Here is a 72,089-nt window from a genome sequence, read left to right as displayed (position 1 = left end):
TCTCTCCTCTGCCATATCCTTTGGTTTCTAACAACCAAAGAGGCTGTTGTCACAAGCATTTTGTCGAGCAGGTGGAAGACACTCTGGACTCTTGTGCCAAAGCTCGACTTTGATAGCCACGAATTTGAACGGATATCTTCTTCAGATGAGGAGCAAAGTCTTAATGAAGATTACGGGAATAATAGGTACCGTTTTACGTTTACGCATATCGTGACCAGAGCGTGGGCTATTCGAAATCTCAATAATGCGAATCCCATCAAACACTTTCGCCTCCACTGGTATTCTAATGATTCTGACCCAATCCATGCCGAAACATGGGTCCGCGCCGCGCTTACGCCTGACTTGGAAGTGCTCGATCTCCTCAGCGGTTTTTCCCAACGTTTCAACTTCTCGTCTACTTTGTTAAATTATGCTAAATCATTAGTAGTTTTGAAATTAAAACGTATCGATGTTAATCTGCCTTCTTCTTCTTTCGGCTTCCCTAGTCTCAAGACTCTGCTTCTTCACAGTGTCTGGTATACAAAAGGCGACACTTTCTCTGAACTCCTCAGTTGCTGCCCGGTCCTCCAAAATTTGTATTTAGAAACCTATATCCCGAACTATGGTAACAATTTTAAAATCATTGTACCTACACTCGAAACATTACATTTAAGCTTATACTTCTATCTTCAAAGGGACTGCAGACTTGAGATAAATGCCCCAGCTCTCAAGTACCTTCATTTCAGAGCTCATATTATTGAAGACCGTCCGTTAAGAAACAAATCTCTTCATTTGGACCCATATTTCACTGAGGTAAATAAAATAATAATAAAAGTACCTTTATTTATTTATTTATTTTTTCATGTTCTATTATTAAATGGCTAAACACTTTTATATTGTTGTGATTATTATGTTGTTGTGCAGTGCCTTTGTTATGCTACTGAATTAGATCTTCCCATGTTTCATAATTTGGCTTTCTTATACTTTAAAGCTGGTGCTTGTTTGTGGCATGTGCTCCCACACTTGCTTCATCGGGCTCCTAATCTTGCAGTACTTGTCTTTGAGAAGGTGTGCTATGCTATGCTCAAATGATGAAATGTCTTTTTTTCTCAAATAATCCTGAATTAATCTAAATAACTACTTTATCTTCTGTTGTTAGGAATACGATGAATCTTACGTTTGCGAGGAGGAAGAGACTTCCATCATAAAAAGGATGTTCAATGAGGTCGTTCCTATATGTATATCATCGCACCTCAAGACATTTCATTTTATAGGATTTAAAGGGTTAACGTATGAGCTGGAATTTGTTGGACATATCCTTAAGACGGCAAGATTCTTAAAGACGATGACAATAACTCCTGCTTATATAGATTCAGACGAGAAATTTCGCATTCTCAAGGAGTTATTGATGTTGCCAAGGGAATCCAGGACTTGTCAGATTGCATTTGGCTGAAGTTTATTTCGTTATGATTTCTCTCTCAGTTACTAAATCCCCGTATTGGCTTACATTTGAATCAAAACAGGTAAAAGTAGGAAAAATAAATCCAACAAGTCTGATTTATTGTGCTTTTAAGTAGTGATGTTGCTTGTTCTTTTAACTCATTCCCAAGTCTTGGGAAATGTTGTCAACCTTTCTATTTTAGTTGGGACGATATGACAGAGGTGCTGATGTTAAAATCAAAATATCTTGTTAGTGAATTATTTTGTGGCAGCTTTCCTGGATGTCTTCGTGTTTATTTTCTCTACACTCTCTTTGATTTTATTAAGAATTTACTTTTTTTTGTGTGTGGATAATTTAGACAACTTTTTTAAAGAAGGATCTTTTGGATTTACTTTTAGGTAGTAAAACATACAAGCAACTAACCCCACCCACAAGAACCAACAGTCAGCTGCACACTTGACCCTCAATCAACAAACCAAATGCACGCGTTTGCAAGTGGAGTTTCCTTTTCATGTTGTTATTGTGGAATCAAGAATTTAGAGTATAGTCCACTGTATCATATTTGGAGACTCATTAATTAACGAAATGCAAAATTCATTATTGAGTATCAAAGAGTTTGGACTTGGAATTTTGAAATATACTTTGTAGTCTTGTAGACTCAATGGTTCCTTGGAAAAGTATTTGGAAGCCTAAGATTTCTTCAAGGGGTGCCTTCTTTATTTGGATTGCTTCCTTAGTGAGAATTTTAAGTAGTGTTTTATAGTATATAGTATATGATAATTAAATCAAACGTGATAGGATTACATATTAACGATAATTTTTTTTTTTTTTGAGAAGAAATGCTAATGATAACTGTGTAAATCATTTATATATTTTTTATAATCTAAAGTCTAAACAATAGAATTAGAGTACCACTTAAACTTGTTTATAATATGTATTGTATCTCAGGTAAACTTGTTGATAAGAACGAAAAGAATCAAGAATTTACGTTAATTACAGATGCCATATTCTATTGGTAGTCTTTTGTTTTGTAAAACTTGTAACTTGAAAAACTTATTGGCTATTGCACGACAAGACTTATTCAACGATAAGAAGAAATGATAAGAACTACTATTACTCCTATATAAAAAAATAAAAAAAATAGTAATATTATTATTATAAAATTAAAAATTACTTATCAAAAAATTGATATGTGGTAAAATTTTGATGGCAAGACAATTAGATTTCAATTGGGAATTCCAAACCCCATTATTATTTTCCCAGCTTGTGCAGTGCTCAAAAAAAAAAAAAAAAAAAAAAAAATTCTGAATGGCTAAATCAACCTGAAAACGCCAGAAACCAACAGTGGTCGAAGATAGGATCAGCAATCTACCAGGCTCTCTCCTCTGCCATATCCTCTCCTTTCTCACAACCAAAGAGGCTGTTCTCACAAGCATTTTGTCGAGCAGCTGGAAGACACTCTGGACTCCCGTCCCAAAGCTCGACTTTGACAGCATCGAACTTGAAGAGCAAAGTCCTAATCAACAACACAATCAAGATCAGTTGAATAGGCACAGTTTTACGTTTACGCATATTGTGTCCAGGGTCTGGGCTATTCGCAATCTCAATAATGCGAATCCCTTCAAACACTTTCGCCTCCACCGGTGTCCTGATTCTGACCCAGTCCATGTCGAAACATGGGTCTGCACCGCTCTTACGCCTGACTTGGAAGAGCTCGACCTCCTCATTCGTCCACCAAAACCTTTCAATCTCCCCTCTACCTTGTTTAATTATGCTAAATCATTACAAGTTTCGAAATTAAAGGGTAAAATTGTTATTAATACTTCTTCCCTCATGGGGTTCCAATGTCTCAAGACTCTGCTTCTTGAAAATGTCAGCTGCCCGGTACTCCAAAACATGTCTTTACAAACAACTAAGTGGGACAACAATGACACTTCTAAAATCATTGTACCTACACTCAAAAGGTTACGTTTATCACGTTTCACTCTTCATAAGTACGACAAACTTAAGATAAATGCCCCAGCTCTCGAGTACCTTCATTTCAGAGTTATGTGATTGAACAAATTTAGTTGAAGCGGACGTTGGGGTTGACTTTGATGAGTCTGAAGATTATGGAAATAGGGGTTAGTGACTTTATCAAAGCACTCTCTAAAGTCAAATCCCTTCATTGGGACCCATATTTAATTAGGTAAAGCACTTTTTTTTTTTTTGGTTTCATTTTCTATTATTATAAATGGCTAAACACTTCTTCTTGGACAAGCAATAATATTGTTGTAGTGCAATGCCCCCATAATGCTACTGGATCTATTGATTCTAATCTTCCATGTTCCATAATTTGGCTTTCTTAAACTTTCATGTTAATTCTTGTCGGTGGCATTTGCTCCCACACTTTGCGGTACTAGTCTTTCATAAGATATGTTATGCTCAAATGATGAAATGTTTGTTTTTTTTTTGAATGATCAAAGTAACTACGGTATCTTCTGTTGTCAGGAAAACAAGTTTCGTAATTATTTTCAGGAAGATGTTAACGTCATTGAAAGGGGAAAAATCTCTCATGTGCCAGGCGCATGAGATACCAGCTCCATTGGAAGGATCTTCTTTGACGACATTCCTCTATGTATATCATTGGAAGACATTTCATTTTGTAGGACTTAAAGGGTTCATGTATGAGCTAGAATTTGTTGGACTTATCCTTAAGTTGGCTAGATTCTTACAGATGATGACAGTCTTCTGCTGATATAGATTCAGAGGATAAGTTTCATGTTCTCAAGTAGTTATTGATGCTCCCAAGGGAATCCAGGACTTGTCAAATTGCTTTTAGCTTAAGTATATTTTGTTATGATTTCTCTCTCAGTTACTAAAGGTAAAAAGTAGGAAAAATAAATCCAAAAAGTCTAATTTATTGTGCTTTTAAGTAGTGGTGTTGCCTTGATCTTTTTAGGGATGTGAGGGGTCTATCTTAGAATTGAAGATGCAGTTCTTTCAAACTTTGTTTGAGTGGATGATGTGATGTACAACACAATTTAGTGCCCGTTTGGTTCCACATTTTCAGCTCAAAAAGCGCTTTTTGAAAAAAGCCAGTCCTAAATTTGCGTTTGGTTAAGCCCAAAACGCAACTTTTATCAAAAAGTTGCATTTTGGGCATAGAGCAAAAACGCGGACAAACGCGAAAAATTTTATGGACCTCTGAGGGTCCATAAATGAAAACGCGCAGTGCGCGTTTTGGATGGTTACCGTTGCTACGGTAGAATTACGGAAATACCCATTCAATTAGAACATCAACTCTTTCGGAAACAGTAGATCAAGAATAGAAAAAAAAAAAAATAGAACAGCTCTTTCGGAAGCAGCAGATCAAGAACAGAAAAAAAGAAAAAAAAATTTAGAACAACTCTTTCGGAAACAGCAGATCAAGAACAGAAAAAAAAAAAAAAATTAGAGCAACAACTCTTTCGGATCAACAGCAGATCAACAACAACAACAAGAAAATTAGAACAACAGCAGATCAAGACCCTCTGGCGGATCAAAAAGACTGACGAAAAAAAAAGGGGAGGGAGAGATTTACCGACCATCCAATCTTCCCGATCATCCAATCTTCCCGATGATCCAAGAACAAGAAAAAAAAATAGAAAAAGAAGAAGGAGAGCTGGTTCCTTCATTCGTTTTGAAGTGCTAAGAGAACAAAAAAAAAAAAAAAAAAAAGAAGAAGGAGAGCGACTGTTCTGGCCTGAAGTGCTAAGAGGAAAAAAAAAAAAAAAAAAAAAAAAGAAGAAAGAGAGCGACTGTTCTGGACTGAAGTGCTTAAGAGGAAAAAAAAAAGATGAAAGAGCTGTGGAATGAATGTTCTGGATAGTGCTGGTGTGGTAGGAATAAAAGAGGAATGAAGGAAAAAACAAAAGAAAAGAGTGTGGGTACGTGGGTGGAGGAGAAAAAAAGAGGGGAAAAAAAAAAAAAAGAAGGGAAGGAGAGCCCGTGTGTGTGTGTGTGTGTGTGTGTGTGTGTGTGTGTGTGTGTGGGGAGAGAAAAAAAATTATATCACAATATTTTTACAATAAATTTTAAGGTAGGTTATTATTAGCTAATATTGGTGAGAAAAAAATAATTTTTTTAGAAAGAGAAAAAAATAATTTTAATAGTATGTTAAAATTAAAATTAGTATCAATTTTTATCACAATATTTTCACAATACTTTCATAATAAATCTTAAGTGGTAGGTTATTATTAGCTAATATTGGTGAGAAAAAAATATTTTTTTTAGAAAGAGAAAAATTAATTTAAGTATGATGAAATAATTGATTTAAGTATGAAACAAACTCACATAAAAAAAAAAAGTATGAAATAAATTCCCTTATATATACATTGTCCTTTTTGGTCATTTACCCCTCAAAAAGCCACTTTTAACAGTTTTTACCAAACACTCAGTTTTTTCATTATGCACTTTTTAACAGCTTTTACCAAACACTCAGCTTTTTGAAACTCTACTTTTTCATTATGCACTTTTACAAAACTCCACTTTTTCATTATGCACTTTTTCAAAAAGCTGAACCAAACTCACCCTTACTATTTAATTATTGTAATTTATTATTTTTGGTATTTTTATGTAAAAAACGTTATTTTAGATTTAGGTGATTTATTTCCTTGTTTTTAGGTGCATTTAATGATTTTTAGGTCAAATTTGATTCCTGATATGGTAAGGTATCAATTAGGAGTTATTTTAGAATATATTTTCTTGTTTTGTCAAGTTTTATGTAGCCCTTAAATTAGCCCCTAAATCTGTAAACGTTTTTCAGAGGAATTATTGAATAAAAATTAGAAAAAATGTGAGGTTTTGCTCTTCTTTTGGTTCTTCAAGAACTGTGAACTTATCAAAGATTCTTCCTTGTGGCGTTCAAACTTTATACCTTTGGTTCATGATTCAATTTTAATCATTGGGTCAAGGTGTTATACTTATACCTTTGGTTTGCGTTTCGATTATAATCGTTGGATCAGGATTTCTATCAAAAATCTGAATTTTAGCTTTCTTGGGTAAGTATTCTAATATTTTTGTTGGGTCTCAAAACATGTCAATTGAAATTCGCATCATGATGGGTACAGGACCATATCCCATCTATAATTAAGTACAAGTATCAATACAATGCAGCAACAACTCCACTCATGCTGCAGTGATACAGCGGCAGCTATGTTACAGCCGCACAGTAACTCAAATAGCTCAGATAATGCCAGACAGCAGGTAGCAGATTATGCAGCAATGCAACCAGCAAACAGGTTAAAGCAGCAACAACGCAGAAGCATAGCGGTTAGCTAGTCCCGTCTTGTGGGTCTTAATAGTTTTTTTTTTTTTTTCCTCCTTTTGGCTCGACATTTAAATTGCCATCCTTTAGTAGTTAAGAGTTCAAAATCATAAATAGTTACATATCCTCCTTCATTTCTCTCTCGTCACAACTCACAAGGCTAACAATAAAACCTTCCCTAACTTTGGCTTCCAATTTATCCGTGAATTTTTAGTGATTAACTTTCAATATTTTATCTATCAAAAAAATATGTGTAGACACTCAATATTGCACCTATACTTTAACCTTCGAAGATGATCAAAATAGTCATTCTAAGTACCCAAAAAATTATGATTGCATTTCATGCATCAAATCATTCATCACATATCATCAAAATGGTCTTGAAATTCTAACAATCGGACGATATGCCCGGTTTTCAAATCGGACCATCGGATTGAAAGATATCACAATTCACAAGAACATGTTTTAATGGTCTGTATGCATTCATTTGGATGAAATTGATCATACGTGATTAATTGAAATTAATTTTGATTGGTTAATAGTTAAAACTAATTAAATGAATTTTTGTGATTGGTTGTTGATTTTGATTAAAATAAGTTTGGTTGTATGGGAATAAAAGGGATAATCTGATAATGTTAAATTTGAATGGATAATTAAGTTTTTAGGGTAATTATCTTTGGGATAATTATTTAAAATTTTTAATTATCTAGTTAAGGTGAATTTTATCAGAAATATGAGTCCAAGACACGTCTAAGTATAATTCCCAGCCTAGAAAAATGCCCAAAAAAGAGTGCAAATCAGGAGTGCCAATTGGCACTTCAATAGTGCCGATTGGCACAAATTGCAAATTGGGCCTAGATATGTTTTGTTCAGGTCAAGACCCATCAAATTCAATTTTTTAGGGATAAGACCTGATCCAATTCGTGTTTGCTGACTTATAAAGCAACCCTAGCTTATTTTTTTAAGCATATACACCTCTATAAATAGAGGAGAAAACCCAAAATTCAACACCCCTCTTCCCCTTACGTTAAAAAATTTTTGGAAGCTCTGCTTTAGGAATTTCTTTTCTGTTAAGCGATCCTACTTTAGATCTTAGAGAGATTCATTCTCTCTGATCTCTAAAGTAATCCCTTCTCATAGAGTAAATTCATGCAAGTAAGTTTTCAATCTGTAAGTTCTTTTCTTTTAGTGTTTTCACAATTCATGTGTTTGTTTGCATGCATGTCTAAGTTTCTCTATGTACTTCTTTTATGTTTTATGATTAATATGTTCATCTCATAATCATACAATTAATGTATAGTTTATGATGTTCAGTTTATGAATCTATGACTCTTTCTATAAAATCTCATATTTTCTTTATTAAAAAACCAGATCTGAATTTTCTCCATCAAATCTCATATTTTTCTTTTTTAAAAACCAAATTTGAATTCTCTTTCTATCAAATCTTATATTTTTCTTATTAAAAAACAGATATGAATTTTCTTCTTAAAATTACTGTTTTTATTAATAAATAAAAATAGATATGAATTTTCTTCTTAAAATCTCATGTTTTTTGATAAATAAAAATAGATCTGAATTTCATTATTAAAATCTTATGTTTTCTTAACAAATAAAAACATATCTGAATATTTTATATTAAAATCACATGTTTTCTTAATAACTAAAAATATATCTAAATTTTCTTCTTAAAAAGGGTAGATTCATAAAGTGAACTTCTTGAATTAAACTTAAATTTATTATGTAAATATATATGCATTTCATCATTACATATCACTTGGTAGTTAAATAATCATTAGAGTCTGGAAGACAGGATTTTGTCCGGACAAGATGGATGCCTAACACCTTCCCATCCTGCAACCTAGCCCCCGAACCATAGATCTTAGGTTCGTAGAGTAGCTTTTTTTGTTGGTAGTCTGTAACTAGTACTAAAGCTACGTAAAGTTCCTTTCTATCAATCCTAATTATTCAAATAAATGAGAACTCGATGTGATTCATGTAATTTGTATTTATTTTTTGATTTTGTTTTTGTTTTTTTTGTTTTTTGTTTTTGTAATCTATAAAAAATAAGTGGTGACTCCACAAAACCCCAAAAGAGAGGTATCAATGCCTATCTCTTTTTGAAAGCTATAAACAAACGAACATGATGTCTCAAAAAAATACAACATACAATATCATACAAAACAAACAAGGGTACTTAATTGATCATTCTAAGTCTAATATGAAGCTTAACCCTTGACATCCCTAGTGGAGTTGCCACTGTGAGAGATTGGCTCTCAAAAAGAGATAGGCATTGTCACCTCTTTTTTGGTGTTTTGTGGAGTCGTCGCTTATTTTTTATAGATTGCAAAACAAAAAAAAATACAAATTACATGAATAACATCAAGTTCTCTTTTATTTGAACAATTACAATAGATAGAAAGGAACTTTACACAACTTTGGTCCTAGTTACAATCTACCAACAAAAAAACTACTCTATGAACCTAAGATCTATGGTTCGGGGGCTAGGTTACAAGAAGAGAAGGTGCTAGGCGCCTATTCTGCCCAGACAAAATCCAGTCTTCCATACTCTAATGATCATTTAAGTACCCAGTGATATGTAATGATGAAATTCAATATATATTTACATAATAAATTTAAGATTAATTCAAGAGGTTCACTTTATGAATCAACCCTCTTTAAGAAGAAAATTCAAATCTATTTTTAGTTATTGAGAAAACATGAGATTTTAATAAAAATTTAGATATGTTTTCATTTATTAGGAAAACATGAGATTTTAAGAAGAAAATTCAGATATGTTTTTATTTTTTAGAAAAAAATAATTTTAAGAAGAAAATTCATTATATATCAGAAAAACAGAAATTTTAAGAAGAAAATTTAGATATGTTTTTATTTATCAAAAAATAGTAATTTTAAGATAAAAAAATTATTTTTTTAATAAAAAAAAGATTTAATAGAAAGAGAATTCAGATCTGGTTTTTTAATAAGAAAAACATGAAATTTGAAGGAGAAAAGTTCAGATCTAGTTTTTTAATATGAAAAATATGAGATTTGATAGAAAAATTCATCGATTCATAAATTGAACATCATAAACTATGCATGAATCATATGATTATGAGATGAACATATTAATCAAAAAACATGAAAGAAGTACACAACGAAACTTAGACATGCATACAAACAAACATATGAATTGCGAAAACACTAAAAGAAAAGAACTTATAGATTGAGAACTTACTTGCATGAATTTACTCGATGAGAACAGATTACTTTATAAATCAAAGAGAATGAATATCTAAAGTAGGATCGCTTAACAGAAAAGAAATTCTTAAGCAGAGCTTCCAGAATTTTTTTAACATAAAGGGAAGAGCACTGTTGAAAGCTAAAGGAAAATTCAATTCTCTACAACTTTGCCAGAAATAGCCTAGTCCGAATTTCGAAGTTTATTGCACCAAAAGTGCCTTGGAGTGTGAATTTGAAAACTACTACTTAATTAACACGTTTTTTTAAGTGTTTTCCAAGTCTAAAACTGTATTTGGACAAATTTTAGAATTATTTTCATGATAAACTTCATCCCAAGTGGTAATTAAGATTTTTAAAATAATTATTTTGAATATAATTATCCCAAAAGCCTAATTATCTAGGTTCCTTAAATATTATCAACTTAATTGTTTTAATCCCATGCAACAAATCTCACTTTAAGAAAAATATTCCACCAATCACATAAATTCATTTAATTAATTTTAATTATTATCCAATCAAAATTAATTTCAATTAATCACGTGTGATCAGTTCCACCCACATGAATGCATGCAGTCCATTAAAACTTGATCTTATGATATTTTTCGATTTGATAGTTCGATTTGGAAACTGAACATAACGCTGTGATCATTAGAATTTCAAGATCATTTTTATGATATATGATGAATAATTTAATGACTGAAATACAATCTTGATTTTTGGGTACTTAGAATGATTATTCTAGTCATCGCCCAAGGTTAAATTACAGGTGCAAAATTGAGTGTTTAGAATATGTATCCATGAAATATTTTTCCCCTTTTAAAATTCTTCAATTGTCATCACTTGATTTAAAAACTCATCCATCTAATTTTTTAAAAAATGGTTGCATTTCCTCCTCCATATTTCAAACCGTATGACATCTTCTCTCTCAATCTCCAATTTCTATATGATAAATGGAACTATGACATACTCAACACTGATCCCGTGATTCGGAAATCTATATTTCCTAGAGATATGGAGGTTCTCTTTAAAAGTGTTTGTTTCATTTCCCCCCCCCCCCCCCTATAATTTATGAATTTTTCAACTACATTTTGTTTATTTTATTGAGGAGAGAATTTGGAATTTGATGTGCTAAATTTTCATTTTGGATTTGAATTGTGGTTTTTATTAGGTTTTGAACCTCAAAAGTGTGTTTTAGTTTTTTTTCTTTGATTATTGATGGGATTGAGGAGAACACGTTATAGTGACGAGGCCATCGTAATGACGAGGGTACCCTCTGATGACGAACAAACCATCAACGACGAGGAAAGGAAGGTCATTCAATGGTGCCAGCAAATAACCTGGGCAGTTACGAAACCAGTAAAGCAGACCGTTGGGGACTAATAAAAGCCCCATAATTGGGCTTGAGGCGTTATGAAAGAAGAGCATTTACACTCCAACGGCTAGCAGTCAGGCTGACAGATATAAAACTCTTACATTTGCAGCATAAGGTACGAGACTACAATTCTGAAAAGATACTTCTTACTGTTAGTTCTATAAACATCTTGATTGTTCTAACTTTGGCATCGGAGACATTGTGGCAGGCACCACACCGGTGACCACCCTTCTTGAAGAGAACCAGACGCTAACGGGGAGTTCCATCTGCCTCCTGAGACTGACGAGTTTGCATCTCATCAATTATAAATTTTTTGAGATATATTTTCTTTGTTTTAGATATTAGAGAATGTCATAGGATACACATACAACATTATAGTAACAAGCACCACGACACACCATAATTAACATGATTGGGGTTACTCCACACCTACAAGACAGGGAGAGAAGGAGACTCTGAGGTCATATGTCAAACGATTCACCCGGGAAACTCTGGAAGTAGACGAAGCTGATGACAAGGTACAGCTGACGACCTTTAAAGCAGGGTTGAAATCCAGAGACCTCGTGGCTTCTCTTGCAAAAAACCCCCCGAAGACGATGGCGGAGATGCTCCTGAAGGCGCAAAAGTACATGAACGCGGAAGATGCTCTAGCTGCCATAAAAGATACCGAGAGGCCAGGAGAAAAGTCCAAGAGGGAAGACGACCGTAGGGGCAAAAGAGAGACAGATCAGAACGTCGGAACAATGACGGGAATAGAAGGAAGGACGACAGAAATCCTCGGACGGTAAAATTTACTCCTTTGGTTATGCCTGTTGACAAGATTTTCACGCAGATCAAGGACGAGCATTACCTCAAATGGCCCAGGCCATTACACTCATCCCCCAACGTACGTGACAAGAACAAATATTGCCGGTTCCATAGAGACCACGGCCACAACACAGAAGATTGCAGAGACCTGAAGGAGCAAATAGAAGAATTAATACGGAAAGGAAAGTTACAGAAGTATGTGAAGAAAGGAGAATATAGTAATCTCCTTTCTTCACTCGGGATGACGACCAACCGTCCCAGCCTCCACACAAGGTGATCGGGGAGATAAACACGATCACAGGAGGACCATTCTCAGGAGGATCATTTAGATCACTCAAAAAAGCATACCATAGACAGGTGAACAGCGTCCACACCATGCCTCCGTCCAAGCACCGACGAACACACCAAGACATGTCCTTCAGCGAAGGAGACGCCAGGGGAGTAAAGCAGCCCCACAACGATCCCCTGGTCATAGTGCTGAATATAGAAGGATTCAATACCAGAAGGATCCTTGTTGATAACGGGAGCTCAGCGGATATCATTTACCTCCCAGCCTTCCAGCAGCTGAGATTAGATCCAAAAAGGCTTCGCCCTTTTGACTCTCCACTCGTCAGCTTCAGTGGAGACAAGGTCTACCCCAGGGGTATAGTGACTCTGACGGTGACAGCAGGGACCTACCCATTGCAGTTGACCAAACAGGTAGACTTCCTGGTGGTAGATTGCCCCTTATCCTACAATGTCATTATTGGGAGGCCCACCCTCAACATGTGGAAGGCGGCGACGTCAACCTACTGTTTGAAGGTGAAGTTCCCGACAGACAATGGCGTGGGTGAAGTGAAGGGTGATCAAGTCCTGGCAAGGGAATGTTATCAAGCCGTACTGGCAGGAAATGAGAACCATACGTGGACGATTAAAGAAAAAGAGGAAGACGGGATGGAGACCTTGGAGACAGTGGAATTGGTAGAAGGAAATGCAGACAAGACGACCAAGATAGGGACGACATTAAGCCCCGAGATGAGAACGAGACTCATAAAGTTCCTTAAAGGGAATCTAGATGTCTTTGCATGGAGTCACGAGGACATGCCGGGCATATCTCCAGAAGTCATCCAGCATAGGCTGAATGTGGATCCCAGCAGGAAGCCCGTTCAGCAACGACGAAGAACCTTCGCCCCAGAGCGAGATCAAGCAGTGGCAGAGGAAGTAACCAAACTCTTGACGGCTGGATTCATCGGGAAGTATATTATCCAGAATGGCTCGCCAATGTCGTCCTGGTAAAGAAAGCGAACGGAAAGTGGAGAATGTGTGTAGACTTCACCAACCTGAACAAAGCGTGCCCAAAGGACAGCTTCCCTCTACCAAGGATAGACCAGCTCGTGGACTCCACCGCCGGACACAAGTTACTAACGTTCATGGACGCCTTCTCAGGGTACAACCAGATAAAGATGGCTGAAGAAGACCAGGAGAAGACAGCCTTCATCACAAGCCAAGGACTCTACTGTTATAAGGTGATGCCTTTTGGGCTGAAAAATGTTGGAGCTACGTATCAGAGAATGGTAAACAGAATGTTCAGCCAACAGATTGGCAGGAACATGGAGGTGTACGTGGACGACATGCTCGTCAGGAGCAAGGAAGAGCTCACACATCTGGACGACTTGGAGGAAACCTTTGCAACCTTCAAAAAACACCAGATGAAGTTGAATCCAAGCAAGTGTGTTTTTGGGGTAGCCTCGGGGAAGTTCTTGGGATTCATGGTGTCCCAAAGAGGAATAGAAGCAAATCCAGAGAAAGTACGAGCTATCATTGACATGACCTCACCCAAAACCGTCAAGGATGTTCAAAAACTCACAGGAAGAATAGCAGCTTTAAAAAGGTTCGTCTCTAGGGCCACAGACAAATGCCTGCCCTTCTTTAAGACATTGAAGCAGGCTTTTGCTTGGACCGACGAGTGCGAAGCGGCGTTCCAAGAGCTGAAGCAATACCTGAGCAGTCCGCCTCTCCTAAGCCCGTCCAAAGAAGGAGAAAACCTATACCTGTACCTGGCGATGTCAGTCTCGGCAGTAAGTGCAGTTTTGATTAGAGAAGAGGGCAAGAAGCAACTCCCGGTTTACTACGTCAGCCAAGCTTTCCAAGGGGCTGAGTTCAGATACTCAAGGATCGAAAAGATTGCGTTTGCACTAATAGTGGCCTCGCGCAAGCTCAGGCAATATTTCCAGTCAAATCCTATTCTCGTAATGACGGACCAACCAATCAAGAAGTCAATGAGCAAGCCAGAAGCAGCAGGGAGAATGGTCCAGTGGGCAATTGAACTTAGTCAATTTGACATTGAGTACCATCCAAGAACAGCAATCAAGGCACAAACTCTGGCAGACTTCATCGCAGAATTCACGTTCCCTGACGAAGATAGGATTACCGACGAAGCAGATAAGCTAATAATACAGACTGATGGTTCGTCAGCCCAAAAGAAGGGGGGAGTAGGGGCCATCATAACCACCCCCGACGGAGAAGTGCTGAAATATGGGGTCCAGCTAAAGTTCCCAGCCACCAACAACGAAACTGAGTACGAAGGAATACTGACGGGACTGAGACTTGGGAAAGCTCTTGGTGCCAAAAATTTGTTGATCCAAAGTGATTCAAAGCAAGTGATTGGACAGGTCAAGGGAGAATACGAGGCAAAAGAAGAAAGGATGCAGAAGTACCTCAAGTTGGCAAGACAGCTAGCCCAGGAATTCGACACAGTGGAGTTCATACAAATCCCAAGAAGTCAGAATATGGGGGCTGACGAAGTGTCAAAACTAGCGTCATCAAAAGAAGAAGGGACTAGTACGGACCTGACGATGGAAGTCCAAAAACACCCTAGTATCGAGGAAGTTGCAACCATCACCATCCAGAGCACTGACACCTGGATGAAGCCCATAATATCCTTCCTCCAGGACGGGCACCTACCTCAAAATGCTGAAGAAGCCAGAAAGGTCAAGAAGAGGGCAGTCAGATTCACGATCCTGTATGACGTCTTGTACAAGAGAGGCTTCTCAATGCCCTACTTGAAGTGCGTCGACGAGGAAGAGGCCAAATACATCTTGGAGGAAGTACACGGAGGAATTTGTGGTGACCATGCCGGCTTCAAATCCCTTGTAAACAAAGTGGTAAGGGTAGGATATTTTTGGCCAACCATGCAGGTGGACGCTGCTGAGATCGTCAAGAGGTGCGACAAATGCCAACGATACGGGAATGTGCAGCGGCTTCCAGCAGAGAAAATGACGACCATAGCTTCCCCATGGCCATTTGCACAATGGGGAATCGATATCGTCGGCCCTCTGCCCCAAGGTAAAGGTCAGGTAAAATTCCTTCTTGTTGCTATTGACTATTTTACAAAATGGGTTGAAGCAGAGGCCCTAGCAACGATCACTGAGGCTTGGATCCAGAACTTTGTGTGGAAGAATATAATCTGCAGGTTCGGGATTCCCTCGACGATCATATCAGACAATGGAAGGCAGTTCGACAGTCAAGGCTTCAAGGAATTCTGCTCAAACCTTGGGATCAAGAATCAGTTCTCATCCCCAGGGCATCCTCAGGCAAACGGGCAGACGGAAGTGACGAACCGGACGCTGCTCAAGATTATCAAGACCAGACTGGACGATGCAAAAGGTGCCTGGCCAGAAGAACTACCAAATGTCCTGTGGGCTTACAGAACCACCGCCAGAACCCCAACAGGATAAACCCCCTTCAGGCTTACCTATGGTACAGAAGCAGTAATACCAGTCGAAGTAGGGGTCACAAGTATCAGGCGTGGAACCTTCAACAAAGAGATCAATGACGACGAACTACGACTAAACCTAGATTGTCTGGACGAAGTAAGAGTCAACGCATCCAGCAAGATGACGAAGTATCAAAGAAAGATGGCCGAATACTATGACAAAAGGGTCAAACTGAGACGCCTGGACATAGGCGACCTCGTCCTACGCAGGACCACCATGGCAACTAAAGACCCTACCCAGGGAAAGCTGGGTCCTACGTGGGAAGGTCCCTACCGAGTCGTTCACTACTCAAGACAAGGAAGTTATCACCTGGAAACCATGGACGGACAAAGACTCCCTCGACCATGGAATATTGAGCATTTAAAAAAGTACCACCAGTAAATGTAATAGACAAAGGCAATTGCTCCTGAATTCAATAAAAATTTCTTATCCTTCGATGTCTTTATGCAGACAGGTCCAGTCAATTGTAAGTCGAACTAACAAGAGTCCACCTTGACGAGTGTATGTCACTGACGACAACATCAACGAATATGAAAAAAAGGCTAAGTGATAAGATTCCGCCAAGACGGATGTAAATCACTGACGAAGCCCTAAGTGGCAAGATTCCTTAATAGGATGTAAGTCACCCTAAAAAAAGGCTAAGTGATAAGATTCCGCCAAGACGGATGTAAATCACTGACGAAGTCCTAAGTGGCAAGATTCCTTAATAGGATGTAAGTCACCCTAAAAAAAGGCTAAGTGATAAGATTCCGCCAAGACGGATGTAAATCACTGACGAAGACCTAAGTGGCGAGATTCCTTAATGGGATGTAAGTCACCCTAAAAAAAAAAAAAAAGGGCTAAGTGATAAGATTCCGCCAAGACGGATGTAAATCACTGACGAAGCCCTAAGAGACGAGATTCCTTAACAGGATGTAAGTCAACGTAAAAAAAAAAAAAAGGAGCTAAGTGATAAGATTCCGCGAAGACGGATGTAAATCACTGACGAGGGATACGCGAATGGCAAAGTCCTACTGAACGAACCAAGGACATTGACAAGGAAAAGAACAAAAAGAAAAAGAAGAAGGACAGATATCCACAACAAGGATAAAGAATGACGAGCAAATCACAAGGAATTTGCACTAAGTACTAGCCAAATATAAGGTACGCTAAGAAATTTATGCTAAATCACGCACATGGGCACAAACACAGACAGTAGTGTAACCACAAAAGCAGATAAACATTAAATCATAAAAAAGCCAAAAAAACATAGGGCAATTATCCTTGTTCTCTTAATAGGGGCAAAAGAGATTGTTCTGAAAAAAAAAAAAAATATGTACATCTCCAAAAAAAAAAAAAAAAAAAAAAAGGGCCCAGAACATAATGGGCAAATATGAGTGATAAATTTTTCTAAGGATCAAGCTCGAGCGTCTGGAGCGTCAGTAACCGGGCCGTTAGCAGCAGGAGCGTTCTCAGCATTAGGGACGTCGTCACTAGGAGCATCACCTTCAGGCAGAGAGGATTGGGTGGCCTCGTCAGCAGCCATCTCTTGATCCACCACTTCCAAATCCAAAGTCGGCAGATCAACCCAGTAGGGTGCTTGACGAGGTATCTGCGAAGGAGCTCGAAGCCCTTGAAGTACCAACTGAAGAGCACTGTGGAATACTCTTCAGTTTGCTGAAAAGCCTCAACGGACCTAGCCGCAATCGTCTTCAGTTTTTCCTTCGCCGCCTGAAGCTGGTCGTCCTTTTCCAAATTCAGCTGACGTTCAACCCTAAGATCAGAGTTCAAAGCCTTGACTTGCTCCTTCAAGGTTGCAGCCCCGTCCATGGACTCAATGAGGTCCTTTTTGAGTGCGGAATTTTCCTTTTCCAGAGCCTCCATCCTGGACGTCAAAGAAGCCACCTTGGCCTCTTGAGTAAGATACTCAGAGGCGAGGTGAAGGCTCTCACCCAACACCTGACGAAGGAAGATAAATGCGTCAGTAAAAAAAAAAAAAGTGAAGATGAAACCAAGGAAAACGTATGGACGACCTTACCTGTACAATTTTATGGACGTGCTGACCCGCAACCACGTTGATAGGCACTCCAGAAAAGACCCTGAGGTCCTCAGCCCGCACAATGTTATGTGCCCGCTCCACAGCCACTCCCTCGTCGTCAAAGATGGACGAACCAACCTTTTCCTTCTCTTTGTCCTTGGCAGACAATCTCGGCCACTTGGACGACGGGGTAGGGATTTCCTCAACTGAAGTAGCTGGGGAGGCCACCCTCGCGCCTTCAACTCCTGAGACGATGGGAGTGGCATCCGCAGGGGGGACAACAGATGATCCCTTCACCGTAACGCGAATTATCTTCTTGCCAAGATTGGACAAGGGTTCATCCTTCTTGGCCCTCATCTTGGCGTACATGTCTTTATTAAATTTGGTCGTCATCTCTAAAAAAAAAAAAAATTTACTAAGAAATCCAGAGTATGCAGGTAAAGGACAATACTGACGAAGAAAAACACTTACTCTTCTTCTCTTCGATGGTAATACTGCGCAGAACGTAAGGAGACGGATCCGGGCCTAAGCAGTAGAAAGAGAGTGTTCGCGGGTCAAGAAGATCGTCCCAACTCTCAATCGTCTTCGCGTATTCAGTCGCCTTCTGGACACGACCCCGATATTTGCTCTTCAACTTTGGGCGTTTCTTAACTGCAAAAGAAAATGAGCAAGCGGTTAATGACGACCAAACATGCAAGACAAAAATAAACAGACAAGAAGAAACATGGACGCACCTAAGTCTGGGGTTCCCCACCGACGAAGCAACCTTGGGATATCACCCCAAGCCTCGCTAGAAGGGGTCTCAAAGCCATCCCCGGACACGAAAATGAAACGTGACTTCCAGTACCTGAATGACGAGGCTAGACCCTTAACGATTCTATTCCCCCTCGTCCAAGGAACTAGTTCATAATATCCATACTCCTTTGATTCCTTCAAACGGTAGATATGGACGAGCTCACTTACTTTGATCATGTCCTCATTGGCCGCTAGCCATATTTCCATACAATTAATAACTATCCTCCAGGAGTTAGGCATAAGCTGCCCTGGGGGCAATGCCAAAGTAATCCAGGAGCTCCATCACAAAGGGATGGACGAGTAACCTGAGTCCTGAAGTGAAAGCAGCCTTGTAGAGACACACTTCACCAGGAAAGAAATGACAAGCCCGGTCATCAGGACCAGGCTGACGAACGCGGACCCGCGCAGGAAATTGAAACCTATCTTTAAACCTGGCCACTGTATCAGCGTCCAGCCCACACTCTTCATTGAGAGCATAAAAAGCCCTAACCTGACGAGGGGTAGAGACGGCTGTATCACCCTCGATCGGGCCGCCGCTAGACGACAACCCGGTGTCTAACTCACTAGATCTCACTTCCGACATTCTCCTCGTCTCTCTCTCAAACCAAGCCAATGACCGGCCTAAAATTGGAGATAGCTCCCTTAGAACCACACTCAACCCACTACCTTCGAAAAGAAAATCCCCAATCAAAGGAAAAAAGTCCCCGGAGACACCCAAAGCCGCCCCTAAGCGAGCAAAAAAGAAAGAAACTGAGGGGCAAGCTACCCAAACCTCAGAAGAACTAACCATGAAAAGGGTACCCAATCCTAAACGCCCAAACACAAAGACAGCAAAAGTAAAAGACAAAAGAAAAATCAGGAATTTATAAAGAGTTCATGAAGAAAATAATCTGAGAAATCGAAGAAACAGCGTACCTTGAAAAAAGGAACAGTCGAGGCCGGAGAAATTTGTCGCCGGAGCAAGGTCAAAACCACCGGAATGAAATCGGAATGGTGGCAGAAATGAAACGAAAGGGGCAAACGCTCGGAGTAGGAAGGGAAAGAAAAACCAAAGTGAAGGAGAAGAAAAGTTTTTTTAAAAACCCAAAAACCCAAGGAAACTGAAAAGCAGCGGGAAACCCAAGGGCCATTCCATTAATACCCTCAATCAACATATGCCACGTGGCCACGTTCCACACCGCGCCGCCATCCCTCATTAAATTCGAAACGGAAACCCAAGCGTCACAAACAACTCAATGAACGAAACTTTTCACCTTCTGTGGCCTTCATGACACGTCACTGACGACCACAGAACCTGGGGGCAATTGATGGGATTGAGGAGAACACGTTATAGTGACGAGGCCATCGTAATGACGAGGGTACCCTCTGATGACGAACAAAGCATCAACGACGAGGAAAGGAAGGTCATTCAATGGTGCCAGCAAATAACATGGGCAGTTACGAAACCAGTAAAGCAGACCGTTGGGGACTAATAAAAGCCCCATAATTGGGCTTGAGGCGTTATGAAAGAAGAGCATTTACACTCCAACGGCTAGTAGTCAGGCTGACAGATATAAAACTCTTACATTTGCAGCATAAGGTACGAGACTACAATTCTGAAAAGATACTTCTTACTGTTAGTTCTATAAACATCTTGATTGTTCTAACTTTGGCATCGGAGACATTGTGGCAGGCACCACACCGGTGACCACCCTTCTTGAAGAGAACCAGACGCTAACGGGGAGTTCCATCTGCCTCCTGAGACTGACGAGTTTGCATCTCATCAATTATAAATTTTTTGAGATATATTTTCTTTGTTTTAGATATTAGAGAATGTCATAGGATACACATACAACATTATAGTAACAAGCACCACGACACACCATAATTAACATGATTGGGGTTACTCCACACCTACATTCACAGGCAATGCGCACCAACCAAAATTCACTATTAATTATATAAATTACACCCACACAAACTCTCACAAAAAAACTCTTGAACATAAATTAACCCAAATCCCAAATGCTCCCAAAGTTGCCCTTAAACTAATACACTAAAGAAAACTTAGTCTTTAACTCTCCCTACACTAAGCTTTGCTCATAACTTTTACACACACAAACTCTATAGCGAAGCCACACCACCATTCTATATATAGGAATTAGTGTATATAATTACCTGTGACATATTTGTACTACTTATCTGCCTGTAATTTGTTTTGTGCATCTCCCTTGTTCAAGTAGATGATGGATCGATTTATGGCTTTAGGTGGATGGGATTCAGTAGCCTTGGATTCCCAAAACGGGGAGTATTTGATTAAGTCATGACTCATGGGACCTGGAATCCTTATATGCTTAGCATTCACATTGGAGCTTCAAAAAAATAGCTAAAATGCTATTTTAGTACTTCAAACACAAAACTACTTGCTTCATCCAAGATGTTATATCTAAAAACTTTAGCAAGTAGAGAAAACAGATCACTATAACTACTTGCCATTAATTTTATATTGGCTTTTACAGTTTATATTGAAATAGAAGGTGGTGTGGCTTGTTTTAATATGTTGTATGCTAAAATAGAAAATGGATGTAGGGTATATTTTTAAGTGAGGTGTTAAAGTAGACAAAGTAGTTTTTTGGTGTGTTAAATGCTAATTTTTTTAGCTTACCGAATGTAAATGCTCAAATCACCATGTTTCTCAAATTAGTACTGGGTTGTTTGCACCGCACATTGTTGTCACTAACCGTGGCAAAATTTTTTTTTTTGTCATTCTTCTTGAATTGCATTAAAAAAATTGTGAATCTATGTTAAATTGTTGTTGTATTTAAGATTAATTTTGTAGCATCCAAAACTTCCTTCTTCTAATTATTATTTGTAGTGAGATATTAGCCAAAAGTTATGCATATTTCTTTTTTATAGGCAAAATGTGAATGGTTTTTGGAAGGAATTGAAAGAGAATTCAACTCTTAAGAAGTACCTCAATAAACAATAACCAAAACTCCCCTAAGAGGAAAATATGTTGGTTGGGTTTGCCCTGGGCTTCAACCTCAAGAATAAGTACCTTAGTAATGAAAACTCACTTAAGAGAAAATCTATCATGTAGGCTGTGATAAAGCACGAGTAGAAAATCTCAGAGTTAGTTTTAGCTTCTATTATATAAGTAACATTAGCATTTGACTTTTCAAAACTACATTTAAGCCAAAATTTTAACTAAACTCACCCAAAAGCTTCATGCATCTCAATAAATTGCTAGGAAGCACGGACACGCCCAGGGCTGGCTCTATGGTGGAGCAAAAAATGCAACGGCCTAAGGCCCCAAGTAAAAAAAAGGCCCCTAAATTTTAACCAATAGGATTATTTATAATCAATAAATAAAATAATTTTTTTTATTAGATGAAAAAAAAATAAAAAAATAGAGAAAAATGCAACATCGTCCACAATATTTTTCACAACACTTTTACAACTAATGCTAAGTAGCAAGTTATTACAGCCTATTGTTGATGGCAAAAAAATAATTATAGTGATATTTTCAAATAAAAAACAAAAAGCAGTTTAAAATCTAGGATTTGTTGTAAAAAATATTGTGAATGTTGCACTTCTAAAAAAAAAAGAATAATAATAAGAGTTTAATTAGCAAACTTTTACTAGTTTTCATCTAAATCTACCACTAACACCACTGTTTTACTTACCACTATCAATCTACCACATCAACAAGTATGAAAAATTTTGTCAAATTTTTTTTGTCTTAAAAATTCAAAAAAAAAAAAAATTCTATTTAGTTCATGTTAATTAGTAGTAATTTTGCATCTAAATAAGATGATCAATTTTCGCCTTAGGCCCCCAAATGCATCAAGCCGCCCCTGGACACGCCTACGGGTAAGACATAGTGACATGAGTAATTTTTGAAAAATTATAATGTAAAATGACCGATACTACACTGGCCGGTATGACATGGATACATCTTAAATGAAGTGTATGTACTTCCAAGATAAATTGTCAAAAAAAATTTAACAATGAACAATGAACTCAATACATTTATTAAGCACTATTCACTCAATACATAAAAGTAAAAATTAAAAAAAATAATAATAATAATCTTCTCACATATCTCTTTTTTGTGTATGACTATTTAAGTAGAATAGTGTTAGAGTATTAAGACCGAGGTATAAAAGTGCATTGAGCGGAGCCTGATTTGAATGCTTACTTGTTAGCATAATTAAAGCTTGTGATAATAAGTTTTGGTTAGATTAGTTTCTCTGTTAATTCAATCAGTCAACTAATGAAAATTTCATTGCAAAATGTAAGGAAGAAAAATATTCTACAAAATTGTGAATTCAATTATTTTTGTAAATTGTTAATATTACAATTAAGTTGATCGTACCCTTAATTAAAATTTAGATAAAGTCTATAGACATAATAGTAGAGTGTCAGTAATGCACTGATCTCAATCCCTTTTATCTTCAATTGTAGTAAGTACTGGGTACTGGTATAATAATAAGTAGTTTTCCCGGGCCACGGTCTATTACTCTATTTCGCCGCCAATTGGGTTTGGCACAGTATCTTTAAATTGGGAACTCCAACTCCAAACCCCATTATTTCCCAGATTCTGCTGAACAACAAAATAGCTCAGAATGGCTAACTCAAACTCAAAACCAACCGGGGTGGACAGGATAAGCAATCTACCAGACTCTCTCCTCTGCCATATCCTCTCTTTTCTCACAACCAAAGAGGCTGTTGTCACAAGCATTTTGTCGAACAGGTGGAAGACACTCTGGACTCTTGTTCCAAAGCTCGACTTTGACAGCTACCAATTTAAAGAGATATCTTATTCAGATGAGGAGCAAAGTCCTAATCAGTTTAATAGGTACGGTTTTACGTTTGCGCATATAGTGTCCAGGGTCTGGGCTCTTCGCAATCGCAACAATGCCTATCCCCTCAAACAATTTCGCCTCTACTGGCATTCTGATTCTGACCCAATTCAAGTCGAAACATGGGTCCACGCCGCTCTTTCTCATGAATTGGAAGAGCTCGAACTCCACATTTGTTTTCCTGAACTTTTCAACTTCCCCTCTGCCTTGTTTAATTATGCTAAAACATTAGTAGTTCTGAATTTAATGGGCAACAATGTTTATGTTAATCCTCCTTCTTCAGCTCTCCTTGGCTTCCCTAGTCTCAAGACTCTGCATCTTGAAAATGTCTGGTATGCAAAACCCGACTCGTTCTCGAGATTCCTCAGTTGTTGCCCGGTACTGCAAGATTTGACTTTGCATTTACAAACATATACGTATGATGTTTTGAAAATCATTGTACCTACACTCAAAAGATTGCATTTAGATTTCCATAATAGTGCTTATCAGTACAACAAATTTGAGATAAATACCCCAGCTCTGGAGTACCTATGTTTCAGCGGTTATGTGATTGAACATGTTTTGTTGGGAAATCTGTCTAACTTAGTTGAAGCAGACATTGAGGTTGATTATGATGATATTAAAGATTATGGAAATATGATTATGGACTTCATCAAGCAACTCTCTAACGTTAAATCCCTTCATTTGGACTCAGATCTCACTCAAGTAAGGAAAAAAAAACACATTTTTTTCATGTTCTATTATTAAATGGCTAAACACTCTTTCTTGGACAATCAGTTATATTGATGTGATTATTATATTATTGTGCAGTGCCTTTGTAAAGCTACTAAATTTGATCTTCCCATGTTTCATAATTTGGCTTTCTTAAACTTTGATGTTGGTGCTTGTTTGTGGCATGTGCTCCCACACTTGCTTCATCTGGCTCCTAATCTTGCAGTAATAGTCTTTGAGAAGGTATGTTATGCTCAAATGATGAAATATCTCTTTTCTAAAATGATCCTGAATTAATCTAACTAACTAGTGTATCTTCTGCTGTCAGGAGGAATACATGGGATTTTACGTTTGTGATGAGGAAGATACTTCCATCATAGAGAGGATGTTCAATGAGGAAGTTCCAATATGTATATCAACGCACCTCAAGACATTTCATTTTAAAGGATTTGAAGGGTCAACTTATGAGCTGAAATTTGTCGGACATATCCTTAAGATGGCAAGATTCTTAAAGACGATGACAGTCTCTTCTGCTAATATACATTCAGAGGAGAAGTTTCGTGTTCTCAAGGAGTTATTGATGTTACCAAGGGAATCCAGGACTTGTCAAATTGCATTTAGCTGAAGTATATTTTGTTATATTTGGTTCATTTGAATCAAGACAGGTAAACCAAAGGTCTTGTAACTGAATTGCTACCTCTCAATGCACAAAGTGCTTGAGAGTCTAGGGAGGAAAGGGTTCGAACTACGGGGTTAGTTGGTAAAAGTAGGAAGGATAAATCCAACAACTCTGATTTATTTAAGTAGTGATGTTGCCTTTTTTCTTCTTCTTCTTCTTCTTCTTCTTTTTTATTTTTTATTTTTATTTTTATTTTTAAAATTCATTCCCAAGTCTTAGGAAAACGCTGTTAACCTTTCTATATTAGTAGGAACGATATGACTGAGCTGCTGATGTTAAAATCAAAATATCTTGTGAGTGAATTATTGTGGCTGCTTTTCCTGGATTTCTTCGTGTTTATTTTCTCTACAATCTCTTTGGGTTTTTTTTGAGAGTTTCCTTTTCTTTTCTTTTTATCTTTTTTTTTGGATAAGGTAGAAGACCTTTTTAAAGAAGAGTCATTTGGACTCGACTCTAGGTAGTAAAACCTATGGGCAACTGATCTCACCCACAAGAATTAACATTCAGCCGCACACATGGTCTGCTATATCATACTTTACCTAATCTACATTCCATTATTTTTTGTGAGATTTTTAATTGCATAGAGCTAAAAAGTTCTATGCGATTATTTTTATAGGAAAAATGTGAACTTCAGACTATTTGGGGGTGATCGGAAGATAATTCAACTATCAAGAAGTACCTCAGTAAACAGTAACGAAAACTCCCCAAAAAAGAAAATCTGTCGTCTGGGTTTACGTTGGGCTTCAATCCTCAAGAGAAACTCTGTCATCTAGGCTATAATAAAGCACGTGCAGAAAAGCTTAGTGTTAGTTTTGGCTATATTATATGGGTAGCATTAGCATTTGGCTTTTCAAGGCCACATTTAGCCAAAATTTTAACCAAACTCAGCCCGAAAGCTTCATACTTCAAACTCAATAAATTGTGAAAAAAATAAATAAATAATAATAATAATAACAATGAACAGTGGACTCAATACATTTATTGAGCACTGTTCACTCAATACATCAAAAAAAAAAAATAATAATAATAATTAATTCATTTTCTCTCCTCTCTCTGTTAATGATTATTTTAGTACAATAGCATTAGAGTATTGAGGTTAATATAGTTGTCAATGAATAGTAGATTAGCTAAAGTAATAAAGTGGGATTTTCAGACCAAATTTGACTAAAAATGCTTTGAGTTTGATGTGAATGCTTGTAACAGATTTTGATCAGATTAGTTTCTCTGTTAGTTTAGTTAGTGAAATAAAGAGAAATCCATTGCAAAATACAAGCAAGGAAAATATTTTACAAAATTGTAAATTCAGTTATGGTTGTCAATTGTAAATTTTACTAATTGAGTTGATCATACCTTTAATTAAAATTGGATAAAGTCTAGAGACAGAACAGAATGTCACAGCACATTCCATAAAAAATATTTAAAAAATAAAAAAATGTCACAGCACTTTTATTTTCAATTGTGGTGAGCAGTGGCAATGCCACTTTGTCTTCATGTGGCTTATTTGTTCAAATGAACCCCCTCATTTGGAGGATTTTTTTTTTCTACATATTTTTATAATTTTTTGCTTTGACTACCCTAAAATAAAATTTTGAACCCCCCTAAAAGAAGTCCAACAACAAATCAATTCAATACCAACCTGTATCTTGGCCTTTTTGGAAAAAAAAAAAATTTTGACAACAAATCAAATTGATCTATAATCTATGAAAAAAAATAGCAACCCCAACAACAAAAATTAGTAATTTATCAAAAAAAATTAATTAAGTGCACTGTAAAGTGTAAAAACTAAAAAACAATTAAGTGTGAGGTAGTGGAAGTAGGGTATGAGACACTGGAGAGTGGATATAAAATAGAAATTCTACTCTATAATAATCTAAGTATATATGTGTTTGAAATTCTCTCCTAGAGACTTAAACCCTGGCCTGTGAGACTCAAAATCTACAACAACACAAACTCACCAAAAAAAAAAAAAACTCTCAAAAATAAATTAACCCAAAACACCCAAAGGGGCCCTCAAACTAATACACTAAACAAAACTTAGTCTTTAAACTCTCCCAACACTACTTCGCTCATAACTTTCAGACGTACACACAAAAGTAAAGCCATACCAACTGTAGGGATGAAGGGTCCAGATATAGGTATTAGGCCGTGGGCTACGCTCGAGGATGTCAAATAACCCGAGGACAGACTAGTACAAGTGAAGGTAGATAGATATTAGGCCGAAGAAGAGATCAGGTCATGATGAGCAGGGGACGTTGTCCGAGGAGAAGTACCTCCTCGGCTAAGCAGAGTGGAGGTCAAAGGTCCGACCATCCATCAAGAATAGGGCAATAGGCAATCGTGTTTGGAAGGATAAACATCAGAGAGGGATAAGACAAAAGAGAGTTGGGAAATATTTGAGAAGAAAGCTACTACCACCATATTGAATATTCTGCATCTAACCCCCTAGCCACATTAATGTGGAGGTGATACTTCAACAGTAACTTTCAGCCTTACAGCTACCCATAAAGACTTCAAGAAGGTGCTGATGGGACAAATATCAAAGCTAGCAATCTAATCTACACGTGAAAGGTTGAGATGAAAAGAGAGAAGGGAGTATAAAAGGAAGAAACCCCATTACAGACGGATGGATCAGAAAAACTAGAGAGAAATCATTATATACCCAAGAACTGTAATTTTTGTATAAGTCTCAGAAAAATATATAAGAATAAACCTTCCTCAGACCTAACCGAGGAGAACTTTTCTTGTTCAATACTGTTTGTTTTATTCTTTCCAGTAATAACTAACCTATTGTGATCACTATCCACTTAACTTAGTGAAAGTTCAGTTTCAAGCCCACTGTAGACACTCGATTTTGCACCCATGATTTAATCAATGAAGATGACTAGAATGACCAACCATGTACTCCAAAAATCATGATTGCATTATATGCATCAATTTGTTCTTGCATTACATGCGTTAATTCATTCATTGTATATCATAAAAATGATCTTGAGATTCTAACTGTCACAATTGTGTTTCGGTTTCCAAATCGGACCATCAGATCAAAAGATATCACATAATCGAGTTTGCACGGTTAGCATGCATTGTGTCTAGGTAAAGTCGACCACGCACAATTAATTTAAATTAATTTTGATTGGTTAAACAATTAGAATTAATTAAATAATTTTGTGATTGGTTGATAATTAGTGTTTAAAATAGGATTGCTTGCATAGGAATAAAGGGGATAATTGGATAACAATAAAATTATGGATAATTTGAACTTTATCAAAATTTATTTTAGGTATTTATCTACAAGATAATTATTCCTGAAAAGACCTAAATTATCCAGAAAAGAGATGAAAAATCTTAGAATACGGATGAAAACACGTCTAGATGCAAGGACCGGCTAAAAAAAACCTAAAAAGGGGGTCCAAAACGCACTCGAACACAAAAGTAAGTTTGGTGCCCAAGAGTACCATTTGGCACTCTTTTGGGCTTTGGCCCAATCTCCTTCGGGTGCCGATAAGGCACACCCTTTTTTATTTTTTTTGCAGAAAGACACGTCCCGATTTGCATCCTAATCGTTTGAGCTATTTTTTAGAGTTTTCCAGCCTCTAAAAATAGAGACGGGATCTCATAATTCAACACACTTTTTTACGCCTTGAAAGGCACACTCTTTTATGCTCTCAAATTGCACATATTTGCTGATTCCCTCTCTGATATTTTCTGTTGAAATTAGGGTTTTTAGGTTTCAAAGATAATTTGAATAAATTTCTTTGAACCCTAAAACATCCTCCTAAGTAGATGAGTGCTTATGCAAGATGTTGCTTTCTAACCCTTTTGTTTATGCCTTTCTTTTATAATGATGCATGCATGTTTTTTTAGTTTAGTTGTGTCAAATATCTACAATATGAATTGTTAATTATTGTTTTGTTAAAGCATGATCTTGAATCTTTTATTGCAATTGTAATCTTTTTCTTAATTTTAAAGATCTGCATATAATCAATTCTTTTTCTTAGAATAAAGCGGATTTGCATCTTCATTAGATGTAGATCTAAATTTTTCTTAATCAAAAACGGATCTGCATCTTCCTTAGATGTAGATCTAAATTTTTCTTTAAACAAAAAAAGGATCTACATCTTCATAAGATGTAGATCTGAATTTTCTCAAATCAAAAACTGGTTTGCATCTTCGTTAGATGCAAATCTAATTTTTTTTATATCAGAAAACTGATTGGTATCTTCCTTAGATACAAATCTGATTTTCAACATATGCAAATTTTGAAATAAAGAAAAAGATCATGCATGATTGTGTTTATGGTTGTTTATTTTGTTTGGTTCATATAGCATAAATTTGTTTTATGAATGAAATTCTCTTCATAAAAAATATTTTTTATATTTTCGAACATATAAAAACAGATTTGATTTTTTTTTTTCTGTCATCAAAAAACCATTTTTTTTATCATCATAAAACAAATCTGGTCTTTTACAAAACTAAAACCACTTTTTTTTTTTTAATTCTCAAAAAAATATTTGATTTTTTTAATACACAAATCTTTTTTTATCACAAAACAGATTTGGTTTTTTATAAACCAAAATCAATTTTTTTTACTCACAACAACAAATCTGATCTTTTTTTAAATAAAGAAGAGAATACATTCACAAATAAATTTATGTGATTTAGTTTTTGTTTCTCATGTGCAACATATCATTCATAGCAAGCATAAAGGGGTACATAGGTCATGAGAGTCTAAAAGACCAGATTCTGTTTGGGCAGAATGGGTGCTTAACACATTCCCATTCCATAACCTAGCCTCTAAATTTAGGTCTTTGGATATGTAGATCTAAGCCTTGTCTTTATTTTTATTTTGGTAGATTGTAACTAGGACCCAAAGCCATGTAATTTTCAATTTACCAAATGTATTTCTTTTTAATCAATGAAAGAACTATTCAGTCATGTATATTTGTATTTATTATTTTCTTATTTTTTTGTATTAAAAAAAAATGGCTACTTCACATCACTTATTCAAAAAGAGAGGTGCCCTAAAAAGCACACTCCAAAAATCTCTTTTTTTTTTTGAGAGGCACCCAAATTTTGGCAGTCTTTCACAATGGCGACTCCACTGGGGATGTCGAGGGCTAAGTTTCGTATTAAACTTAAGTGACCAAATATGTGCCCCTATTTTGCATGGTCTTGCGTGATGTTGTTGTTTGTTTGTTTATTATGTTATATGATATTTTGTTGTATGACATGTTGCTATTTGTATTGTTTGTTAAAATCTTTCCCTAACTATCATTGTGTGTGCCATCCAAACAATATGTATGCACCCCTTTCAACAACTTGTGGTGGTAGTAACCATGGATCACTGATCTTCATTAGATTTGGGTACCCAGTGGCGAACTTACCAACTCATAGCCTAAAGTCATTGGATCATTTTCTGTTAACTGTAAAGGACAAACCATGCCATTCGAACCAACGCAATGTTCATTACATTACAAATTGGAAGGTGTAACGTCCTAGCTATGGGAAACAATGAAACAACAAACCCACCCTACAACGTAATGACTTAAAACCTACCCTTAGGTCGATCCCAATTAAAATTGCATTACATGTTGTGTGTGTTTGTTTTGGTTGATTGATTGATGTGGATGGGGGTCTTAGCTTTGATTACCCTAACCAAGCCTGTCATTAAGGGAGAATTTGGTCAAGTTCTGAAGGAAGGCTACTAAGAGAACCGAAGCCTGACATTCAAGCTAGTAGTTCCAGTTCCAAGCTTGTCACTCCCATTACAGTATTGAAGCCCTTAAGCATAGAAGAAACTCCGTTGCTGCAACATCACAACCCCACATTTGACCTACAAGACACTTCAAGCCCTAATCGAATCACCCGACATCCACAAATAGGAGGAGACACTTCAAACCCCAAGTAAATAGCCTAACACCCACAAATGGGGGGAGACACTTCAAACCCCAAGGCACCAATCCTAATGACCTAACAAAAATTGCCTACATCACAAAGGGGGAGAGACACTTCAAACCCCCACATTTGATGGCCGACAAGCCTACAGACATGAAGATTGATGAAGAAGCCACATATTATATGGAGGAAGATTCCATAGTATTGATGCTAAGGGAAGAAGGAGCTTACTGGGAGCCATCTGCCATTGTTGAAGCCATGATCGAGTTGAAGAACTAGGCATGGGAGGGAGCTACCCACCCCATGGAAGACTCCGTGAGGAAGATCAAGACCAAGTTAGTCACTTTTGCCAAGAAGATCTAGACCGCCGAGCCAGTCACCCATGCCAAGAACATTATTTCTGTCCCTATTGAGTCTATTTCTTCTAGTATTTCTATTCTTGTTAAGTTTGTTTGTGATAGTTTTCCAGTCGAGTTTGATTTAGTTAAGCCTATTGAGTCTATTGAGAACTCTTTCCCTTTTAATAAGATTTTTGATTCTGCTTATTTGTTGGCTTTGAATGTTTTTATTTTTGAAATTGGTAAAGAAACTCTTAATAATAAGGAATTAAAATATGGACACCTAGAACCCATAAAAGAAGAAACCCAACCCATTAACCTGGAAATTGATGATGAACCCAAAATAATACAAGTGGGCAATACCCTAACCACTTCAGAGAAAAATGCATTAGTGGCATTGCTGCCAGAGTTCAAGGAAGTCTTTGCGTGGTCATATGAAGACATGTCTGGGATCGATACAGCTATAGTACAACATTGCATTCCAATAGATCCAACCATGAAGCTGGTCAAGCAAAAGTTGAGAAGAATGAAGCTAGAGTGGACTCTTAAGATCAAGGAAGAAGTGGAGAAATAGTACAATGCAAGATTTTTGAGGGTGGTCAACTATCTAGAGTGGTTAGCTAATGTGGTTCCGATACCAAAGAAGGATGGGAAGGTCAGAATGTGTGTAGATATTCGAGATCTGAATAACACCAGCCCAAAATATGATTTCCTTTTGCCTCACATTAACATCCTGATTGACAACATAGCAGGTCATGCTTTACTATCGTTTATGGATGGATTTTCAGGGTACAATCAGATTAAGATGGCTCTAGAAGATATGGAGAATACCTCCTTTATTACACCATGGGGGACATATTGCTACAAGGTCATGCCATTTGGCCTTAAAAATGCTAGTGCAACTTACTAACATGCAGCCACTACTTTGCTATATGATTTGATCCATAAAGAAGTAGAAGTTTATGTTGATGATATGATAGTGAAGTTCAAAGACCGTGAAGAGCACATACTAGCTTTGAGGAAGTTCTTTGAAAGAATCTGATTCTACAAGTTATGGTTGAATCCAAAGAAATGTGCTTTCGCAGTCACATCCGGAAAATTGCTAGGGTTTATGGTAAGCCAAAGGGAAATAGAAGTTGATCTTAACAAAATCAAGGCAATTGTAGAGATGAATCCCCCAAGAACTGAAAAGGAGATTCGAGGATTTCTGGGAAGGATACAATTTATCACCAAATTCATAGCTTAACTCACCATGACATGTGAACCAATCTTCTGACTACTTAAGAAGGAAGTCCCTACAGTGTGGAATGAACAATGCCAAAAACCCTTTGAGAAAATCAAGAGTTATCTGATGAAACCACCAATATTTGTCCCACCAGTACTCGAAAAGCCATTGTTGTTATATCTCACCACTACAGATACAACAATGGGGGCTTTACTTGCTCAATACCTAGAGGAGACTAGGAAGGAGAATGCAATTTACTACATCGGCAAGAAGATGTTGCCTTATGAAGAAAAGTATTCACCATTAGAGAAGACATGTGTAGCACTTGTATGTGCAGCTCACAAACTCAGACATTATGTGCTTGCTTACAAAGTTTTGTTTATTGCAAGGATAGATCCTTTGAAGTACTTAATGGAAAAACCTGTGCAAGATGGGAAGACTACTAAATGGGTGTTGCTTTTGTCAGAATTTGATATTAAGTATGTGACCTAGAAATCTGTGAAGGGGAGAGCAATTGCCGATCACTTAGCCCATTGTTCACTAGACTCAAGGAGACTTCTTGGATGAAGATATCATGGGGATTGAAGTAGAATCATGGAAGATGTTTTTTGATGGAGTAACAAATCAAAATGGAAGTGGAATTGGAGTTCTCTTAATTTCTCCAAAAGGGACCTTCTAGATGAAGATATCCAAAAGCGTCTCGATTGCCGAAGCATCAGGAGTGTGCCCCTTTGCAATTGAAAATAAACCTCCACAGGAGAAAGTAATATAAGTATGTGAGGCATGGTTACCTAAAAATTGAAATCCCACTTTTCCCCAAGGAAAGAAAGAGTAGAATTTCGAGGGGCTATTGTAAGGATGAAGGGCCCAGATATAGGTATTGGGCCGTGGGCCACGCTCGAGGATGTCAAATAACCCGAGGACAGACTAGTACAAGTGAAGGTAGATAAATATTGGGCCAAGGAAGAGATTAGGTCATGATGAGCAAGGGATGTTGTCTGAGGAGAAGTACATCCTCGGCTAAGCAGAGTGGAGGTCAAAGGTCCGACCATCTATCAAGAACAAGTCAACAGGCAATCGTGCTTGGAAGGATAAATATTAGAGAGGGATGAGACAAAAAAGAGTTGGGAAATATTTGAGAAGAAAGTTGCTATCACCGCATTGAATGCTTTGCATCTAACACCCTGGTCGCATTAATGTGGAGGTGATACCTGAATAGTAACTTTCATCATTATAGCTACCCACAAAGACTTTAGGAAAGTGCTGATGGGACAAGTATCAAGACTAGCAATTTGATTTACACGTGGCCTAAGATGAAAAAAGAGAAGGGAGTATAAAAGGAAGAAACCCCATTACAGAGGAATGGATCAAAAAAACTAGAGAGAAATCACTGTATACCCAAGAACTGTAATTTTTGTATAAGTCTCAGAGAAATATATAAGAATAAACCTTTCTCGGACTTGACCAAGGAGAACTTTTCTTGATTAAAACTATGTGTTTATTCTTTCCAGTAATAACTAACCTATTGTGATCACTATCTACATAGCTCAGTGAAAGTTCAGTTTCAAGCCAACTCTCTAACAAATTCATTGTTTTGGCTCTTTGGGCCATTGACCATCCATTTGGGCTTTGGGAGCAAATTGTATCCTTACAATTGACGCCGTTTATGGGAAATTGAACATTCTTGAGCTTGTTCAATCATGGTAGGTTCAAGGCCAAACTGTGAAGAATCTGTGAGATCCTAACGTCAAGATCAATTCCTTAATCTTGAACGAAGGAGAGACTGTGAAGTTAGTGTACACACCACCCATACAAGTAGGAGTCATTCTAGAAGTGAGTTATGTGTCCCATGGAGAAAACACCAGGAACATGCAGCTGGAGATAAATCATTTACGGAGGAAGTTACGCCGTAAGCAAAGGAGAGGGACTCCCTCAAGCTTAGAGTCTTTGATGATGATGATAATAGTTATAGGCCCAAATCAAGGACTCCTCCCAGTGAGTCTTTCTCTTATGATGAGGATCGTCATTATAGGCAGAGGAGCAGAAGCCCATCTCACAGAGGCTTGGGGAATGATGCTATGAGTAGGACCTTGTGCCAAATTACCACTCACACGGAGGATTGAAGGGGGAAAACTTCCTCGGCGGTTTACTCAGCCAGCATTTATCATGTATAATGGTAGGACGGATCCAGTGGAGCATGTTATCCATTTTAATTAGAGAATGGTTGTCCACTCGAAGAATGAGGCCTTAATGTGCAAGGTATTCCCATCTAGCTTAGGACCGATGGCAATGAGATGGTTTGATGGGTTGGAGGAAGGATCAATTAGCCCATTTCAAGAGCTTACTAGGGCTTTTAGAGCTCGATTTGTTACTTGTAGTAGGGTTCCTCGTCCCTTGGATTCCTTGTTGTCTATGGCCATGCAAGAGGGAGAGACCCTAAAGATGTATTCAAATAGGTACTAGAAGATGTTTAATGTGATAGATGAAAATTTCAATGATATAGCAATAGGGATGTTTAAGGTCAGCCTGCATGCTGAGCACGATTTGAGGAAATCTTTGACAAGGAAGCCTGCCTGAAGTTGTTGACACCTCATTTTGCAACCCATATTTAACCTCACATGGAGGATAAAAGGGTAATTTCGTCTTGGAAATATACATCTTAATTCTGGTCACTAGCTTTTAATTTCACTTCACCAAAATGATCTTGATGTTGTAACGATCAAATCAATCGGACCATCAGACTGAAAGTTATCATCAAATCAAGTTTTAATGGCCGAGATGCACTATCACAAATTGAGTCCGACTATATGTGATTATAAACAGTTGATTCCAATTGGTTATAATTATAATCAATTTGAGATTAACGATATGTCATAATTTGATTGGTTAGGATTACATTTATGGTGAGGTTACATACACCTAATTAATTAGATAGATAAACATTAATTATTCAATGAGTAATTTGTGCAATTATCTTCTAATTAGGGTAAATTTGGAACCAATTAAGCCTGAAATGGGAGTGATTGGAGTCATTTAATGTTAATTGGGAGATAATTTGGAACTTATAATGTTAATTGTTTTGAAATAATTTTTTAACAAATGACTTCTGCTCACCATTTCATCGATATCTCTTAGAATATTTTGAATCTGTGAATGAGGTTGATTTTCCCAGAAACTAGACATCCAAGGCTTCAATTTGAGTACAAGAACGAGACAATTCCAATCAGAATTAAGTCAAATATGATTTTTTGAAATTGGCTCTACAGGCTGTTATAGTAGCTACTGGAAAACCGAATTTTGGTTTGTACCTCACTTTCACCAATCTCCACATATAATGCACCAGATTTCCCCAAAGGCCAAAATGAAGTGTAGGTTTATGATTCTTTGTCAACCCTTATTAAATGACATTCCATTCGTATTTCCTCCACCACTACTATATAAACCCCCAATTTTCTTCATTCCAAAGCACGAAAAGACCCCCCTCTCTTCCCCTCTCTTGAGTTCTAGTGAAGTTAAGTAATCTTGTCATATCTTAGTCTTCCTGAGACTCAAGGTATTGAGTGAGACTCACTCTTCCTCTCTTAACTCTTCTTTTCCTTCACCTTTAAAACCTTTACCAAGAGTTGTCTTCTCCACCATATGGATTTTGCATGAAGGTATAATCTCTTTCCTTGACTTGTTTTTTGTGTTGCCATGGTGAGAATTTAGGATTAAAGCATGATAGTAACTATTTAAATTATCTTGAATATGTTTGAATGTTCTTAAATGTTCTTATGTGTTCTTCATATGTTCTTAATTGTTCATCACATGTTCATGCATAACACTTGTTTCGATCTTAAATCCACATAAAAAACATGAAAAAGATGTTTGTTTAATAATTCTTTTAAATTCTTGAATCTAGGATATCACCATCCACACACATTCACTACAATTTATTTTTCAATCCAATTGAAATTCTTAATAAATTGAATTAGAGTTTATCACATATACACACAATGAATTCAACATGCAAATTGATTGATAATATATTGGATGATGTGATATGAATATTGGCCACCATAATCTAGAAGACCGGTTTCACCGGGCAAGATGGGTGCCTAATACCTTCTCACCTTGTAACATAGCCTCTGAATTTAGATCAAGGGTTGATAAACCAATGTTTATCCTTATAATTTTCAATTTTTTGATTGTAACTAGGAAACAAAGTTATGTACTTTATCTTAGATTGTATTTAGGACCAAAGCCATGTAACTTTCCTATGATCAATGTAAATTCAATTGAAAATTAATAAAATGAGAAATTTTTCAATTTTGGTTTTCTTATTTATCCCAATAATTAAATAAGTGGCGACTTCATTGTAAAACCCTTAATCTAAAGGGGAAAATATAACTAGTCAATCCTCCATTTTAAGAGGCAATAACACGACTCCACCCATTCATATAGGTTTGGCCTAACATCCTAAAAAGGACTGGGGATGGGGTCTCTCACAGAAGTTACATCAGCTCATGGATCGAATTGATGAGTACAAATGGGTTGAGGAAGATCAGCAACAAGGAAAGGGGAAGGCGAAGGTAATTCCCCAGGACTGAAGAGATTTTAGGTCAGAGAGGTATAATAATAATCGGCTCAGGAGAGATTTTGCTGGACATACTGGGTCTGCTACTACCCAGGTAGTCAACACTGTGTTCAGGGAGCCTGTGCACCAAATCTTGGAGAAGATAAAGAATGAGCCATACTTTAAGTGGCCAAATAAGATGGGAGGAGACCCCATGAAGCGTAATCAAAGTCTTCATTGCTAATACCATCAGGGCCAAGGACTAACTATAGAAGAGTGTAGGACTTTACGCGATCACCTAGAGCAGATGGTCAAAATTGGGAAGCTAAAGCAATTCCTATACCAACCTAATGGGTAGGGGAGCCAAGCAGGGTCAGCACATCAGAGGGATGCTTCCTCAAGACCACCCTTGGGGATGATTAGTGTTATTCTTGCTGCCCTAGGTCAGATTGGTTCTTATCCATCATGTGTTATGTCCATAGTAAGGCCCCAAGCTGAGGATTTGATCCCTGATTCTAAGAGGGGGAGAATGGAAGTCCGACTAGCTCTAAGCTTCTCTAGTAAAGATAAAGTGGGAACTTTTCAGCTATATGATAATGCCTTGGTGGTCACCCTTCGGATAAGGGGTTTTGATGTGAAAAGAGTTTTGGTAGATCAGGGCAGCAGTGCAGAGATCATGTACCCTAACCTATAGAAAGGGCTCAAGCTAAAGCCCGAGGACTTGGTCAGCTATGATTCCCCTTTGGTGGGGTTTGATGGGAAGACAGTTATCCCAAGGGGCCAGATTAGATTGCCTGTTAAAGTAGGGTCAGAGGTCGTAGAGGTGGATTTTATTGTGGACGCATATTCCCCCTACATAGCTATTATGATGAGACCTTGGCTTCATGCCATGGGGATTGTCTCTTCCACTTTGCACTTGAAAGTGAAGTGCCCTTCAGGGGAGCAGGTTGAAGAGTTGATTGGAAGTCAGTCTATGGCCAGATAGTGTTTAGTGGCTGCAATTAGACATCAGTCTGGGGGTGAATCCTCGGTTCTTATAGAAAAGGATTTATAGCAACCAAAGAAAGTAGTCACGTCCTTGGATACTGTGGTAGAGGGGGCAAAGTGTGAAGAGTTAGAAAAAATCATCATTGATAATGACAATGAGAAGTATTTCCAAATGGGAGTTCAGTTGCCTCATTGGGAGAAGGAAAAACTGGTTGCTTTCCTCAGGAAGAGCATTGATGTATTTGCATAGAGTGCTTATGAAGCTCTTGGGGTGGATCTAAATTTCATCTGTCATCATTTGACTGTTAATCCATCTGTCACCCTTAAGAAGCGACCACATCGGCGTTCTTCTAAAGAACATTCTAATGCTGTTAAAGAAGAGGTGGTGAAGCTTAAGCGTGCAAGGGCAATAAAAGAAGTGTTTTACCCAGAGTGGTTAGCCAACACGGTGGTGGTAAAGAAAAAGAATGGGAATGGCGAGTGTGTGTGGACTTCATAGATCCAAACAAAGCTTGCCCCAAGGATCCCTTCTCGATACCTTGGATAGACTAGTTGGTGGATGCAACGGTTGGCCATTCTCGGATGAGCTTTTTGGATGCTTTTCAAGGACACCATCAGATAAAGTCATGAGGTATGGAATCCTTAAATGCTTAAGAAAGAGGTCACCATGTTTCTTAAATGAGTATTGGGTTGTACCACACAATTGTTGTCACTAATCATAGAAAAATATTTGGGTTTGAAGGTAATGAATGAGCACAGCTTGGACATGACACCTTGAGAACAGGCCTTGAACCTATTGAAATTTTCATCCAAGAAATGACAAATGACACAAAATCTGTTTTAGATAGCAAATGACATTTAGGAAGCTCAGCTATCATAAGCTTTGTGATGACTATTTAATATAACTTTGTATCAGAATTGAACACTAGAAGATTTTTAACTTTGATAACTTTGTATCAGAAGGAATGTTTATCCTACATTGGTTGTGTGTATCTCGTGTCTTTGATAACTTTGTATCAGAAGGAATGTTTATCCTACATTGGTTGTGTGTGTCTCGTGTCCTCTTGTTATAACCCTAATCTACAACTACAAAGGTTAGGTCCTTTTGTAGTTGTACTCTGGTTATATAATGTATTATAAACCCAATTTAAGACACTAACCGTAGAAAAATATTTGGGTTTTGAGGCAATGAATGAGCAAAGCTTGGGTATGACACCTTGAGAACAAGCCTTGAACCTACTGAATTTTCATCCATGAAATGACAAATGACACAAAATCTGTTTTAGATAGCGAATGACATTTAGGAAGCTCAGCTATCATAAGCTTTGTGATGACTATTTAATATAACTTTGTATTAGAATTGAACACTAGAAGATTTTTAACTTTGATAACTTTGTATCAGAAGGGATGTCCGCTGGTTATAACCTTAATCTACAACTATAAAGGTTAGGCTTTTTTGTAGTTATACTCTGATTATATAATGTATTATAAACCTAGTTTAAAACACTAGTATTACGGTTTTTGTGTGTGTTCTAATAAGTATTATTATTTACTTTAAAAAAAAAAAAATTTTGGTCATTCTTTTTGAATTGCATTAAAAAAAAAAAAAAGAATTTGGAATGTACGTTAAATTATTGTTGTATTTAAAATTAATTTTGTATCATCTAAAACTTTCTTTCTTCTAGTAATTACTAGATAATGTCCCATGCAACGCTCGGATACTTTGCAAATTCTTTTTAAATAATTTTTATGTTTTTTAAGACTTATTTGTAATACTCATTTTGTTGTATAATATTTATGTTCTCTAACAATATTGCTAAATGCTTTAAAACTTGATCTTCTTAATTCATATTTTTTATAATAAAAAATTGTCATAGAATTTGTTTTTGAATATTGAGGGGAATTGCTTTACTAATCTAGATTTATGAGGTTGGAACAGTCAAGTTTTTTGACATTTCTATGAGACTAACATATTATAACATTTGTAAACTTACTTTTTTAAAACTGATTAAATGATTTTGAAATTTATAAATTAAAATTTTAAGTGTAAAATACATTCATATCCTAAAAAAGTACAAAACTTCAAGCATCCTCCTAAATACTTCCATATGTACACTCCATTTTCACAACCAAATACCGAGCTACAAATTTCAAACACCCATTTCATTATCTCAACAAAAGAAAATTATTTGTAAGTACTTGCATATAGAGAATGTGATAGAAAGAAAAATATGCTAAAAACACTTTCATTTATCAAGATTTAATTGCCTTAAGTTGGACTTCCATACCCCCCTTTTTTTTTTTTTGAAAAAAAAATCTAAAATCATCATTGACTTTTACTTTCAACGCCATGCTTATAACAATACCGCACTAAATAGTAGTAAAAAAATACAAAGAAACCTATAAATTATGAGTTCTAAAATAGAATATAAAAAACAACTAATTTCATCAATAATAAATTAGAAAGTTTCTTTCTATTTTTCTTAAGTTCTAAAACAAAATACATTTATGGCTTTCTCACACCAAAATTCAAAAGACCCAAAGCCAATCATAGCATTTACAAAACCTATAACGTTTAACCTCAATATCAAAACCATAAGTTGTCGTCAGTCAATAAATAACATATGCCATCTTCCTTGGTTTTAGCCAACTCACACGAGTTAAGATCAGATGAGACGATAATGTTGGAGCTAGGTAGGTGTTATTGAAGGGTTGAAGGTAAATGACATCATTCTTGGTTTGTGCGTATTTGAGATGAGATGGCATAAAGGATTGTGGGTGGTGTATATAAAGGAGTAGAAATGCAAGATGTGAAAATACAAGTCCTTATTTTTTTAATTGGAGAAGTCTTGAAACATTGAATCAAAGAGTTTTACAAAGAATCCTTATTCTTTCATTGGAAAAGTCTTGTTTCCTCAAAAAAAAAAAAGTCTGGAAACATTGAACCAAAAAACAAAATGTTCATATTTTTAATTTGTTCTTATCTCTTATGTGGCTTAAAAGTATTTCAATTATCTTTTCAAAGAGTGCGTCACATGGCAAAATCTCAAACTTTTCCACATAAAGTCTTTACTTTTATGTATGGAAAAAACTTAGATACAATCCCTTATGATTGTTCCTTAGGTTTCCATTTTAATTTTCAGCCACCCGTCTAATTAAAATACTTCAACAAACAATATTAAAAAAGACAAAAGCTTTTTGTTTTCTTTTCCTTTTTTCCCTAGCCCCAGTGGCGGCTCTAGGAATTTTTTTTAGGGGGTTCATTAAAAAATTTTAATAAAAAAAGAACTTGAATATATCGAGTTACCAACAAAATAATAATAATAATAATACATGAAGTTTTATAATTTCCTTCTACAAGTATTCAAATTTTGAATTATAAGTATCTATTACCAATGTGGGTAGGTATGAGCCTACAATCATTGTATTTTGTTAAGTTTATTTAACATTTTTATTTTTATGCATTTTTTTATTATCTATTTGTTATTGTTTTTATAAAAATATTTTAAACTAAATGACTAAACTAAACTCATTGATTTTGTATTAATTATTGACGCACATAACCACACTCATTCATACATAAAATTATACACTAGTGTCTATTTAACCAATCAGATGCTTGGACAATCACTAACTTTATAATTTTATTTCTTAAATTTTACTAACTTTATAATAAAATGTTATTATAGCACGATAACAATTCACACACATGTTACAAACCATCTCTATTTCCTAATTATTAAATTATATTTATATTGCACACACAAACATCCACACACATCATAATTGACACAAATAACATTATAACAAAAAGTAATGCACACAATCAATATTAGACACACTTACACACATAATATAAATTTATAAAAAATAGTGACACTTACAATTCACAAACACTTACTCTTTATCTTTAGAGTTGGAAATACTTATATAATAAAAGTGTGCAAAATTTAATTCAGGGTGTGCAAAAATATTTTTAAGAAAAAATTATAGTATTAAACTAACAAAAAAAATATTTTATATATATAATTTTTTTTTTTTTTTTTGAAGTCAGGGGTTTCATTTGAACCCCTTGAGAATAATGTAGCGCTGCCCTTGCCTAGCCCAAGATGAAACATCTGCTTCATATCTCTCTAACAGAGCAAGGGAGAGGAAGTTTTTTTTTTGGAGAAAAAAACACACAAATGTGAGATGTAACGGGGCTTTAACACAAAGGCATAACACAAAATTCACTCAAAAGTTACGGAAATTTTTAGGGGTTTTTTGCCCATGAGATCTACAAATGTATTAATTATGTGACAAATATTGAAACATTTAGTTTTGTGAATTTCAGATATTCCAATTTTAAAAGTGACCACATAACTGTTTTAATTTTGATCAATCTAATATATTTGCGAAAATAACTTAACGGGCAAATAAAATACCCTAATTTATATGGGAGGGTGGGGGCATTAGCAAGATATACCCGTATTCTCTCTTTTTGTGTGCGCTTTTGTGACGAGCACTTGTAGTAGTTTTTGTTTTTCGCAGCTCACTTTCCATTCTAAACTTGTGCCTCGGCAAAATCCTGAATGAATGGCTGAATCAACCTCAAAACGCTTGAAACCAACTGACCCAGAAGAAGCAACAGTGGTCGAAGACAGGATAAGCAATCTGCCGGACTCTCTCCTCTGCCATGTCCTCTCTTTTCTCACAACCAAAGAAGCTGTTGTCACAAGCATTTTGTCGAGCAGGTGGACGACACTCTGGACTCTTGTGCCAAAGCTCGACTTTAACAGCCACCAATTTGAAGAAATACCTTCTTCAGATGAGGAGGAGCAAAGTCCTAATCATCAAGATCAGTGGAATACTAATAGGTACCGTTTTACGTTTGCGCATATCGTGTCCAGGGTCTGGGCTCTTCGCGATCGCAGTCGCAACTATGCGAATCCCATCAAACACTTTCGCCTCTACTGGCATTCTGATTCTGACCCAATCCATGTCGACACATGGGTTCGCACCGCGATTACGCCTGACTTGGAAGAGCTCCATCTCTTCATTTCTCATCCAAAACCTTTCAACTTCCCCTCTACGTTGTTTAATTACGCTAAATCATTACTAGTTTTGAAATTAAATGGCAAAATTGTTCTTAATCCTCCTTCTTCTTCTTCTTCTTCTTCCGGCGGCTTCCCGAGCCTCAAAACTGTTCATCTTGTCGATGTCCGATTTGCAAACGGCGACACTGCCTCTAAACTCCTCAGTTGCTGCCCGGTCCTCCAAAATTTGTATTTACAAATATATATCAGGGACCGTGATAACTATTTTAAAATCATTGCACCTACACTCAAAACGTTACATTTAATTTTTCTTCGTTATTGGGAGTACAAAGTTGAGATAAATGCCCCAGCTCTCGAGTACCTTTATTGCAGAGGCTGTAGTATTGAAGACATTTTGTTAGGAAATCTGTCTAACTTATTTGAAGCCAACGTTACCGTAGATCGTAATCCAAATAAAGATTATGGAAAAAAGATTAGGGACTTCATCGGAGCACTCTCTAATGTCAAATCCCTTCATTTGGTCTCAAATTTAACACAGGTAAATTTTTTTTTTTTTAATAGATGAATAGATAAAGACTACTTTTTCTTGGACAATCAGTTATGTTGTTGTGATTATTATGTTGTTGTGCAGTGCCTCTGTTACGCCACTAAAACTGATCTTCCCATGTTTCATAATTTGGCTTGCTTAAGCATTCATATTGGTTATATTTTGTGGGATGTGCTCCCGAATTTGCTTCATCGGGCTCCTAATCTTGCAGTTCTAGTCTTTAATGTATGTTATGCTCAAATGATGGATTTTTTTTTTTTTCTCCCTTCTCAAATAATCCTGAATTTATCTGAAGTAATCTTCTGTTGTCAGGAAAAAGTAGAATGGTACAATGTTGATGAGGAATATACTTCCATCATTGAAAGGATATTCAATGAGGACGTTCCTATATGTATATCATCGCACCTCCAGACATTTCATTTTAAAGGATTTAAAGGGTCAACGTATGAGTTGGAATTTGTTCGACATATCCTTAAGACTGCAAGATTCTTAAAGACGATGACAGTCTCTTCTGCTCGTATGAATTCAGAGGAGAAGGTTCGTGTTCTCAAGGAGTTATTGATGTTCCCAAGGGAATCCAGGACTTGTCAAATTGCATTTAACTGAAGTATATTTTGTTATGATTTCTCTCTCAGTTACTAAAGCACTGTATGTGGTTCTTTTGAATCAAGTCAGGTAAAAGTAGGAAGGATAAATCCAACAAGTCTGATTTATTGTGCTTTTAAGTAGTGGTGTTGCCTTGCCTTGTTGTTTTAATTCATTCCCAACTCTTGGGAAAATGTTGTTAGCCTTTCTATTTTAGTAGGAACAATATGACAGAAGTGATGATGCTAATATCAAAATATATTGTGAGTGAATTATTGTGGCAGCTTTTCCTGGAAGTCTTCATGTTTATTTTCTCTACACTTTCTTTGATTTTTCTTAGGAGTTTCCTTTTTCTTTTTTTTTGGGTGGATAATATACAGAACCTTTCTAAAGAAGAGTCTTTTGGATTCACCTCTAGGTTGTAAAACCTACGGGCAAATGACCCCACCCACAAGAACCAACATTCAGTGGCAACTTGTTTCCCAATCAACAAATTGCATGCACATGTTTGCAGAAGGCTTGTGTGTGGAATTTCTTATAGAATCCTTAGGAGTTGCCTTTTCATGTAGTTACACACATAGTAATGAAATCAAGAATTTAGAGTATAGTCCACTGTATCATATTTGGAGATTCATTAATTAAATAGATGAAAAATCCCTTATGGAGTGTCAAGAGTTTGGACTGGAATATTGAAATATACTTTGTAGACTCGATGGTTCCTTGGAAAAGTATTTGGAAGCCTAAGATTCCTTCAAGTCTCGCCTTCTTTATTTGGACTGCTTCCTTAGGGAGAAATTTTACCGTGGAGAATTTGTAGAAGAGAAATATAATTTTGGTTAGTTGGTGTTCTATGTGTAAGTAGGTAGGGGAGAAAGTGAGTAATTTGCCATTACATTGCCCTTTTGCAAGTGAGTAAAGGGATATGATTTTTGGGTTATTCAGAGATCATTGGGTGATGCCTAAGAATGTTGTAGATTTACTAGTTTGCTGGCAAGGTCTGTTGGGATGACATAGAAATAGTGTAATTTGGAAGGTGGCCATTCCTCATTGTGTGATGTGGTGCATTTAGCGTGAAAGAATGCTAGAATTTTTTAGGGATGTGAGTGGTCTACCTTACAAGTGAAGATGCAATTCTTCCAAACTTTGTTTGAGTGGATAATGGCACAGGAGTATATCCCTTCCATACTTCATGTTTTAGTTTTCTTTTCAATAAAAATTAATAATTATCAAAAAAAAAAAAAAACTCATTCAATTTATTTTTTAAAAACAATAGCTTTTCTCCCTCGTTCATCCTTTAACCCACTCAAGAATCAACTAAGCTTGTGTGGTTTAGACAGTCATGTGAAGTTAGATAGAGCTTCAAATTGGCTTTTGTAAGTCGCCACATTAGAAGTTTGTTTGAGCCTAGATAGAACCTCCATTGGATCATCATATGTTGTTGGGCCAAATCGAATTTTCCAAGTGTTGACAAAAGCCTCCCAGCCAACAAACAATCCGGCATAATAAGCATCCTGAATAGTCACCAATGCTTCCTTATCCATGTGACATGATGGCATCAGGACCATTTGATGCTCAGTTGTATTACATTAAAAGAACTGATTAGCCTTGTAAATCCAGCAGGCTGGATCATCTCCTTGGAATCTGGGGAAGTCAAATTTCGAGGGTTTGATTTGGCTTACCAATGCAGACTCTGAAGCTGTTGAATTGCTAGTAACGTGGTAGCCTTGTGACCCTGATTGCTACTTCCTTTCTTCTGATTCAGCCATTTTCTGCACAAACAAATTAGTAGACTATTACTGTTTTTGAATTTCTTGTAATGCCTGTTATGGTAGGTAGTTAGTGTAACACTCCCCAACAGCTTAACTAACTCCTAATTAACAACATGCTGAATAGTTGTTTTTCACATTGTTGATTATAGAGCTAGTTAGATGCATCAAAGTCTAGTACTTTACAAGTGTCCTCCTATTATAGCAAGAATAAGCAGAGTACAAGTAAGCTAACAAAGACTAGTGTAAACTAATTACAGGTAACTAAAATGCTCAAGTACAGGTATCAATACAATGCAGCAACAACTACACTCATTCAGCAGTGATAAAGCGGCAGCCATGTAACTGGCACACAGTAACTCAACTATCTCAGCTGATGCAGACAGCAGGTGGCAGATTATGCAGCAATGAAACTAGCAAACAGGTTATGCAGCAATAGACAACATGCATATCAGAAGCATAGCGGGTAGCTAGTTCAATCTTGAGGGTCATAACATTTTTCTTTTTTGGGCTCAACCCTTAAATTGCCATCCTTCAGCAGTTAGAGTTCTATATCATAAATAGTTACTATCCTCCTTCATTTCTTTCATCTCAAGTCTAACATTTAAAGCTTACCTAATTTTGGATTTTAATTTATCCATGAATATTTTTCTTTTCTTTTAAAATTCTTCGGTTGTCATCACTTGATTTAAAAAGTCATCAATCTGATTTTTTTAAACGGTTGCATTTCCTCCTTATTCCAAACCGTATGACATCTTCTCTCTCAGTCTCTAATCTCTCTATGACAAATGGAACTAAGGCCTACTCAATACTGGGATCCTATGATTTGGAAACCTATACTTCATAGAGATATGGAGGTACTCTAAATGTCTGTTTCATTTTTTTTTTTCCCTATAGTTTAAGAATTTTTCAACTACATTTTGTTTATTTTATTAAGGAGAGAGCTTTGAATTTGATGTGACATTTTTTTTCATTTTAGATTTGAATTGTGGTTTTTATTTTTATTTTTTAAGGTTTTGGACCTTAAAAGTGTGTTTTTTTTTTCTTCAATTATAAATATTTTTGAGATATGTTTTCTTTGTTTTAGATATTAGAGAATGTTGTAGGATAAACATACAAAATTACAACAAAGCACCACAATACACTAGAATTAACGAGATTTGGTGTACTCCAAACCTACATTCACAGGCAACGCTAACCAAAAATCACTATTAATAAATTGAATTACAACTGCATAAACTCTCACAAAAAACTCTCAAACATAAATTAACCAAAAACACCCAAATGTGTGCTCAAACTAATACACTAAACACTAACAGAACTTAGTCTTTTAACTCTCCCTACACTAAACTTTTCTCATAACTTTCACGCACATGCACACATAGTAAAGTCACACCACCATTCTATTTATAGAAATTAGTGTATATTATTACTATGACATCTGCTGATCTAGGTTCTACTTATATTCTTTTAGTCATTCCTATCTGCCTATAATTTGTCTTTGTGCATCTCCCATGTACTAGTAGATAACCGATTGCTTTATGGCTTTGGGCGGATGGGTATTGGTAGCCTTGGGTTCCCAGAATGGGGAGTCTCTGATAAAGTCATGAGGCTTGGAATCCTTGAATGCTTAGGATGTCACCATGTTTCTCAAATTAGTACTGGGTTGTACAACACAGTTGTTGTCACTAAGCATGGAAAAAATCGTTGGGTTTGGAGACAATGAAAGAGCACAGCTTGGGCATGAAACCTTGAGAACATGCCTTGAACCTACTAAAATTTCCTTCCATGAAATGACAGATGACACAAATGTTATTTCAGATAGCGAATGACATTCAAGGAGTTACCATCTGCTTTGTGTTGGTTATTTATTGTAACTTTGTATCAAAAGTGAACACTAGAAAATTTTTATTTTTATTTTTTGAATTGCATTTATATATATATATATATATATATATATATGTATGTGTGTGTGTGTGTATATGGCGCTTGGGTTTGCCTTGGGCTTCAACGCTTGAGAAGAAGTACCTCAGTAATCAAAAGTCACCTAAGAGTTCCATAAAAAAATAAAAATAAAAACTCACCTTAGAGAAAATCTGTCATATAGGCTATGATAAAGCACATGTAGAAAATCTCAGAGCTAGTTTTAGTTTCTGTTTATATGATTAGCATTAGCATTTGGCTTTTCAAAACCACATTAGCCTAAATTTTCACAAAACTCACGCAAAAGCTTCATGAATAGGCTCAATAAATTGTCGAAAATTTTGTAACAATGAACAGTGGGCCCAAAACATTTATTGAGCACTATTCACTCAATACATCAAAAAATAATTTTTTTTGTTCATTTTCTCACATCTCTCTCTTTGTGTTTGACTATTTGAGTAGAATAGTGTTTGAAACTTTTGAAGCAAAATCAAATTATTCTAAATCTGATGGATTTAAATTGCAATTTAGTCTATTGTTTGCTTAAATCATGCTCCATTATCTAAGACAGCCTTGTGTGTTGGGATTCTGCCATCAACGGCTTATATAGGTAGGTGGATTCGTTAGCAAAATTTCATTTGGCTATGAATCACAACGTGCAAAGTAGTCCAAATATTGTTAGGCAATGTAGCTCGCCTGTTGGCTTATATCCTATATCTCTATTGAAAATGGTATTGTTCTTGGAATCAAGATTCTCTAGAGTTCTAGAATACTTGACTGTATAGGGTTTTTTTTCATCTTAACCTTCTTTTTATAATAAATAGTCTATTCGCTAAAAAAAATAAAAAATAAAAACAAATTGACATGTCAAATTTTGAATTTATTAATTTATTTTAGTTTTTAAAAAGAGTAGTTCTAGGACCACAAATTATTTCACAATTTTTTTGCCACAACTCTGACGTGGCAGATTGTGAGTGGTTAATTATCACTTACACATAAACCCACAATTTTTTCTTTACCAATTACACCTTACCACGTCATAGTTGTAGCAAGAAGTTGTGAAAAATTATATGATCCTAGACTTTTCCTTTTAAAAATTTAGAAACCCAGAAAACCTATAATTTGCAACCTTGGTCGTCCCTCTCCTTAATTACGTGGTTTTGGAGCCTTTGGAATGGTTGATTGACAATTTTGTTTTTGTTTGCACTAGTTGTTATCTGCTAGAAATGTGAATAGGATGCGGAGGTTAATGATTTGTATAAGATATTTTGAGAGAATAAATATATATATATATATATATATTTTAAATGGAGGTTGATGATTCATATAAGATATTTTGAGAGAATAAATATTTAGAAAAAAATATGGATGCATTGAGGGAATTAAACCTCAAAAAAATAATAATAATAATCTTCTCACATATCTCTTTTTGTGTATGACTAGGGGTGTCCACGGGTCGGTCCGGGTCGGGTTCGTGCCCAACCTGGACTCGACCCGATAGACTCGGGTGGGAGAAATCATAACCCGCAACCGACCCGTATGGAGCTTCGAATCGGCTGGATCGGGTCTTGTCGGTTTCGGGTTCGTTACAGGGGTCGAAATCTGGCCGGATTTTGGACAAAATCTTGCCGGATATCGACAGATCTGGCCAATATTCCTCCATATCCTTTGAGATCTGGCCGAGATGTTGCAATATTTGTCGAGATCCAACCGAGATCTCTTTATATCGACGGAGTTTTGAGTTCAGCTTACCAGTTTTTCGCCGAAACATGAGATCTGCGACTGGAAGAGAGAAAGGCATCGGGCGGGTCGGGTGCTTCGGTTTCTCAGACAGGCAAACCGAGACTCGAACCGATGGCATCGGATCTTTGCGCCGGCGACCCGCAGCCGACCGAACCACTGCTCAGGTCGGGCGGTTATTGGGTCGGAGAGCGTCGGGCCGGTCAGATTCTTCGGGTCCGGGTGAGTGTTGGACAGCCCTATGTATGACTATTTAAGTAGAATAGTGTTAGAGTATTAAGACCGAGGTATAAAAGTGCATTGAGCGGAGCCTGATTTGAATGCTTACTTGTTGCATAATTAAAGCTTGTGATAATAAGTTTTGGTTAGATTAGTTTCTCTGTTAATTCAATCAGTCAACTAATGAAAATTTCATTGCAAAATGTAAGGAAGAAAAATATTTTACAAAATTGTGAATTCAATTATTTTTGTAAATTGTTAATATTACAATTAAGTTGATCGTACCCTTAATTAATTTTTTTTTTAAGGGATACCCTTAATTAAAATTTAGATAAAGTCTATAGACATAATAGTAGAGTGTCAGTAATGCACTGATCTCAATCCCTTTTATCTTCAATTGTAGTAAGTACTGGGTACTGGTATAATAATAAGTAGTTTTCCCGGGCCACGGTCTATTACTCTATTTCTCCGCCAATTTGGTTTGGCACAGTATCTTTAAATTGGGAACTCCAACTCCGAACCCCATTATTTCCCAGATTCTGCTCAACAACCAAATAGCTCAGAATGGCTAACTCAAACTCAAAACCAACAGGGGTGGACAGGATAAGCAATCTACCAGACTCTCTCCTCTGCCATATCCTCTCTTTTCTCACAACCAAAGAGGCTGTTGTCACAAGCATTTTGTCGAACAGGTGGAAGACACTCTGGACTCTTGTTCCAAAGCTCGACTTTGACAGCTACCAATTTAAAGAGATATCTTCTTCAGATTAGGAGCAAAGTCCTAATCAGTTTAATAGGTACGGTTTTACGTTTGCGCATATAGTGTCCAGGGTCTGGGCTCTTCGCAATCGCAACAATGCCTATCCCCTCAAACAATTTCGCCTCTACTGGCATTCTGATTCTGACCCAATTCAAGTCGAAACATGGGTCCACGCCGCTCTTTCTCATGAATTGGAAGAGCTCGAACTCCACATTTGTTTTCCTGAACTTTTCAACTTCCCCTCTGCCTTGTTTAATTATGCTAAAACATTAGTAGTTCTGAATTTAATGGGCAACAATGTTTATGTTATTCCTCCTTCTTCAGCTCTCCTTGGCTTCCCTAGTCTCAAGACTCTGCATCTTGAAAATGTCTGGTATTCAAAACCCGACTCGTTCTCGAGATTCCTCAGTTGTTGCCCGGTACTGCAAGATTTGACTTTGCATTTACAAACATATACGTATGATGTTTTGAAAATCATTGTACCTACACTCAAAAGATTGCATTTAGATTTCCATAATAGTGCTTATCAGTACAACAAATTTGAGATAAATACCCCAGCTCTGGAGTACCTATGTTTCAGCGGTTATGTGATTGAACATGTTTTGTTGGGAAATCTGTCTAACTTAGTTGAAGCAGACATTGAGGTTGATTATGATGATATTAAAGATTATGGAAATATGATTATGGACTTCATCAAGCAACTCTCTAACGTTAAATCCCTTCATTTGGACTCAGATCTCACTCAAGTAAGGAAAAAAAAACACATTTTTTTCATGTTCTATTATTAAATGGCTAAACACTCTTTCTTGGACAATCAGTTATATTGATGTGATTATTATATTATTGTGCAGTGCCTTTGTAAAGCTACTAAATTTGATCTTCCCATGTTTCATAATTTGGCTTTCTTAAACTTTGATGTTGGTGCTTGTTTGTGGCATGTGCTCCCACACTTGCTTCATCTGGCTCCTAATCTTGCAGTACTAGTCTTTGAGAAGGTATGTTATGCTCTGATGAAATATCTCTTTTCTAAAATAATCCTGAATTAATCTAACTAACTAGTGTATCTTCTGCTGTCAGGAGGAATACATGGGATTTTACGTTTGTGATGAGGAAGATACTTCCATCATAGAGAGGATGTTCAATGATGAAGTTCCAATATGTATATCAACGCACCTCAAGACATTTCATTTTAAAGGATTTGAAGGGTCAACTTATGAGCTGAAATTTGTCGGACATATCCTTAAGACGGCAAGATTCTTAAAGACGATGACAGTCTCTTCTGCTAATATACATTCAGAGGAGAAGTTTCGTGTTCTCAAGGAGTTATTGATGTTACCAAGGGAATCCAGGACTTGTCAAATTGCATTTAGCTGAAGTATATTTTGTTATATTTGGTTCATTTGAATCAAGACAGGTAAGCCGAAGGTCTTGTAACTGAAATGGTTCCTCTCCATGCACAAAGTGTTTGAGAGTCTAGGGAGGAAAGGGTTCAAACTATGGGTTAGTTGGTAAAAGTAGGAAAGATAAATCCAACAACTCTGATTTATTTAAGTAGTGATGTTGCCTTTTTTCTTCTTCTTCTTCTTCTTTTTTTTATTTTTTATTTTTATTTTTATTTTTAAAATTCATTCCCAAGTCTTAGGAAAATGCTGTTAACCTTTCTATATTAGTAGGAACGATATGACTGAGCTGCTGATGTTAAAATCAAAATATCTTGTGAGTGAATTATTGTGGCTGCTTTTCCTGGATTTCTTCGTGTTTATTTTCTCTACAATCTCTTTGGGTTTTTTTGAGAGTTTCCTTTTCTTTTCTTTTTTTCTTTTTTTTTGGATAAGGTAGAAGACCTTTTTAAAGAAGAGTCATTTGGACTCGACTCTAGGTTGTAAAACCTATGGGCAACTGATCTCACCCACAAGAATTAACATTCAGCTGCACACATGGTCTGCTATATCATACTTTACCTAATCTACATTCCATTAGTTTTTGTGAGATTTTTAATTGCATAGAGCTAAAAAGTTCTATGCGATTATTTTTATAGGAAAAATGTGAACTTCAGACTATTTGGGGGTGATCGGAAGATAATTCAACTATCAAGAAGTACCTCAGTAAACAGTAACGAAAACTCCCCAAAAAAGAAAATCTGTCGTCTGGGTTTACGTTGGGCTTCAATCTTCAAGAGAAACTCTGTCATCTAGGCTATAATAAAGCACGTGTAGAAAAGCTTCGTGTTAGTTTTGGCTATATTATATGGTTAGCATTTGGCTTTTCAAGGCCACATTTAGCCAAAATTTTAACCAAACTCAGCCCGAAAGCTTCATACTTCAAACTCAATAAATTGTTAAAAAAATAAATAAATAATAATAATAATAACAATGAACAGTGGACTCAATACATTTATTGAGCACTGTTCACTCAATACATCAAAATAAAAAAAATAATAATAATAATAATTAATTCATTTTCTCTCCTCTCTCTGTTAATGATTATTTTAGTACAATAGTATTAGAGTATTGAGGTTAATATAGTTGTCAATGAATAGTAGATTAGCTAAAGTAATAAAGTGGGATTTTCAGACCAAATTTGACTAAAAATGCTTTGAGTTTGATGTGAATGCTTGTAACAGATTTTGATCAGATTAGTTTCTCTGTTACTTTAGTTAGTGAAATAAAGAGAAATCCATTGCAAAATACAAGCAAGGAAAATATTTTACAAAATTGTAAATTCAGTTATGGTTGTCAATTGTAAATTTTACTAATTGAGTTTATCATACCTTTAATTAAAATTGGATAAAGTCTAGAGACAGAACAGAATGTCACAGCACATTCCATAAAAAATATTTAAAAAATAAAAAAATGTCACAGCACTTCTATTTTCAATTGTGGTGAGCAGTGGCAATGCCACTTTGTCTTCATGTGGTTTATTTGTTCAAATGAACCCCCTCATTTGGAGGATTTTTTTTTCTACATATTTTTATAATTTTTTGCTTTGACTACCCTAAAATAAAATTTTGAACCCCCCTAAAAGAAGTCCAACAACAAATCAATTCAATACCAACCTGTATCTTGGCCTTTTTGGAAAAAAAAAAAAAAAATTGACAACAAATCAAATTGACCTATAATCTATGAAAAAAAATAGCAACCCCAACAACAGAAATTAGTAATTTGTCAAAAAAAATTAATTAAGTGCACTGTAAAGTGTAAAAACTAAAAAACAATTAAGTGTGAGGTAGTGGAAGTAGGGTATGAGACACTGGAGAGTGGATATCAAATAGAAATTCTACTCTATAATAATCTAAATATATATGTGTTTGAAATTCTCTCCTAGAGACTTGAATCCTGGCCTGTGAGACTCAAAATCTACAACCACACAAACTCACCAAAAAAAAAAAAAAACTCTCAAAAATAAATTAACCCAAAACACCCAAAGGGGCCCTCAAACTAATACACTAAACAAAAATTAGTCTTTAAACTCTCCCAACACTACTTCGCTCATAACTTTCAGACGTACACACAAAAGTAAAGCCATACCAACTATAGGGATGAAGGGTCCAGATATAGGTATTAGGCCGTGGGCTACGCTCGAGGATGTCAAATAACCTGAGGACAGACTAGTACAAGTGAAGGTAGATAGATATTAGGCCGAAGAAGAGATCAGGTCATGATGAGCAGGGGACGTTGTCCGAGGAAAAGTACCTCCTCGGCTAAGCAGAGTGGAGGTCAAAGGTCCGACCATCCATCAAGAATAGGGCAATAGGCAATCGTGCTTGGAAGGATAAACATCAGAGAGGGATAAGACAAAAGAGAGTTGGGAAATATTTGAGAAGAAAGCTACTCCCACCATATTGAATGTTCTGCATCTAACCTCCTAGCCACATTAATGTGGAGATGATACTTCAACAGTAACTTTCAGCCTTAAAGCTACCCATAAAGACTTCAAGAATGTGCTGATGGGACAAGTATCAAAGCTAGCAATCTACTCTACACGTGAAAGGTTGAGATGAAAAGAGAGAAGGGAGTATAAAAGGAAGAAACCCCATTACAGAGGGATGGATCAGAAAAACTAGAGAGAAATCATTATATACCCAAGAACTGTAATTTTTGTATGAGTCTTAGAGAAATATGTAAGAACAGACCTTCCTTGGACCTAAACGAGGAGAACTTTTCTTGTTCAAAACTGTTTGTTTTATTCTTTCCAATAATAACTAACCTATTATGATCACTATCCAACTAACTTAGTGAAAGTTTAGTTTCAAGCCCACTGTAGATACTCGATTTTGCACCCATGATTTAATCAAGAAAGATGACTGGAATGACCAATCATGTACTCCAAAAATCATGATTGCATTACATGCATCAATTTGTTCTTGCATTACATGTGTTAATTCATTCATTGTATATCATAAAAATAATCTTGAGATTCTAACAATCGCAACGGTGTGTTCGGTTTCCAAATTGGACCATTAGATCAAAAGATATCACATAATCAAGTTTGCATAGTTAGCATGCATTGTGTCTAGGTAGAGTCGACCACGCACAATTAATTAAAATTAATTAAATAATTTTGTGATTGGTTGATAAGTAGTGTTTAAAATAGGATTGCTTGCATAGGAATAAAGGGGATAATTGGATAACAATAAAATTGTAGATAATTTAAACTTTATCAAAATTTATTTTAGGGTATTTATCTACAAGATAATTATTCCTGAAAAGACCTGAATTATCCAGAAAAGAGATGAAAAATCTCAGAATACGAATGAAAACACATCTAGATGTAAGGATCGGCTAAAAAAAAACCTAAAAAGGGAGTCCAAAATGCACTCAAACACAAAAGTACGTTTGGTGCCCAAGAGTACCATTCGACACTCTTTTGGGCTTTGGCCCAATCTCTTTTGGGTGCCGATAAGGCACACCCTTTTTTACTTTTTTGCAGAAAGACGCGTCCCGATTCGCATTCTAATCGTCTAAGCTATTTTTTAGAGTTTTCCAGCCTCTATAAATAGAGACGGGATCTCATAATTCAACACACTTTTTTACGCCCTAAGAGGCACACTCATTTATGCTCTCAAATTGCACATATTTGTTGATTCCCTCTATGATATTTTCTGTTGAAATTAGGGTTTTTAGGTTTCAAAGATAATTGAATAAATTTCTTTGAACCCTAAAACATCCTCCCAAGTAGATGAGTGCTCATGCAAGAGGTTGCTTTCTAACCCTTTTCTTTATGCCTTTCTTTTATAATGATGCATGCATGCTTTTTTTTAGTTTAGTTGTGTCAAATATCTACAGTATGAATTGTTAATTATTGTTTTTTTAAAGCATGATCTTGAATCTTTTATTGCAATTGTAATCTTTTTCTTAATTTTAAAGATCTGCATATAATCAATTCTTTTTCTAAGAATAAAACGGATCTGCATCTTCATTATATGTAGATTTTAATTTTTCTTAATAAAAAATGGATTTGCATCTTCCTAAGATGTAGATCTGATTTTTTTTTTTTTAATAAAAAACAGATCTGCATCTTCCTTACATGTAGATCTAAATTTTTCTTTAAACAAAAAATGGATCTGCATCTTCATTAGATGTAGATCTGAATTTTTCTCAAATCAAAAACTGGTTTGCATCTTCATTAGATGCAAATCTATATCTTCATTAGATATAGATCTAATTTTTAACATATGCAGATTTTGAAATTAAAAAAAAGATCATGCATGATTGTGTTTATGGCTATTTATTTTGTTTGGTTCATATAGCATAAATTTATTTTATGAATGAAATTCTCTTCATAAAAAAAATCTTTTTCATATTTTCGAACATATAAAAACAGATCTGATTTTTTTTTTTTTTGTCATCAAAATTTATTTATTTATTTTTTTTTTTTAGCCTCCAAATTTAGGTCTTTGGATATGTAGATCTAAGCCTTGTCTTTATTTTTATTTTGGTAGATTGTAACTAGGACTCAAAGCCATGTAATTTTCAATTTACTAAGGCTATGTTTGGATGGGTGGATGGCTCTGGGTTTGGGAGGGTCCCATGCCAACTTTTTTTTTTTTTTTTTTTTTTTTGAGGCCTTGGTGGTGGAACATATCGAGGTTTTCTTGGCTTTTTTTTTTTGGGTTTTGGCAAGTAAGGGTTGGTCAGGGGAATATATAAATTTTTCCTTTTTGCATTATTTTTTTTTTTTTTTTTTTTTTATTTTTTTTTTTTTTTTTTTAAAAAAAAATATCCTTTTAGCCTTTGCTTATTTTATAAATAAATAAAAAAATTAAAGTGTCCATACAATTTTTTTTTAATAATAAATGTGTTACTTTTTGTTTATATATTTAGTAAGGATATAATGGTAAATTTATATCAACTTCATTTTTCATCATCTCATTTTTTATCTCAACTAAACAAAAAAGTTTTCTATCCCTCCACTTTTCCACCCTTCCAACCAAACACAAATGAGAGAAAACTAAATCTTTTCTATCCTTCCACTTTTCCATCCTCCCACAATTTTCTATCCTCCCACTTTTCCATCCTCCCAACCAAACGGACCCTAAATGTATTTTTTTTTTAATCAATGAAGGAACTATTCAGTCATGTATATTTGTATTTATTATTTATTTATTTTTTGTATTAAAAAAAAAAAGTGGCGACTCCACACCACTTACCTGAAAAGAGAGATGCCCTAAAAAGCACACTCCAAAAATCTCTCTTTTTTTGAGAGGCACCCACAGTGGCGACTACATTGGAGATGTCGAGGGCTAAGTTTCGTATTAGACTTAAGTGACCAAATATGTACCCCTGTTTTGCATGGTCTTGCGTGATATTGTTGTTTGTTTATTTATTATGTTATATGATATTTTGTTGTATGATATGTTGCTATTTGTATTGTTTGTTAAAATCTTTCCCTAACTGTCATAGTGTGTGCCATCCAAACAATATGTATGCACCCCTTCAACAACTTGTGGTGCTAGTAACCATGGATCACCGGTCTTCATTAGATTTGGGTATCCAATGGCGAACTCACCAACTCATTGCCTAAAGCCACTGGATCATTTTTTGTTGATTGTAAAGGACAAACCATGCATGTCATTCGGACCAACGCAATGTTCATTACATTACTAATTGGGAGGTGTAATGTCCTAGCTATGTAAAACAATGAAACGACAAACCCACCCTACAATGTAATGACTTAAAACCTACCCTTAGGTTGGTCCCGGTTAAAATTGCATTGCATGTTATGTGACTAAGCCTGTCATTAGGGGAGAATTTGGTTAAGATCTGAAGGAAGGCTACAAAGGGAACCGAAGCTTGACACTCAAGCCAGTAGTTCCAATTCCAAGCCTGTTACTCCCATTACAGTACTGAAGCCTTTAAGCATAGAAGAAACTCCGCTACTGCAACATCATAACCCCACATTCGACCTACAAGACACTTCAAGCCCTAATCGAATCACCCAACATCAACAAATGGGGGGAGACACTTCAAACCCCAAGTAAATAGCCTAACACCCACAAATGGGGGGAGACACTTCAAACCCTAAGACACCAATACTAATGACCTAAAAAAAATTACCTACATCACAAAGGGGGAGAGACACTTTAAACCCCCACATTTGATGGCCGACAAGCCTACAGACATGAAGATTGATGAAGAAGCTGTAGATTATATGGAGGAAGATCCCACAATACTGATGCTAAGGGAAGAAGGAGTTTACTAGGAGCCATCTGCCATTGTTGAAGCCACGACCAAGTTGAAGAACTAGGCATGGGAGGAAACCGCCTACCCCACCCACCCCATGGAAGACTTCGTGAGGAAGATCAAGACCGTCAAGTCAGTCACTTTTGCCAAGAAGATCCAGACCGCCGAGCCAGTCACCTATGCCAAGAACATTATTTCTGTCCCTATTGAGTTTATTTCTGCTAGTATTTCTATTCTTGTTAAGTCTGTTTATGATAGTTTTCCAGTCAAGTCTAATTTAGTTAAGTCTATTGAGTCGGTTGAGAACTCTTTCCCTTTTAATAAGATTTCTGATTCTGCTAATTTATTGGATTTGAATGTTTTTATTTCTGAAATTGATAAAGAAACTCTTAATAATAAGGAATTAAAACATGGACACCTAGAACCCATAAAAGAAGAAATCCAACCCATTAACCTAGGAACTGATGATGAACCCAAAATAATACAAGTGGGCAATATCCTAACCACTTCAGAGAAAAATGCATTAGTGGCATTGCTGACAGAGTTCAAGGAAGTCTTTGCGTGGTCATATGAAGACATGTCTAGGATCGATACAGATATAGTACAGCATTGCATTCCAACAGATCCAACCATGAAGCTGGTCAAGCAGAAGTTAAGAAGAATGAAGCCAGAGTGGACTCTCAAGATGAAGGAAGAAGTGGAGAAATAGTACAATGCAAGATTCCTGAGGGTGGTCAACTATCCAGAGTGGTTAGCTAATGTGGTTCCGGTACCAAAGAAGGATGGGAAGGTCAGAATGTGTGTAGATTTTCGAGATCTGAATAAGGTCAGCCCAAAAGATGATTTCCTTTTGCCTCACATAGACGTCTTGATTGACAACACAGCAGGTCATGCTTTACTATCATTTATGGATGGATTTTCAGGGTACAATCAGATTCAGATGGCTCTAGAAGATTTGGAGAAGACCTCCTTTATTACACCATGGGGGACATATTGTTACAAGGTCATGCCATTTGGTCTTAAGAATGCTAGTGCAACTTACCAACGTGCAGCCACTACTTTGCTACATGATTTGATCCACAAAGAAGTAGAAGTTTATATTGATGATATGATAGTGAAGTCCAAAGACCATGAAGGGCACATACTAGCTTTGAGGAAGTTCTTTGAAAGAATCCGGTTCTACAAGTTATGGTTGAATCCAAAGAAATGTACTTTCGGAGTCACATCTAGAAAATTGCTAGGGTTTATGGTAAGTTAGAGGGAAATAGAAGTTGATCTTGACAAAATCAAGGCAATTGTAGAGATGAAGCCCCCAAGAACTGAAAATGAGATCCGAGGATTTCTCGAAAGCATACAGTACATTAGCAGATTCATAGCTCAACTCACCATGACATGTGAACCAATCTTCCGACTACTTAAGAAGGAAGTCCCTACAGTGTGGAATGAACAATGCCAAGAAGCCTTTGAGAAGATTAAGAGTTATCTGATGAAACCACCAATACTTGTCCCATCGGTACCCGAAAAGCCATTGTTGTTATATCTCACTGAACAGTGCAAAACTGCAAGTGCACAGTATCGTAGTTTTATAGTAAAGTGATGAGAAGAGTATCGTCCTCAGGGATTGGTAACTTACTTTTGACAAATACCAAAATTATGCTAATCTCGATTTTATCTAGAGAAGTCACTAAGGTTTTTGTAATTGGAATTCAAAATAAAATCAATTTAAATAAAAGATACGCAGAGGAAAAGAAAGATGTTGCTTGAAAATCAACTTAATGAGAAAGAAACTTCTAGGAAATCGATTTCACTTAATCCCTCACTATGCTTTACTCATCTAGCTAATTGAATTTAATTCTCTCTGTTTGTTAGCAATCTCCAAACTCATCCAAAAGCCTTTTTCGATAGTTAATTGGAAACATTCTTGTTCATTATTTTACACAAGAGTATGCAATTTAATAAAGCAAGAAAGCATTAAGACCAATGATTTTAATACTACATAGGTTCATACGAGTCTTTCGATCTCTATATTTACCTATGCTGAAATATTCAAGATCTATCCTATAATCCCCTCTTTCGACAGTAAATTACAAGATTAAAATCATCTAATTAATGGCCAGTTAATTAGAAGCAATAAGCTTAGAATAAATCAGACAAACATGAAGAGAATTTGTTCAAATTAACATAGAAAAGCAAGCATAGTTTGAAACTAGATTACATCGTTTTCCTAGAATAAAGAAAGTTTAGTTCATGCTAAAAGTTAAATCCAACACAAACGAGTTCACCATAATTTTTTCTAAGAAGATTGGAAAGAAAATAAATGCTGAAAAATTCTCTGTTCCAGCCCTCTCTTTTTTTCAGCTTCAGCACCGCACCTTCTTGTTATTCTGTTTCAGCCCTCTTTGTTTTGTTTTCTATTTCAGCCCTCTTTCTTTCTTTTCTGTTTCTCTGTTTCAGCGCCACTCTTTCTTGTCTTTTGTTCAGCGCTCCTTTTCTTGTTAAGCGCCTCCTTTTTGCTTCATTTAGCGCCTCCTTTTTGTTGTCTTCTTGTAGCCCTATGTTTTTTCTTTTCTTTTTGACATGTTGCCCTATTTTTTCAGCCCAAAACACTTTTTCAGCCCTAATACTTTTTCAACCCAAGAACTTTTTCAGCCCAAAACGTTTTTCAGCCCTTCTTTTTTTTCTTAAGCACCTCATTCTCTTTTTCTTGCCAACTTCCAAGGCCAAAAATATTCTCTCTAGCTGCTTCACATCTCTTTTATTTGAGTAAATCTTTATTTTCTTCAAATCTGGAATAAAATTTAAATAACAAAAATCAAGTCTAAAATCAACAAAATAAATAAAATTAGACTAAAGTTTAAAGTTGAGAAGTGATAAATTACACTCAATTATGCAAGTCATCACTCATCACTACAGATACAGAAATAGGGGCTTTACTTGCTCAATACCTAGAGGAGACTAGGAAGGAGAATGCAATTTACTACATCAACAAGAAGATGTTGCCTTATGAAGAAAAATATTCAATGCTACAACTCGCAAACTCAGACATTATGTGCTTGCTTACAAAATTTTGTTGATTGCAAGGATGGATCCTTTGAAGTACATAATGGAAAAACCTATGTAAGATGGGAAGACTGCTAAATGGGTGTTGCATTTGTTCGAATTTGATATTAAGTATGTGACCTAGAAATCTGTGAAGGGGAGAGCAATTATCGATCACTTAGCCCATTGTTCACCAGAAGAAGCTGAAGAGATGCAAGGAGACTTCTCAGATGAAGATATCATGAGGATTGAACTAGAATCATGGAAGATGTATTTTGATGGAGTAAAAAATTAAAATGGAAGTGAAATTGGAGTTCTCTTAATTTTTCCAAAAGGGACCTTCCAAATGAAGATATTTAAAAGCGTCCCGAATGCCAAAGCGTCAGGAGCATGCCCCTTTGCAGTAGAAAAGACACCTACACAGGAGAAAGTAATATAAGCGTGTGAGGTATGGTTACCTAAAAATCGAAATCCCACTTTTCCTCGAGGAAAGAAAGAGTAGAATTTCGAGGGGCTATTGTAGGGATGAAGGGCCCAGATATAGGTATTAGGCTGTGGGCCACGCCCAAGGACGTCAAATAACCCGAGGACAGACTAGTACAAGTAAAGGCAGATGGATATTGGGCGGAGGAAGAGATCAGGTCATGATGAGTAGGGGATGTTATCCAAGGAGAAGTACCTCCTCGGTTAAGCAGAGTGGAGGTCAAAGGTCCGACCATCCATCAAGAACAGGTCAAGAGGCAATCGTGCTTGGAGGATAAATATCAGAGAGGGATAAGACAAAAGAGAGTTGGAAAATATCTGAGAAGAAAGTTGCTACCACTGCATTAAATGCTTTGCATCTAACCCCCTAGCCTCATTAATGTGGAGGTGATACCTGAATAGTAACTTTCAGCATTACAACTACCCACAAAGACTTCAGAAAGGTGCTGATAGGGGAAGTATCAAAACTAGCAAACTGATCTACACGTGGGCTGAGATGAAAAAAGAGAAGGGAGTATAAAAGGAAGAAACCCCATTATAGAGGGATGGATCAGAAAAACTAGAGAGAAATCACTATATACGCAAGAACTGTAATTTTGTATAAGTCTCAGAGAAATATATAAGAACAGACCTTCCTCGGATTTGATTGAGAAGAACTTTTCTTGTTTAAAACTGTTTGTTTATTCTTTCTAGTAATAACTAACCTATTGTGATCACTATCCACATAACTCAGTGAAAGTTCAGTTTCAAGCCAACTCTCTAACAAATTCATTGTTTTGGGCTCTTTGGGCCATTGACCATCCATTTGGGCTTTGGGAGCAAATTGTGTCCTTACAATTGGCGCCGTTTGTGGGAAATTGAACATTTTTGAACTTGTTCAATCATGGTAGGTTCAAGGCCAAACCATGAAGAATCTGTGAGATCCCAATGTCAAGATCAATTCTTTAATCTTCAACAAAGGAGAGACCATGAAGTTAGTGTACACACCACCTATACAAGTAAGAGTCATTCTAGAAGTGAGTCATGTGTCCTATGGAGAAAACACTAAGAACATGCAGCTGGAGATAAATCATTTACGGAGGAAGTTACACCGTAAGCAAAGGAGAGGGACTCCCTCAAGCTTAGAGTCTTACTCTAATGATAATGATGATAGTTTTAGGCCCAGATCAAGGACTCCTCTCAGTGAGTCTTTTTCTTGTGATGAGGATCATCATTATAGGTAGAGGAGTAGAAGCCCATCTTATAGGGGCTTGGGGAATGATGCTATGAGTAGGACCTTGCGCCAAATTTCCAAATCACCACTCATACAGAGGATTGAAGGTGGAAAACTTTCTCGGCGGTTTACTCAGCCAGCATTTACCATGTATAATGGTAGGATGGATCCAGTGGAGCATGTTAGCCATTTTAATCAGAGAATTGCTGTCCACTCGAAGAATGAGGCCCTAATGTGCAAGGTATTCCCATCTAGCTTGGGATTGGTGGTGATGAGATGTTTAATGGGTTGGAGGAAGGATCAATTAGCTCATTTCAAAAGCTTACCAGGGTTTTTGGGGCTCAACTTGTTACTTGTAGTAGGGTTCCTCATCCCTTGGATTCCTTGCTGTCTATGGCCATGTGAGAGGGAGAGACCCTGAAGACGTATTCAGATAGGCACTGGAAGATGTTTAATAAGATAGATGAAAATTTCGATGATGTAGCAATAAGGACGTTTAAGGTCGGTCTGCCTGCTGAGCATGATTTAAGGAAATCTTTGACAAGAAAACCTGCCTGAAGCGTACGTTAGCTCATGGATCGAATTGATGAGTACAAACGGGTTGAGGAAGATCAGCAACAAGGAAAGAGGAAGGCGAAGGTAATTCCCCAGGACTGAAGAGATTTTAGGTCAAAGAGGTATAATAATAATTGGCCCAGGAGAGATTTTGCTGGACATACTAGGTCTACTACTGCCCAGGTAGTCAACACTGTGTTCAGGGAGCCTGTGCACCAAATCTTGGAGAAAATAAAGAATGAGCCATACTTTAAGTTGCTAAATAAGATGGGAGGAAACCCCATGAAGCGTAATCAAAGTCTTCATTGCCAGTACCATTAGGATTGAGGACATACTACAAAAGAGTGTAAGACTTTATGCGATCACCTGGAGTAGCTGGTCAAAATTGGGAGGCACATCAGAGGGATGCTTCCTCAAGACCACCCTTGGGGACGATCAGTGTTATTCTTGCTGCCCTAGGTCGGACTAGTTCTTATCCATCATGTGTTATGTCCATAGCAAGGCCACAAGTTGGGGATTTGATCCCTAATTCTAAAAGGGGGAGAATGGAAGTCCGAACAACTCTAAGCTTCTCTGATGAGGATAAAGTGGGAACTTTTCAGCCACATGATAATGCCTTGGTGGTTACCTTTTAGATAGGTGGCTATGATGTGAAGAGAGTTTTGGTAGATCAAGGCAGCGGTGCGGAGATCATGTACCTTGACCTACAAGGGGCTCAAGCTAAAGCCCGAGGACTTGGTCAGCTATGATTCCCCTTTGGTAGGGTTTGATGGGAAGATAGTTATCCCAAGGGGCTAGATTAGATTGCCTGTTCAAGCAAGGTTACTGATTAAATGACGTTGTAAGAGACTAACATATTATAACATTTGTAAACTTACTTCTTTTTTTTTTTTTTAACTGATTAAATGATGTTGAAATTTATAAATTAAAATTTTAAGTGTAAAATACATTCATATCCTAAAAAAGTACAGAACTTCAAGCATCCTCCTAAATACTTCCATAAGTACACTCCATTTTCACAACCAAATACCGAGCCACAAATTTCAAACACCCATTTCATTATCTCAACAAAAGAAAATTATTTGTAAGTACTTGCATATAGAGAATTGATGTAAAGAAAAATATGCTAAAAACACTTTCATTTATCAAGATTTAATTGCCTTAGGTTGGACTTCCATATCCCAATTTTTTTTTTTTTTTTTTGAAAAAACACTCTAAAATCATCATTGACTTTTACTTTCATCGCCATGCTTATAACAATACTGCACTAAATGGTAGTAAAAAAATACAAAGAAACCTATAAATTATGAGTTCTAAAATAGAATATAAAAAAACAACTAATTTCATCAATAATAAATTAGAAAGTTTCTTTCTATTTTTCTTAAGTTCTAAAACAGAATACATTTATGGCTTTCTCACACCAAAATTCAAAAGACCCAAAGCCAATCATAGCATTTACAAAACCTATAACGTTTAACTTCAATATCAAAACATAAGTTGTCGTCAATCAATAAATAACATATGCCATCTTCCTTGGTTTTAGCCAACTCACACGAGTTAAGATCAGATGAGACGATAATGTTGGAGCTAGGTGGGTGTTATTGAAGGGTTGAAGGTAAATGACATCATTCTGGTTTGTGCATATTTGAGATGAGATGGCATAAAGGATTGTGGGTGGTGTATATAAAGGAGTAGAAATGTAAGATGTGAAAATACAAGTCCTTATTTTTTAATTGGAGAAGTCTTGAAACATTGAATCAAAGAGTCTTACAAAGAATCCTTATTCTTTCATTGGAAAAGTCTTGTTTCCTCAAAAAAAAAAAAAAAAAAAAAAAAAAAAAAAAAAAAAAAGAAAGAAAGAAAAAGAAAAAGAAAAGTCTTGAAACATTGAATCAAAAAAAAAAAATGTTCATATTTTTTATTTTTTCTTATCTCTTATGTGGCTTAAAAGTATTTCAATTATCTTTTCAAAGAGTGCGTTACATGACAAAATCTCATACTCTTTCACATAAAGTTTTCACTTTTATGTATGGGAAAAACTTAGATACAATCCCTTATGACTGTTCCTTAGGTTTCCATTTTAATTTTCAGCCACCCATCTAATTAAAATACTTCAACAAACAACATTAAAAAAGACAAAAGCTTTTTGTTTTCTTTTCTTTTTTTCCCTAGCCCTAGTGGCAGCTCTAGAAATTTTGTTTAGGGGATTCATTAAAAAATCTTAATAAAAAAAGAACTTGAATACATTGAGTTACCAACAAAATAATAATAATAATAATAATAATAATAATAATAATAATAATAATAATACATGAAGTTTTACAATTTCCTTCTACAAGTATTCAAATTTTGAATTATGAGTATCTATTACCAATGTGGGTAGGTATGAGCCTACAATCATTTTATTTTGTTAAGTTTATCTAACATTTTTATTTTTATACAGTTTTTATTATCTATTTGTTATTGTTTTTATAAAAATATTTTAAACTAAATGACTAAACTAAACTCATTGGTTTTGTATTAATTATTGACGCACACGATCACACTCATTCATACATAAAATTATACACTAGTGTCTACTTAACCAATCAAATGCTTGGACAATCACTAACTTTACGATTTTCTTTCTTAAATTTTACTAACTTTATAACAAAAAGTTATTATAACATGATAACAATACACACACATGTAACAAACCATCTCTATTTCCTAATTATTAAATTATATTATATTTATATTGCACACACAAACATCCACACACATCATAATTCACACAAATAACATTATAACAAAAAGTAATGCATACAATCAATATTAGATACACTCACACACATAATATAAATTTATAAAAAATAGTAACACTTATAATTCACAAACACTTACTCTTTATTCTTAGAGTTGGAAATACTTATAATAAAAGTGTGCAAAATTTAAGTCAGGGTGTGCAAAAATATTTTTAAGAAAAAATTATAGTATTAAACTAACAAAAAAATATATTTTATATATATAATTTTTTTTTTGAAGTCAGGGGGTTCATTTGAACCCCCTAAGAATAATGTAGTGCTGCCCTTGCTATGAACCCCCTAAGAATAATGTAGTGCTGCCCTTGCTTGGCCCAAGATGAAACATTTGCTTCATATCTCTCTTCTTTTTTATTTTTTATTTTTATGAGAATACTAAGTATTAACTAACACACACATGGGGTGAGGGGAGAAGGTTTTTTTTTTTTTTTTTTTTTTTTTTTTTTTCATATCTCTCTAACAGAGCACAGGAAACCAAGTTTTTTTTTTGGGAGAAAAAAACATACAAAAGTGACATGGAACAAGGCTTTAACACAAAGACATAACACAAAATTCACTCAAAAGTTATGTAAATTTTTAGGGGTTTTTTGCCCCTTAAGCTATATCTACAAACGTATTAATTATGTGACAAATATTGAAACATTTAGTTATCTGAATTTCAGATATTCAAATTTTAAAAGTGACCACATAACTGTTTTTTTGTGGGTGTTTATGGTTATATTAAACCCTCGAGCATAGTACACACACTTAGGGATGTGATGCCTACCAACAGACTCCTGCTGGTGACGGAAATCGAACCTGAGTATGTTAGGCAGAGCAAACAAACAATACTCAGCTGAGTCAAGTCCTGTTAGCACTGTTTTAATTTTGATCAATCTAATATATTTGAGAAAATAACTTAACGGGCAAATAAAATACCCTAATTTATAAGGGAGGGTGGGGGCATTAGCAAGATATACCCGTATTCTCTCTTTTTGTGTGCGCATTTGTGCCGAGCATTTGAAGTAGTTTTTGTTTTTTCGCAGCTCACTATCCATTCTAAACTTGTGCCTCGACAAAATCCTGAATGAATGGCTGAATCAACCTCAAAACGCTTGAAACCAACTGACCCAGAAGAAGCAACAGTGGTCGAAGACAGGATAAGCAATCTGCCAGACTCTCTCCTCTGCCATATCCTCTCTTTTCTCACAACCAAAGAGGCTGTTGTAACAAGCATTTTGTCGAGCAGGTGGACGACACTCTGGACTCTTGTGCCAAAGCTCGACTTTGACAGCCACGAATTTGGAGAGATTTTTTCTTCAGATGAGGAGGAGCAAAGTCCTAATCATCAAGATCGGTGGAATAATAATAGGTACCATTTTACGTTTGCGCGTATCGTGTCCAGGGTCTGGGCTCTTCGCGATCGCAGTCGCAACAATGCGAATCCCATCAAACACTTTCGCCTCTACTGGCATTCTGATTCTGACCCAATCCATGTCGACACATGGGTTCGCACCGCGATTACGCCTGACTTGGAAGAGCTCGATCTCTCCATTTCTCATCCAAAACCTTTCAACTTCCCCTCTACCTTGTTTAATTACGCTAAATCATTACTAGTTTTGAAATTAAAAGGCAAAATTGTTCTTAATCCTCCTTCTTCTTCTTCCGGCTTCCCGAGCCTCAAAACTGTTCATCTTGTCGATGTCCGATTTGCAAACGGCAACACTGTCTCTAAACTCCTCAGTTGCTGCCCGGTCCTCCAAAATTTGTATTTGCAAATATATATCAGGGACCGTGATAACTATTTTAAAATCATTGCACCTACACTCAAAACATTACATTTAATTTTTCTTCGTTATTGGGAGTACAAACTTGAGATAAATGCCCCAGCTCTCGAGTACCTTTATTGCAGAGGTTGTAGTATTGAAGACATTTTGTTAGGAAATCTGTCTAACTTATTTGAAGCCAACGTTACCGTAGATCATGATCCAAATAAAGATTATGGAAAAAAGATTAGGGACTTCATCGGAGCACTCTCTAATGTCAAATCCCTTCATTTGGTCTCAAATTTAACACAGGTAAATTTTTTTTTTTTTAATAGATGAATAGATAAAGACTACTTTTTCTTGGACAATCAGTTATGTTGTTGTGATTATTATGTTGTTGTGCAGTGCCTCTGTTACGCCACTAAAACTGATCTTCCCATGTTTCATAATTTGGCTTGCTTAAGCATTCATATTGGTTATATTTTGTGGGATGTGCTCCCGAATTTGCTTCATCGGGCTCCTAATCTTGCAGTACTAGTCTTTAATGTATGTTATGCTCAAATGATGATTTTTTTTTTTTCTTCTCAAATAATCCTGAATTTATCTAAAGTAATCTTCTGTTGTCAGGAAAAGGTAGAATGGTACAATGTTGATGAGGAATATACTTCCATCATTGAAAGGATGTTCTATGAGGACGTTCCTATATGTATATCATCGCACCTCCAGACATTTCATTTTAAAGGATTTAAAGGGTTTAGGTATGAGCTGGAATTTGTTCGACATATCCTTAAGACTGCAAGATTCTTAAAGACGATGACAGTCTCTTCTGCTCGTATGAATTCAGAGGTGAAGGTTCGTGTTCTCAAGGAGTTATTGATGTTCCCAAGGGAATCCAGGACTTGTCAAATTGCATTTAACTGAAGTATATTTTGTTATGATTTCTCTCTCAGTTACTAAAGCACTGTATGTGGTTCTTTTGAATCAAGTCAGGTAAAAGTAGGAAGGATAAATCCAACAAGTCTGATTTATTGTGCTTTTAAGTAGTGGTGTTGCCTTGCCTTGTTGTTTTAATTCATTCCCAACTCTTGGGAAAATGTTGTTAGCCTTTCTATTTTAGTAGGAACAATATGACAGAAGTGATGATGCTAATATCAAAATATATTGTGAGTGAATTATTGTGGCAGCTTTTCCTGGAAGTCTTCATGTTTATTTTCTCTACACTTTCTTTGATTTTTCTTAGGAGTTTCCTTTTTCTTTTTTTTTTGGGTGGATAATATACAGAACCTTTCTAAAGAAGAGTCTTTTGGATTCACCTCTAGGTTGTAAAACCTACGGGCAAATGACCCCACCCACAAGAACCAACATTCAGTGGCAACTTGTTTCCCAATCAACAAATTGCATGCACATGTTTGCAGAAGGCTTGTGTGTGGAATTTCTTATAGAATCCTTAGGAGTTGCCTTTTCATGTAGTTACACACATAGTAATGAAATCAAGAATTTAGAGTATAGTCCACTGTATCATATTTGGAGATTCATTAATTAAATAGATGAAAAATCCCTTATGGAGTGTCAAGAGTTTGGACTGGAATATTGAAATATACTTTGTAGACTCGATGGTTCCTTGGAAAAGTATTTGGAAGCCTAAGATTCCTTCAAGTCTCGCCTTCTTTATTTGGACTGCTTCCTTAGGGAGAAATTTTACCGTGGAGAATTTGTAGAAGAGAAATATAATTTTGGTTAGTTGGTGTTCTATGTGTAAGTAGGTAGGGGAGAAAGTGAGTAATTTCCTATTACATTGCCCTTTTGCAAGTGAGTAAAGGGATATGATTTTTGGGTTATTCAGAGATCATTGGGTGATGCCTAAGAATGTTGTAGATTTACTAGTTTGCTGGCAAGGTCTGTTGGGATGACATAGAAATAGTGTAATTTGGAAGGCGGCCATTCCTCATTGTGTGATGTGGTGCATTTAGCGTGAAAGAAATGCTAGAATTTTTTAGAGATGTGAGTGGTCTACCTTACAAGTGAAGATGCAATTCTTCCGAACTTTGTTTGAGTGGATAATGGCACAGGAGTATATCCCTTCCATACTTCATGTTTTAGTTTTCTTTTCAATAAAAATTAATAATTATCCAAAAAAAAAAAAAAAACTCATTCAATTTATTTTTTAAAAACAATAGCTTTTCTCCCTCGTTCATCCTTTAACCCACTCAAGAATCAACTAAGCTTGTGTGGTTTAGACAGTCATGTGATTTTGTTAGATAGAGCTTCAAATTGGCTTTTGTAAGTCGCCACATTAGAAGTTTGTTTGAGCCTAGATAGAACCTCCATTGGATCATCATATGTTGTTGGGCCAAATCGAATTTTCGTGTTGACAAAAGCCTCCCAGCCAACAAATAATCCAGCATAATAAGCATCTTGAATAGTCACCAATGCTTCCTTATCCATGTGACATGATGGCATCAGGACCATTTGATGCTCAGTTGTATTACATTAAAAGAACTGATTAGCCTTGTAAATCCAGCAGGCTGGATCATCTCCTTGGAATCTGGGGAAGTCAAATTTCGAGGGTTTGATTTGGCTTACCAATGCAGACTCTGAAGCTGTTGAATTGCTAGGAACGTGGTAGCCTTGTGACCCTGATTGCTACTTCCTTTCTTCTGATTCAGCCATTTTCTGCACAAACAAATTAGTAGACTATAACTGTTTTTGAATTTCTTGTAATGCCTGTCGTGGTAGTTAGTTAGTGTAACACTCCCCAACAGCTTAACTAACTCCTAATTAACAAAATGCTGAATAGTTGTTTTTCACATTGTTGATTATAGAACTAGTTAGATGCATCAAAGTCTAGTACTTTCCAAGTGTCCTTCAATTATAGCAAGAATAAGCAGAGTACAAGTAAGCTAACAAAGACTAGTGTAAACTAATTACAGGTAACTAAAATACTCAAGTACAGGTATCAATACAATGCAGCAGTGATAAAGCAGCAGCCATGTAACTGGCACACAGTAACTCAACTATCTCAGCTGATGCAGACAGCAGGTGGCAGATTATGCAGCAATGAAACTAGCAAACAGGTTATGCAGCAATAGACAACAGGCATATCAGAAGCATAGTGGGTAGCTAGTTCAATCTTGAGGGTCATAACATTTTTCTTTTTTGGGCTCAACCCTTAAATTGCCATCCTTCAGCAGTTAGAGTTCAATATCATAAATAATTACTATCCTCCTTCATTTCTTTCATCTCAAGTCTAACATTTAAAGCTTACCTAATTTTGGATTTTAATTTATCCATGAATATTTTAGTTAGCTTTCGATATTTTATCTATCAAAAATAATTTATCCATGAATATTTTTCTTTTCTTTTAAAATTCTTCGGTTGTCATCACTTGATTTAAAAACTCATCAATCTGATTTTTTTAAACGGTTGCATTTCCTCCTTATTCCAAACCGTATGACATCTTCTCTCAGTCTCTAATCTCTCTATGACAAATGGAACTAAGGCCTACTCTATACTGGGATCCTATGATTTGGAAACCTATACTTCATAGAGATATGGAGGTACTCTAAATGTCTGTTTCATTTTTTTTTTTCCCTATAATTTAAGAATTTTTCAACTAAATTTTGTTTATTTTATTAAGGAGAGAGCTTTGAATTTGATGTGACATTTTTTTTTCATTTTAGATTTGAATTGTGGTTTATATTTTTATTTTTTAAGGTTTTGGACCTTAAAAGTGTGTTTTTTTTTTCTTCAATTATAAATATTTTTGAGATATGTTTTCTTTGTTTTAGATATTAGAGAATGTTGTAGGATACACATACAAAATTACAACAAAGCACCACAATGCACCAGAATTAACAAGATTTGGTGTACTCCAAACCTACATTCATAGGCAAATGCTAACCAAAAATCACTATTAATAAATTGAATTACAACCGCATAAACTCACAAAAAACTCTCAAAACATAAATTAACCAAAAACACCCAAATGTGTGCTCAAACTAATACACTAAACACTAACAGAACTTAGTCATTTAACTCTCCCTACACTAAACTTTTCTCATAACTTTC

General features: G+C 36.1%; 4 protein-coding genes and 1 pseudogene across 6 annotated transcripts in view; all 5 read left to right on the top strand.

The window, feature by feature from the left end:
• The window catches only part of LOC115956560 (FBD-associated F-box protein At3g52670-like), a 1,968-nt gene extending 267 nt beyond the window's left edge, over window positions 1-1,701 (top strand). The window contains exons 1-3 of the mRNA XM_031074898.1: window positions 1-792; window positions 904-1,047; window positions 1,139-1,701. The exon at window positions 1-792 is cut by the window's left edge and continues 267 nt beyond it. Of these exons, the coding sequence (XP_030930758.1) occupies window positions 1-792; window positions 904-1,047; window positions 1,139-1,432 (1,230 nt within the window). The 3' untranslated portion in view covers window positions 1,433-1,701. The remainder of the gene's footprint in view (window positions 793-903; window positions 1,048-1,138) is intronic.
• Window positions 1,702-23,169: 21,468 nt separating this feature from the next.
• Window positions 23,170-24,992, top strand: LOC115958050 (F-box/LRR-repeat protein At3g59190-like). Its single transcript, XM_031076411.1, has 3 exons — window positions 23,170-24,242; window positions 24,348-24,491; window positions 24,577-24,992. Exons 1-3 carry the CDS (start codon window positions 23,301-23,303, stop codon window positions 24,871-24,873), a joined length of 1,383 nt encoding a protein of 460 aa, XP_030932271.1. The 5' UTR covers window positions 23,170-23,300; the 3' UTR covers window positions 24,874-24,992.
• A 17,405-nt stretch (window positions 24,993-42,397) lies between these two features.
• Window positions 42,398-44,354, top strand: LOC115957540 (F-box/FBD/LRR-repeat protein At4g26340-like). Of its 2 annotated transcripts, XM_031075811.1 has the most exons (3): window positions 42,398-43,501; window positions 43,595-43,735; window positions 43,823-44,354. In XM_031075811.1, exons 1-3 carry the CDS (start codon window positions 42,503-42,505, stop codon window positions 44,114-44,116), a joined length of 1,434 nt encoding a protein of 477 aa, XP_030931671.1. In that variant the 5' UTR covers window positions 42,398-42,502; the 3' UTR covers window positions 44,117-44,354. The 2 variants fall into 2 exon arrangements, with proteins under 2 accessions (XP_030931671.1, XP_030931672.1); XM_031075812.1 differs by lacking the exon at window positions 43,595-43,735.
• A 5,783-nt stretch (window positions 44,355-50,137) lies between these two features.
• Window positions 50,138-52,251, top strand: LOC115957827 (annotated as a pseudogene).
• Window positions 52,252-67,212: 14,961 nt separating this feature from the next.
• LOC115954892 (FBD-associated F-box protein At5g56370-like) lies at window positions 67,213-69,180 on the top strand. Of its 2 annotated transcripts, XM_031072883.1 has the most exons (3): window positions 67,214-68,333; window positions 68,427-68,567; window positions 68,649-69,180. In XM_031072883.1, exons 1-3 carry the CDS (start codon window positions 67,347-67,349, stop codon window positions 68,940-68,942), a joined length of 1,422 nt encoding a protein of 473 aa, XP_030928743.1. In that variant the 5' UTR covers window positions 67,214-67,346; the 3' UTR covers window positions 68,943-69,180. The 2 variants fall into 2 exon arrangements, with proteins under 2 accessions (XP_030928744.1, XP_030928743.1); XM_031072884.1 differs by lacking the exon at window positions 68,427-68,567 and having other exon boundaries at window positions 67,213-68,333.
• Window positions 69,181-72,089: the final 2,909 nt, after the last annotated feature.

This window comes from Quercus lobata, chromosome 8 (genome assembly GCF_001633185.2).
Source record: "Quercus lobata isolate SW786 chromosome 8, ValleyOak3.0 Primary Assembly, whole genome shotgun sequence".
Lineage (NCBI taxonomy): Eukaryota > Viridiplantae > Streptophyta > Magnoliopsida > Fagales > Fagaceae > Quercus > Quercus lobata.
The sequence above is the reverse complement of the archived record's forward strand: the minus strand, read 5'-3'. Positions and strand labels throughout refer to the sequence as shown.

Bases quoted from the DNA above. Each gene is read 5' to 3' on its own strand.
- LOC115957540 (XM_031075811.1), top strand. From the start codon at position 42,503: ATGGCTGAATCAACCTCAAAACGCTTGAAACCAACTGACCCAGAAGAA. The intron at 43,502-43,594 runs GTAAATTTTTTT...GTTGTTGTGCAG, and splicing joins TGGTCTCAAATTTAACACAG to TGCCTCTGTTACGCCACTAA. The intron at 43,736-43,822 runs GTATGTTATGCT...TTCTGTTGTCAG, and splicing joins TTGCAGTTCTAGTCTTTAAT to GAAAAAGTAGAATGGTACAA.
- LOC115958050 (XM_031076411.1), top strand. From the start codon at position 23,301: ATGGCTAACTCAAACTCAAAACCAACCGGGGTGGACAGGATAAGCAAT. The intron at 24,243-24,347 runs GTAAGGAAAAAA...ATTATTGTGCAG, and splicing joins TGGACTCAGATCTCACTCAA to TGCCTTTGTAAAGCTACTAA. The intron at 24,492-24,576 runs GTATGTTATGCT...TTCTGCTGTCAG, and splicing joins CAGTAATAGTCTTTGAGAAG to GAGGAATACATGGGATTTTA.
- LOC115954892 (XM_031072883.1), top strand. From the start codon at position 67,347: ATGGCTGAATCAACCTCAAAACGCTTGAAACCAACTGACCCAGAAGAA. The intron at 68,334-68,426 runs GTAAATTTTTTT...GTTGTTGTGCAG, and splicing joins TGGTCTCAAATTTAACACAG to TGCCTCTGTTACGCCACTAA. The intron at 68,568-68,648 runs GTATGTTATGCT...TTCTGTTGTCAG, and splicing joins TTGCAGTACTAGTCTTTAAT to GAAAAGGTAGAATGGTACAA.